Here is a 72,089-nt window from a genome sequence, read left to right on the forward strand (position 1 = left end):
TTGATCACACGTTAGCTTCGAAACTTAACAACCATTACTGATTAGTACAAAGGATGCTACAGCTCGTGGTAAACGAACTGAACCATCAACAACCAGCACTGGTTTATAAGTAACTAATGAGTCCTGGCGATCCCTCCGTTCGAAGAGGACCTGATAATATGCCGAAACATATTAGGTAACAGATCCTCCGCCTGAATGCAGCCGTTTCATGAACCGTTAGAGGTGTGCCAAAGTATTGGGAAGGTGATATGTTTCACAGACGGGTATTATTATGGTACACCTTCTACTTTGGCACCGTCAAACCCTGTGATCGTGGCCAGGGTAAAATCACTAGTAAGGCGAGCAAATACCTTTGAACTCTAATATGTGTTGCTTATCTTGACAGATAGGCCTATTTCGTCTGCGACTTACAGACTTCTTCAGTGTCGAGTGCTCGACACTGAAGAAGTCTGTAAGTCGCAGACGAAATAGGCCTATCTGTCAAGTGACTGACCGTCTGAAAAAAAAACAACTTTAGAGACCTCTTAGCAAAAAACAATAAACAAACAAAAAGAAACCTAACAGGAACCACGACATGAGAGTTTGATTTCTCATTTGAGGAAATTCATCAAACATATTTCTAAGACTCTGTTTGAAACTCTTCGTGACATTACGACTCGTTTTGTTGTAGATTTCTTTACAATATTTATCCAAAGATCTCTTCATAAGTTTGATTGGTGATATTTCACAAAATTTTTAAGTATTTCTTCCATGACTTTCTTCCCTCCAAAGTTCATTTGATTCTTCAAAAAAGTTCCAAGTTATTAAGAAATCCTAGGATTTTCTCTAACATTCCCGTTTAGAGCATCTTTAAAAATTCGAAATACCTCCAGGAATTCCACATTTTTTTTGTCAAAGAAGTTTTCAATGAATTTTCCAATCATTCATCAAGAGATGTTTCCAGAGAAAGAAACTTTTCAGATTTTTTGGGACAAAATTTGGAAATAAATAAAAAAAAAAAAATGAAGAGAACTTGAAAAAAAATCGCGAGGAATTGCTAAGAAAATTTTTACAGTAATCGCTGATTAAACTTGTGTAAGTTCTAAGTATGCCTTGATGAATTTCTACGATGATCTTTTGCATTCTTGATGAAATTCTTTCTAGGATTTTCTTTATGAATTACTAAGATGACTGAAAAATATTGAAGAAATTTATATATCAATGATAGGAGCAGTAACTGTAATAATTGATGTAGTATTAACTGGTGTGGAACCGTAAATTAAGTTGTTAAGAATCCATGCAGATTTGGATTTTGTTTAAATTATTTGATAAATATTCGAATTGCAGCAATAATTTCAATGAAATGCTGGAGAAATGACGATTTCTGGAGCAATTTCTGAAAGTACCTAATCGTAGATGAATTCTTAATATAATTCTCAATAAAATGCCTAGCATAAAAAAAATGAACGTAGGAATTTTTCTAACGTTTTTAGGAAAAATATAACGAGATTTTTTTTTCAAAAATTTTGGAATAAACCCTTGTGTAAGAACTCCTATAGGATCTGTGGAAAAAAAAAACAGGGTCCAACGTGACCTCCTATTGGGCCAAGCTTCAGCATTATGACCAGATAACTACTTTCAAAGTATAAAATCTGGTAGGCAGATTTGAGATTAAATTACCTACTTCTGTTCACAGTATGATAGGTAAATAATTCAGATATAAATAACACGCTCAAATCTTAACATACACACACGCGCAAACATACAGCAGGATGTCATCCCTCAGGTCACCACTTACCGTGATCGCTGAGACTGCCCTTCCTCCCCAGGATGATCCGTATCGTCTCGACCAGGCAGAGCGACAGTAGGATGCACGTTTCCCGCATCAGGATATGCTCCGGATACTTGAGGTTGACTGCCTTGAGGGTGATCATGCCCAGTTCGCACATCGCGAACATCCCGAAGTAGAACGAGTTCAGGTAGAGGAGAATCTCGTACGTCAGACTAGGATTGCCCATGACTGTTGCTTTCGAGTGGGGGCGGTCTGGCTCCTCTTTGTTTTTCTAACACCCCCTCCGGGCGAAGAAGTGCTTGAAATTCGCTATTCGAAACGATGAAGGAACAAAAACGGGACCTGGAAGAGAAATACAGGGGGACGATACGCACTACTAGCAACGGCAGCAGCAACTACTCCTAAACCGTGGGCAGCACATCGAAACTGCTGGGGAGGGTTTTGAATCCGTGCCGCTTCGCCGTACTATTTCTGCTGAAAGCGTAGGAAAAACATATCACAAACGTTTTGGATTAGGTAATGGAGATGAATTTTACTGGTTTTCGAAAATATCGCTCTGATTTTCACTATTTTCTTGGAAAATGAAAAATACTTGCCCAGTTTTGATGGAAAATGTTTATTTTTAGAACTACAGTGATCATAGTGTACTAAAACGGTAGCTAACAGTGCAGTAGTAGAGTGACATATGATGAGGGAAACGTCAAATTTAATCATTCTGGAGCAACATTTCAAAATGGGCCATCATAGGCCTTTTCATGTGACAGGTCCGTCTATGCATTTGTTTACATCGGTGGAGGACCTGTCATTTTCATAGAAGAACCACAGACAAAGGGCCCATTCACAAATTTCATAACGCTAAAGGGGGTGGGTGGGTGTCCTCGTGGTGTTACGGCTCATACAAAATTTGTAAAATATTCATACAAAACGCGTTACGAGGGGGTGGGTGAGTGTCGAAAATGGCCATTTTTGGCGTTATGAAATTTTTGAATAAACCCAAACAGACGTCACACTCTCCCAGACAGACGTCACAGGGGCCCAGATAGCCGTAGCGGTAAACGCGCAGCTATTCAGCAAGACCAAGCTGAGGGTCGTGGGTTCGAATCCCACCGGTCGAGGATCTTTTCGGGTTGGAAATTTTCTCGACTTCCAAGGGCATAGAGTATCTTCGTACCTGCCACACGATATACACATGCAAAAATTGTCATTGGCATAGTAAGCTCTCAGTTAATAACTGTGGAAGTGCTCATAAGAACACTAAGCTGAGAGGCAGGCTTTGTCCCAGTGGGGACCTAACGCCAGAAAGAAGAAGAAACGTCACACTCTCATCATTGTCCATCAACCACCTTTTTAACGGTCGATTCAAAAATATGATAGGTGGCCAATCCACCACTCGCAGCGCTCGAATCGTTTTTGTTCGCATTTGACGTTTACATACTACCGCCATCTGTTGGCCCGTCGGCCAAACACGCTAATTTTAGCATTGGGCGTACATGTCGTCGTGACTACGGTTTTGAATGAGATTTGTTCTAAGTGTTACGTCTGTTTGTCTGTGGAAGAACTGTCAAAGAGCTTCCGGATCAGTTGATTTGAGACGTCATGTGAAAAGGCCTATTTACTGGTCGTGCTGAGAATAGGTTTAAGGCCCAAACGCAATGATAGCGGAACGGCAACGGAAAGCGGAACCGGTTCGCCACCATGAACTACAACAAGCTTGTCGACTCAGTGTTAGTTCAATTTCATTCGTTGTCAGCTCAACCGAGATGGTGTGATTAATCCTGGCGAACCGGTACCGCATTCCGTTGCCGTTCCGCTATCATTGCGTTCGAGCCTTTATTCGTGTTGCATCCAGGCATCCAGGACTCTTGTAAATACGTAATATTTAGCAGAGTCTATGAATGGAGAGTTGCGCAAAGAGAACTGGCAACAAGTTCCCCAATCACAAATCATTTAATTATTTTGGCCACCTATTTTACTGTGTGCGCTTTCAAGTGACTTCACTCAAATGTACTCTCAGCTCGAATTTTTGTTTATCAATTGCAAAGAACGAGGCAAAGAACAAAATTGAGCTTGAACTCTGGTTTCGTAATTATTAAGTAATCACAATGATGTGTTTAGTAGAGAATTGCAACAGCACATACAACAAACAGCTTGAACTAAAAAACTTGATCTTTTTCGGTTTCAGCGCAACAAGCAACTTACAAAACAGTGAATTTCTTTTTGCCGTTTGCCGCCCCAAAGGGAATTAACAGGGGGCCGATATGATGGCCATATTTTGTTGCCTCTTATCGAACGCAAGCAGCGCTCACCAATACTATTACGCTATAAGCAATGCAGCTGGTGTGAATGTGGGAAAACGAACCTAGGCACACGGATATTATTCGTTATTATTTCCATATCGTAGCTCGTGGTTTAAAATAAAATTAAGTTCCATATTCATTATCATGAAAATCACAATGAAGTGTTGTTTCCTTCTTCCGGTGTCGATTCTCATAATCATAAGAACAATTATCACGATGATAACATTTCGCATCACAAGTTTCCAAATAATATCGATGCGCTAAATTCCATTGCGAACGCGGATTAAACCACTGATAAGTAAACCGAAGACTTTCATTGCACATTCTCACATACCAGCTTTGCGCAGTTTTTGTCTTGTTTGGCGCATTTTATCCCATTTTCACTCATACGGAAGGTAAACATTCAACAAATATATGAGTGTGCGTGAGAATTTCAACTGGAGTATAAATTTATGCTCCCGATAAAGGCCGGTTTGCTACTGACAAGAAAAGGAATCGCCTATCTCGATGCGTGGAAAATTTCTCCCAAGAAATGGTCAAGAAAGTCACATTTTTCTGATCGCAGTACGCAGTTGAGATGAAATGTCACTTCAAAGGGAGCTCTCTGTAGGAAATTTCTTGACCTTTTCAATCAAGGAATTTCTTTACTTTTCTTGAGCGAAACAGCATACTTAGCTTAAGAAGACACAACAAGACTTGTCAAATCTGGACAAACATTTGAAAAGGGCCCAAAAGGTCTTGAGCCTTTTTTTAGAAACGTTGCTGTTGAGCCCTTTTTAGCCCACCCACGCAAACTAACACCACTATCAGGAAGATTGGTGTTAGCTCTTTCTGATAGTGGTATTGGTGAGCGTGATCGAGTTGAATTGTGCTCAACAGCGTCTTTCAAAGCCAATGTTTACCAATGTCGATGTGCCCTTTTGAAATGTTTGTCCAGAAATACCATAGTGAAAAACTATGATGCCATCCCTCTGGGAATTAAATTGAAACAACCGCATCTATAGCGTCAGTCTGTGTTGAATAACAATTATATAGAGCTTAGTGACATTTGAACACACGTAGACTAGCATACACAGTTTGTTTTTGTTTTGCTCAAAGAAACTTGCACACGCTTTCCAGACTCATCAAAATGCATATGTAAATATTACCCAATTTGAAAAAATTAAACCCGGTTTCTGGGTGTTTTTCGAGACTGAGTGCATATTGTTTTCCTCTAAGGGCTCATTCATTTATTTCATAACGCTGAAAATGACCATTTTCGACACCCACCCACCGCTTCGTAACGCTTTTTGTATGAATATTCTACAAATTTTGTATGAGCCGTAACATCGCAAGAACACCCACCCACCCCCTTCAGCGTTATGAAATTTGTGAATAAGCCCTAAGGTTCACAACTACCCGGTCAACCAGTCAGTGATTTTCGATAGCGATCGATATAGATTCGTTTTGAACCGTTAGCGATCGCCATCGTTGGTCAAAGATCTATCCAGCTTTTTACGAGTGCTAATGGCCGCCACAATCAGGCTCGCTTTCTGGAAGGGATCAAACGATCTGATATTTGGGTTGGGTCGTTTGACAGCTAATCGATAAGTTTTTGTTCGATCTTATCGATTTGCTATCAAACGACCCCAGCCAAATGTCAGATCGCCTAGTCCCTACCAGAAAGCGAGCTTCTTAGTGGCGGCCATTAGCGCTCGTAAAAAGCTGGATAAAGAATTATGAAGCCTGGTTGGTCGGGTACATCTACACTAGAGCACCTATACCATTGGGCATGATAACTACTATAGTTTTCAAACTAACTAATTTTGAATAGTTTATTGAATTGCAGTTACATTTCAACCACAGACAAACAGACGTAACACTTAGAACAAATCCCGATTAAAATCATAGTCACGATGACATGTACGCCCAATGCTAAAATAGGTGTGTTTGGCCGATGGACCAACAGATGGCGGTAGTGTGTAAACGTCAAACGCGAACAAAAACGATGCGAGCGCTGCGGGTGGTAGATTGGCCACCTACCATATATTTGAATCGGCCGTTAAAAAGGTGGTCGATGGACATCGGTGAGAGTGTGACGTCTGTTTGTCTGTGTTTCAACTATTGAACGGGTTGATATATTTCCAGGAGGGAGATTACTTACATTACTGTTACATTACATGTAACAAGTAGGGGGCTCATTCACAAATCATTGGCCCTAAAGAGTAATTATTTCGTTACATCATTGTATTTTTTTTTCGTCACGATAACAATACCCCTCTTGCCTCAAAACGTGTTTGTTTATTCTGCTCGATAGGTAGACGATTTGACAGTTCAACAGGTAGACTTGGTTTCAGTCTTCGCACAACTCTTCATTCATCGACTCTGATTTTTTTCTACATAAGGAGACCTCAATGCGGCTCAGACGTCAAAGTCAATTTGACAACCACTCCTGACATTCGAGTGGTTTTTAGTTGGAATATTTGCCAACCAGCGCACATCCAACCGAGTCATCCCAAAATGCCCATTTTTGGCGTTATGAAATTTGTGAATGAACCTTTATCCACGGAGACCCACCAGGTACACAGTGGTACCGAACAAACCACAGGGGAAATTTCGGTACGGGAAAAAACTCGGAAGGCACAAAGTTGCGTTTGCTCGTCGCGGCGCTTGGTTTATTACTATCAAACGTCATAATATAAACAACAGTCAACATACAATTCACAGGGCCGGTGCAAGATAATGATGATAAACATCGCAAACATACATTAGGCTTTCCCAAATTCCAACATGAACGCCCCGTTTAGTTCATAATAGTGATCAGAGTGCATGCGTTAAACACAGATTAATTAGTTATCGCCAAACTTCACACATAGCTGTGTGTTATAGCAATTTGATGTTCTGAATCGCAAAAAAATACTTTTGGCTTGCAAATGTGTTGTGCATTTGTCAACATGGATTTACACACTCAATCACGATTTGCTTGTTCGGTAATTTTTTATACTAGGTACGAATTGTAAATCATAAAACATACCGAACTTTCAGCTTTTGGATTGAAAACTTCTGAAGTTCAGTAATATTTTTTTTTATAAAATCTTAATACAACATAGATATATCATCCGAGCAGTTAATCCAAAGAAGGCCAAAATAACGATTAATAAACACATAGTTTAGCAACAAATAAGTCACTAACTTACACATATTGGATACAATAATAACTGATGCTTTCTCAATACAATTATTCAATTATGTTTAGAAAATATTTTGAATCAGTCTTCTGATATAGGATTATTTTGAAAAATAAAAAGAGCACATTATGATTGAAATATATTTTATATTTCTATAATGCTTAATAAATGGAAAAGTACGCCAAATACTTAAAATATTATTCGAATAAAAATATTATACATGAAATAAATAAATTTTAGTATAGTTAGATAAACAATAAAATTAAAATTTTAACAAGTTAAAACTTATTATGAAATTCGATTAATCATTGTACGATGGTACATCGAATGGCAACCCGCATAGAAAAGTACACTTTGTCTTATTTTCCGAACACTAAGAATCTTATAACCGTTATTGTTAATATACCACAAATAATTGTTAATATGTTGAACAATTTGAATGGCAAAGCCTTATACTATTAAAAACAATTTGTGTAAGCGATACCAAATAGTGACAATATATTAAATTGTCCAGATGTTGTTAAATTGTATGGGGATAACCACTTTTAGGAAACTGTGGCAATATAAGCCCACCATCTGCCGAATGGTGCGTGCTTCTGTTCGCGTAACACACTTATATATTTGTGCATTTTACTATATATAACCTATAAACAACAGTTTGGCAAACTGTTACTCACACGTTTGAAAATTTTCACGCAGGTTTCGCAAGCGACCCACCCTTTTATGAAACCTTGTGTCTTTTTACAAAACCTTAAACGAAGAGAACATTGATTCTGCGATGTGTTACTATTATATATTAAAAAAAACATATGTTGCAAAGATAATTTAAAAAAAAAATTGTTTATTTTCATTTTTGAAACCCACGCAGTCTATTTTGGTTTTAGCGTGTTTGTTTTTGCGTTGTCCATCAAACAGAAAAAAAAAATACAAAAAATATCGGGCTGTTGCACTGAAACGTTTGCAACCAGTATAAATATTGTCTTTTCAATAGTAAAACCTGAAACTTTTCCGGATCATTTACTTTAACTGCTAAATTGGTAAGTAATTCTATCGATCAACCTGGGATACATGACTCATATTCTTTTTTTCGCTAAATTTCAGGCCTATATAAGGCCACGCATACCGATCGGGAGCTTCTAATGAGGAACTCCAAGAAGCCAACGGAACCAATCATTACCGGATTTGGCTGGGATTATCGAAACCGAAGCCAAATCGATTGTCGCTGCTGCTTCCCTAGCTGCTACTTGCCATTGCCGAAGTGAGGTAAGCGACGGATCCCATATTTGTGATGCAATACTCCTGAGTTTCCCGTACACTGTCATGTTCCGCATCCTGCTTGGTGCTCAATACGGAACGCATCTGCCAAACTTGGAGCTGTAGGATTAGTACCAGAGAAATCGAGAGACATGTGGAAGGCGCCGGGTTGGGACACATAAACATAGATTTCATATAAATAGGTGCTTTTGATTGTCTAATTTAAGTATTAATACCTGTGTTAAGTATGAATTGTAATTAAGTATTTTGTATTTCTGTGTTAAGTATTAATTGTGGTGGTAATAAATGAAACTTATTTATTTTAATAAAACATATGTTGTGTATTTTTATGAAAGCAATAAATTACAGTTGCAAACGAGACAAGATACCCCAGGCCGGTATTTTATTTTTAATTTCCAACAGTTATTGAACCGTTCGCAATATTGTTTTCCACAGAAATCATGGATGGTATGTCAACCTTAACCCTTAATGTAACGCGAAAAAAATGTTCGGGAAAATCGATGTTTTCAAATGGTTACATAACTTAACCGCCTATTTCCCATATTGTTATTTTTTCAATTACCGTTTCACAGATTGTCAAAACAGTTCGCGGTAGTGTTGATTTATTGTTAATTTAGGTGTTATACGAAACTGTTTAGATATTGTCGTAAATGGTTGAACACAGTTCGGGAAATAGTGGTTGTATAGTTCCAGTTTATGCGGGAAGTGATGGCTGTCAACTGATATAACATATTCTATCGGTAAAGAAAGCTCTCATTTAATATATTGCGAATCTTTACTTTAATTCACAGACTGTCCAACAAGTTGCGCGCCGGTGGCCCATGCGCCGAGTTGTGCGCCAGCCAAAAAGTAAATAAAGAAATGTCAAAATATCTCACCGAGGAAGTGAATCACTTTTAAGGCTCCAGTCCTAAACTGGACAGCGAGCATAATTGTTTAATCGATAAAAAACATATGGAATAAAAATGTTCGTACCTTCTTTTTTCAAGTTGCAGGCGTTTTAAATCGTTTCGACTGATCACAACTCGGCGCATGATCGATCGGCGCGCAACATTTTCGAGGGTCTGCGGTTTTCAGAAAAGATTCGCAAAGTGCCCAACTAGTAGCAGACTCTGGCGCGTAAAACAAGAAGAGAAAGTGATCAAAATGCTAAAAATTCTCGAGGAGCATAATAACTTTGGAAGTGTCCATAAAAAATCTGAGAAGCAGGCTCTGTCCCAGTTTGTACGTAACGCCCAGGGGGGGTATACGCAACCAGGTTTGCCTACCGTACATGTTTTGTGGGTGTATTCGTTTGGCTCACAACGCTGCTAGGCTTCCCGCTGTTTGAGTGTTGAAATGCATCAGCATTTGCTGTCTGGCATGGCCCGCGTTCGACCTGTGCTGTTTGGGTCGCCCCGTGTGAGAGATGATGCTGTTTGGGACGGCCCGCCCGAGAGATGATTGTTAGGCGAGCTTTGTTTGTAGTTGACAGCCGTACACCCACCCTGGTAACGCCAGCAGAGGGACGTGTCATGAAAAGGCCTTTTACTTCCAGAAACACTCATCAGGCAACACTAATGTGCCTTTTAGTACTGACGCAGAGGTACTAGAATCGTGTAGACTTTGCAGTCGATCTGCACGGAACTTGCTCTTCAAGTCTCCTCATTCTGCTTTTGACTGTCGGCTGTGTTGCACGCTGTTAAAATTTCTCTGCAAGGTGTGTGTGAAAATTGGCAGTGAAAAGAAGGTGAAGTTTCTCAAGAGGAAAGTGGAAAAAGTATTAATTCAGTGAACTGTGGAAGTGTCTTGTTATATAACGGAAATCCGCAGCTGGTAAACAGATTCAAACAACAATGGAAGTAGCAAAGCCGGAAGTCAATGGAAGCCCACTGCCACAGCGGCAGCAGAATAACCCTAATGCCCAACAGCAGGGACAGCAGCAGGGTGGCCCCGGCGGTCTTCAGGGAGGAAATCCCAACCAGGGCCAAGGTGGTGGCCCCAATCAGCAGCAGCAGCAGGGTGGCAAACAACAACAGCAGCAGAACCGGAACCAGCAGAATAAGAATCGGGGCGGAAACCAGAATCGGTTCGGAAATCGCAACCAAGGAGGCGGCGGCGGAGGCCCCGGCGGAAACCGTCAGAACAATCCAGATGGCGGAAATATGGGCGGCGGTGACGGTGGCAATCCGCAACATCAGCAGCAGCAACAGCGTGGAGGTGGCGGAGGAGGCCCCGGTGGCAACCGTGGAAACCGCCGGAACATGGGTGGCGATGTAAGTATCGGGGAATTTTGTCCGGTGATAATTTTTCTAGCGGCGCTTGGATGGGTGATTGGTTTTTCAAGATGGCCGCCCCCGGGTCGATTTTGCTGGTTTGGAGAGTTTAGCCCTGTGTACACGCACGCGTTTCAAGATGGCGGGTTGATGGCTTGGATAGGTTAGGCTGATTGGAATTTTGGGAAAAAATATTGAGTTTAATGTGAAGATGAATCGAAGCCAAACTTCAAATTTTCAAGAGCACGAATCTGGAGAACGAAACATCCGTTTAAGCTGAAAACTTAATCGATTGGTCACTAGCTGGTGGTGACCAATCGATTAGGTTTTCACCTCAAACGGATGTTTGGTTCTCCAGATCGGTGCTCTTGAAAATTTGAACTTTGGCTTCGATTCATCTTCACCTTAATGGGGATGAAAATGGTGCCGTTTGTTACGGGGTAGGTAAAGGAAGTTGGGTTAATGCTTTTTAATCAGATGTATGAACTTTTCGGAAAAAAATACCGACGTAATGACGTTTCAGGTAGGATACCGTTAGGGGAAATCAACCTATGCGGCTCAAATTATTTTCCGGCTTTATGCGCATTTCTCATTAGACCGGCTTTTTCCACCGGTTAATGATGCTTGACTAGAGATCTCCTCCATTATAAATGGTGGCGAAGTAATTTTGATATTTACTACACATATCTTGGTATTGCGCATTAGGGTGGTGGTATTGCGTAGTGTGGAAAATATGCTTTACGTTCTTATTTTTAGATCAAATTTTAGAATGTTCATAAATTGCGTCGCATACATACCACCTCCCTCCCCCTGTCAAGCTTTTTGTATGAGATCTTCAAACATTTTGTATGGATCATCGCACTTCTTGATACCTCCTTCCACGTCACGAATCTAATTTTCCTCGATTCATCTATAATTTGTGATGGAGGTATCAATTATGAAGAACAATGTTCTGCTTTGTATTTCTATTTCCGATATTCGCAAAACAAAATACAGTGGGATTCCGTTTTTGGCAACAAAGTTTAAATTTTCAGTTGCCAAAAACGGAACCGTGCCAAAATCGGAACCCATATTTCAAATTTTATTTTTCAATTATTGGTTTTGAAAACATCATTACAATGTTAATACATTATTTTTATGGAATCATAAGGCTTTGAGACTTCGAAAAGGTCCACTTCGAAGTATTTTTTCGAAGGGTTATACTATGCTATGAATCTATAGCCCCGTAATGTTAAATCTGGCAAACGTTTTTCTGGTGACGTTTTTACGCCTCAACGTCTTCAATTATATTTAGAAGCTTTATTTAATTTTCGTATTAAAGGGTCTTGTAAAACCAATAATCGCATAAGTGACCTTTATTCAAGAACTAGACATTTTCTTAAAACTATGAAAGAACACGAAAAAAATATTTTTGTTTTCTTATAAGGACGTATTTACGAATCAAAAGCGCTGGGTATTGCAAAACGGCATTAGCTTTTTTTTAATTGAATGAACATTTAAAATCAGTTTAACTTTTGGACTTAAGCGTAAAATTTGAAAAATTCGGTAAGTTTAGAATTGCTCTTTCAATTTATGTTTCTGATGAAGTAAAGCATTATATAATGAACTGTTGACTGCAATCAAAAGGGCAAACATAAAGATGAGATGATGCGTAAATGTGACTTGTAATTCTGTAGAATTTAATTTTTACTTGAAATAATTTTTCATTGAGCTTGATATATGTTTTACACCTACCTTATAAAATCAGCTGAAATTTACAGGATCCTGTTATGAAACCTCAAGAACCTTATAGGAATCTTCAGGTTCTCATAAGAAATATACAGAAAAACGCTTGAGCTCTGAAGCATCTTGCCAAGCATCCGCAGGATCTTGCATAGAGTTCTCAGGATCAAGGATTTTGCTAGGAGTTAATATCTTGGAATTCCGCTGCGATGTTGCTGAAAATTCTCAAGTCTCCGATGAAAAAAACATTTTATTAGGCTATAAATAGCACACCTCAAATTCCTCTGGGAACCTTTTCAAAGCCCCCAAGCTTTCGCCGGAAATATTAAAAATACCACTAGAAATTCACATTATCCCGCTTAAAATTTACAGGACGCCCTAGTGTTTATTAGGAATTACCAGATTTTGGACATAATTCTCCATATCCATTTATACACTCTAAGGATCCCTCAAGAAGCCCTCAGTGTCCACTTGGAATCTGCAGATATCCTCATGAATTCGTTAAAATTTCTGGAAAGTCCCACAAGAACCAAGAATCCCTTAAGGATTCTCCAGGGTACAGTTAGGAATCTCATAGACTCAGCTCGTAAGGAACATTTTGATGATGTGAAGACACGTATGCTTGATTACAGAATTCTGAGTCGTCTCTTAACAAATCTAACGCCTTACAGAGTCTATAGAAAAAAGGAAACGTAGCTTTAAATAGTTGACGCAGAGAGATCAATATACACACCAATACCACAGACAAATAGTTTAAAAAAACTCTCAGTCGTATTTATCGCACGCATGATATTATTAAGAATAAATTGTAGTTTGGACTGTATTCGCATTTGTCATGTTATTTAATGAAATTTATTAAAAGTTATGATGCACGACATTTTGCTGTACATATTTGTATATATTATTGCGGTGTGTTTTTACATGCGCTATGTTTGTAAATCCATAATTATAAAGACAGTGAGCCAAAAAAATGTGACAAGATTTATGATTGTAACTCTGTGTGAGTCATAGATTATGCTCTTATGTCGGTGCTGGTGCTTTGTTCAAACAAGCTGTTCCAAATCTGAAGAAAAGTGTTTTTATTATAACCTACTGGCAGACTCAAGTGGGCTGGACACTCAATATGAATGCCTAAGAAAAGAATCTTTAGTTGAGATACTGGTGGAGATTATTGGCCTCATGAAACGTTGTCAATGTATGACCAATGACCATTCTGAAGTAAATAAGCGCGTACGCGAGTCCTTAGTAGTTGGTGAGATTTGGGGAAATATCGACTAAAATGGAGCTCTGGAATGTAATCGGTGTGGAGGTGACATGCTGTTCAAATGACTAAAGCAACAGACACGATAATATTTACAAAAAAATACAAATTTTAATGGTATTGAAAAATGTTGCCAAAAACGGATCCATTTTGTTGCCAAAATCGGGGGGTGCCAAAATCGGAGCATGCCAAAAACGGAGCATGCCAAAAACGGAATCCCACTGTAATTTCAAACTAAAATGCATCTAAATCAATTGAACGGTACTTCTTTGAATTGCAATTTTACTGTTAACGTCACGAAACCGTATTTATAAAAACCACGTAGGGATTGAGAGGGGTACTTGAGAAGATATCAAATAAACAGAAGGGCACATAGTTTCAGTAACAATGAAAAGCTAAGCAAACGGGAAGAGACGAATGACACGTCAGTCTTGTAAAGTGTTTCGAGCGATGAAGGTGCGATGGAATAGCTCCTGTTGCAGTTCGGCTAATCGGTTCCTTCCTCCGGACACTACAAAACATTATTCAAGTCAAGTGTAATATGGGCACATGCTGAAAAATCGATTTGTGCTGATTTCTGCTCTATTTTCTAAAATTTCCCAACAAAGCAAAACCATGTTGAATGTTTCTGGATTCGATTCCCGGTCGGTCCAATATCTTTTCGTAATGAAAATTTGCTTGACTTCCCTGGGCGTAGAGTATCACCGTACTTGCCACACGATATACTTTTTCAGCACTAAGCTAATAAGCAGACTTCTGTCCCAGTGAGGACGTAATGCCAATTAAGTTTTTTTTATCATTTGGGCCCAATAACAATTGTGCGAAATTTTAGCTCGATCGGTAAAACTATAATTCAGCGCCAGCCGTTTGAAGTTTGTATGGGATTTACAGTGAAACCCCCTTGATTCGATGTTCCATGACTCGATATCGACTCATGGAATCATACTAAAAACAAATTTCATGGGTATTGTGATGCTTCCCTCAAATAGCTTTCCAAAGCATTTCTGTTCTATGATTCGATATTTTCTTGAGTCGACTCAAGGAGGTTTGACTGTACTATGGAAAAACTAAAAAAAACACCATAGGTCGCCCATTGATCCCTATAAAAAAATCTGAACGCATACGTATTTTCACAATGAAGAACATTGTCGAAGACCGCAAAGCAATCCGATTCTTGTTAAAAAAAGTTGATAAGGTATTAATTATTTGAAAATTTGATCCAATTTTGTTATTCCTTAACGTGTTAATCGACGTCACCTTGCCAATCGATTTTAATTGGATAACTTTTTCCACAAGCATCGGTTTATTTCGCGGTAATCGAGGCCTGTATTCAGAATTTTTATAATTGTCAATTGCGGGCGGACCTCTACCGATTTTTCTTTCCAAAAATACGTTTTCTCATAAGAATTTTCGTGCGTTTTGTTGGACAGTGCTTCGGAAAGCCCAAGCAAACCGGTTTGCTTTTTCGTGGCGCCGCTCAAGAAGGTTTTTTTTTGTCGATTTTTCATGTCGTGTCATAAGGATTTTCTAAAACCAATGCAAATATGTTTTTGCGCCAGTTTGCACTCATTAACAAACGCGTTTTGCTAATTCTCGTGTTTTCCGTCCTTATCCTGTAGGATAACCAAGGTGGTTTCGACCGCCGTCGCAGTGGCCCTGGAGAGCAGTACTTCATCAACGAGAAGCTGCGCATGCTGCAGGGTCCCTTGATGGACATTCCCCCGATTGAAACCGAGGAGGTCAAATTCTCCGGCCGCAACCGGTTGTACATCGGTAACCTGACCAACGACATTACCGAAGAGGAGTTGGTTGAACTGTTCCGGCCGTACGGCGACATCAGTGAAGTATTCATGAACAAGGAGAAGAACTACGCCTTTGTGCGTGTAGATTACTTCTCCAATGCCGAGAAGGCCAAGCGCGAGCTCGAGGGCACAATGCGCAAGAACCGCATGTTGCGAGTGCGCTTTGCACCCAATGCTACTGCCATTCGCGTCCGTAATCTCACTCCATGGGTCAGCAACGAGCTGCTGTTCAAGGCTTTTGAAGTGTTTGGACCGGTAGAACGCGCCTCCGTGCATGTTGACGAACGCGGAAAATCAACTGGAGAAGGCATCGTCGAGTTCAAGAACAAACCAGGAGCGATGGTCGCATTGCGGTATTGCAGCGAGAAATGCTTCTTCTTGACGGCGTCCCTGCGGCCAGTCATTGTTGAACCTTACACCTACCAGGATGACACCGATGGTCTGCCAGAGAAATCCATGAACAAGAAAATTCCAGACTTCCAGAAGGCCAGACAGGTGAGTTTAGTCTCGTTGTTCGTTTGATGAATAACGACCTAATTGTCCTTTCGTATATTGTCTATCCCTAAAATAGCAAGGACCACGTTTCGCTGATCACGGATCCTTCGAGCATGAGTACGGTCAACGGTGGAAGCAAATGCACGAGTTGTACAAGCAGAAGGCCGAGGCTCTGAAGCGCGAAATGATCATGGAGGAGGAGAAATTGGAAGCTCAGATGGAATTCGCCCGCTACGAGCACGAGACCGAGCAACTCCGAGAACGTATGTTACAATTGCGATTTGCTTTTTAGCGTGTGTTTCTTCTGTCCCATTCTAATTTAACCTTGCCCAAAGTCGAAACTTCGTGTATTAGTCTGTTCCTTAGGCAAGACTTAGTATATGCCTTATCGCGGTTTTTGTTTCATCCTCGAATACTAATATCGAATGTATTTAAGCATTTATTGTTAAGTTCATACGAATAGCACCACAATTGTGATCGATTAAAAGTCTGACAATTTTATAATCTCAACCAACTCGTAGACGCGTTCTTCTTTGCCAAGTTCTTAAAACAAACCCCTTAAATTGTTGTCGACTTAGAGTGGTGCTGCTTTTGCTTTAATCTCTGGGTTCAGGAGCCGCATAACCTATTTAACACTCAATTCCGCTCTTCTGCCACTGGTTTCACGATCACTAATCTGTTCGTTTTCTACCACACCCACTTTACTCCGCTACAGAGTTGCGCATGCGCGAGCAGGACCGTGACCGTCAAAAGGCCGAATGGGAAATGAAGGAACGCATGGCGTCGGAAGCCAAACAGCGCAATGACATGCAGATGAAGCACGACGTCGAGGAAATGCAAAACCGCATCAAGCGCACCGATGAGGAACTGCACCGTCGTCAGCAGGAGAACAACGTATTTATGCAGGTGTGTGCCACGGGAAACTCTTCATCCCCTTAGAAGGTCCTAATTTTCAATTTTTCCCCCTTCATCCTCTTAGCAGAACCAACAGATGGGTGCCCTAATGGACAACAACGATGACAACCGGCGGGCATTCGAAATGATGAACCAGGGTGGCGGTGGAGGAGGCGGCGGTGGCAACGCCGGACCCGGTGGTAACAACTTTGGCGGCATGGTAAGTCGATTCTTTACTCCATACTCGCGAGGCGTCGCATGCAGCGGCGGCAAACGAAGAAAGAAATTCTGCTGACAATTGTTCCGAGGGAACCAACTCTTAGAGCGACAACTATACCTATCTTGTGAATACTGTGAGAGAGATCATTTACCATCCACTCGCGAAACGCACGGTCGTTGATCGCTGATCGTTCACGAGCCCGATCTGAAACCTCTTAATTTTTTCGACTTGTCTCATCGAAGCCCATGGACGTCGTTCGGACGGTTCCAGCTGAGAGAGCACAAAACCACACCCCTCCGAAGAAGCTAAAAGCATTTTCCAAACCGCGTAAACAGTTCTCAATTGTAACGACCGCGCCAATGATTTTGATCGAGACTGTAATGCCACATTTCTCTTTGTTTTCTGCTTCTCTCCCCGGTTTCTGAATTCTAAAACAATCTTGTGCAGATGTTGGAAGTTATGTTTTAAGCAGCGATCGGTACGTCACGACTGCACCGGAGACGATACCATCGCCACTCTGTCAACAGGCGCGAAGAATCATGTTTGCAACGGGCGGCTGTAAGTTCTACTGTGAAAAAGGCACCACTGTATGAAGGATATTTATACGGATTTGTTTACGTTAAGGCCATCGAACGACACTTGCTAAGCAAGTATAAATTGCGTTACAAACCTTACTATGCATTTATCACCATAAACTCTACTTGTGATTGTGAACAATAATATTTATTGTTATCGCTGTGACATGATAAAAACAAATATGTTCCTCGTCAAACATGCAATTTGTATTATTAAGAATGCTGAGCCCTGAAATACACCGAAACCAAGCGGGTTAGACTATTGGATATTGTCGTATGACATATTTACGAACTGAAGGAACTATCGGGTGACTTCTTCAACTATTCTTACACAACATGGTCAGGCATGATCGGTTGAATTAAATAAAATGCTGCTGTTCTGATCGTTCTTTAGTTGTAAGTACCGGAAAGCTGCTGTCCTCACTCTAGTACCCAACTACTAGGGAAGAATGTTCCACAACTCACCATTTTCGCTCGTCTGTCAAGTTCTCTATTGTAACCCATTCAAAGAAAAAACAGCTTACGAACTGAACAAATACAGTAAGTAGGCACGCGTTTCATCGTTCTCATAAAACTCTTACAAGATCTTATGAGCCATTATCGTCAAGAATGAACACTTATTGACTCTATTCCAAACAATTTTTTGAAGTGTCGATGGGCTTGTGAGTAAATCACAATTTCTGTGGTCTCGACGTCCTTGGTTTGATTACGGGCAGCGTTTTTCTTTATTTTGGACAATGTATATATTGATGTTTCATGCAGTTTTGCGTCATAAGCTGGAAAAGTTTCAACAAACTTGCATCTTGTTACCTGTATTCACTGAAGAAGATAAATCAATCATGCTACTTACGCTCTTACTTTAATACACGTTAGATTTGTGCATGTCACACGATCAGTGCTGTACAACATTCCATGGTCAAATCATTTGATTTTTCTACACTCATCCATTAACAGCACGAGCGGTAGAGTGAACATTGAGAAACACAAAAACTGTAGAATGAATGTCGCCTGACACGATGACATTTTCATAAATCGTAAACGTCCGGTCATAAACAATAAAAAAAAGTTGAATCTTGCTTGTTATGTGTCGAACATGACACATATACAGTGGAATCAGCTCTTATTACGAGAAAAGATAGAATTAACCAAGATCGAACCGTTTTCTGGTGACGCCATCGTGGTCAGCTGCATTCATTTGTCATTTTTCTTTCGTACATTCGTTACCGCTCGTGTTGTTAATGCTGAAGGCAAATGCTACTGAATGTCAACAAAAGCGTGTCGACTACTCTACTATCGTGATCAGTGCTGTAAACATTCGACACTTGTTTCGTTACCATGGTCAGCAGTCACAGCACGAGCGTTAAAATAAACGTCGACAAACACAAAAAAGTGTCAATTGAATGTCGCCTGACACCATGACATTTGCAAAAGTCATAGTTTTGCATAGAATTCAGACATCGGATCATAAACTACATGAATAATTTGATCTTGTCTGTTATGTCGAATGTGGCACACATGCAGTGAAAGCAAACCAGAAACAAACAAAACCAACGTTTCCTAGCGAAGCTATCGTGATCAGTGGCATTCAATTGACATTTTTCTTTTCGACATTCGTTTGATTGATTGCTGTGGAAGAGGGCATAAGAACATTGGGCTGTCAAGCATACTCTGTCCCAGTTGGGGCGTAACGCCAGAAAGAAGAAAACAATTAGGTCCCTTTTCAAGAAGCGGTTATTTATGCCAAATGAGCATTATGTCAAATGACCCGCTACCTATGTTCTCAGTGTATACCTATAACGAATAGAGTTCACAATGCCTTATCTCGATGCGTATTCTGTTGTAATTAGCTTCCATTTTTCATATACTAATCTGTACCTGGAAAACAAGAATCGGTTTGATAAATAAATCGGTGACCGGAAATCAATACTTTTCACTACTGTTGTGGGCCGTCCAAAATTTCGGTACGTTTTGGAACATTCTCCCTATAGTTACCGGTGTTTAACTGGCGCATTTATCTTGTTTGATTTCTTACTATGCGTTGTCATTAATTAGTCTTCAAACCCACCGTCTGAAAAGTGAAAGAGTATCGTAAAAAGTTTTTGCAGTAATATTGCAATGAAAATCGTACCCCAAACGTGTTACATTTTTAGTTTGGCAAATCGATGGTCAAAAGAGAACCACGGGAGAATATCAATTAAATGCCACATTTCCAAAGCCAAAAACATCAATAACATACTACGGGCCAAATCAAGATTTTGAGCTATTAGGGGTCCTCAGAATTTATAACGAACTCTTGAGAATGTTCAGATGCATCTTGGAGATTTTCAGGAGAAATGCAGTAGATTATAATGTTTTCAAGTGGGATTATGGGATTTCCCTGTAAGGTCCTGAAAATTTCCAATAGAATTTCCATAGAGTAAGGAGATCATAATCTAGAGATTTTAAGATAAATGCTTATGATTTATAACGGATAAGTGGGAATTTCAAGCGGATATCAGAAAAATTTAGGGATTCTTCAGTGAGATTTTCAGGATTATTTATGAAATCATTAGATATCCTGAAAGTCTGAGAAATTTCATCGGGATCGCGTTGGAATCTATGGATTAATGAAAATTCGAATCGTAGCAAGATTCTAGCAGGTTTCTGAATTCCCACCAGACTCCTACACTCAGGTAAATTGCTGAGAAGAAACTAAAAGTTGAAAACAAACACATTTTTTGTGGCAACCTGGAATCAAACCAAGTCACCGTTGAACGGTCTAATTTCTTGCTATTTAAATGTCAAAACCCCCATAAGAAAAACATGGGTTGTACGAAATTTGGCGAGAAATAAGTCCGTTCAACAATTGGTGACTTACCCTAATCGATCTGCTTCTCATAAGACAAAACGAGTGAATTTCTATAGTCCAGTTCGCTGGACCGCATTCATGAATCTTGTGGGACACATGCGGGCAGCGGTGTGAGCAGCACTATCTCAGACCTCAAACTTCATAGGTTGTACAATCTCAAACTTTGTTTTATCAAAATTAATTCATACAATACGCGTGGTGAAGATGGATTAATTATTAGAAAAAAACCCACGTGCTCAGGAAGGATTCAAACCCACGACTCTTGTATGTTAGACGAAAGTTTTAGCAATTAAGCTACCGAGCCACTTGGCGTCCGAATAACTCAGAAGGTTACAAGTTTCGAATTCAAATCCCAACAGTTCACGCAGACCATTGTCATAATTTATATCAATTCATCTCATGTAGCGCGCAGAGCGAGTGCGATTTATTTAGTGTCGCTCTGTGTTGAGATAGATGCATATGGTATGGTGGGTTGTGAGAAAAGTCTGCGTAAACTTTTGGGATTCAATTCAAAACTTGTAATCTTTGTCTTTTTGGACGCCAAGATGCTCGGTAGCTTAGTTGGTAAAGCACTCGTCTAACACACAAGAATCACGTTTACAAATCCCACCTTGTGCACTTGATTTTTTTTTGTCATATTTGCACTTATAACCTCATCTTTTCACACACGCAATGCCGCAATCATTGATTATCAATGCTGAACAAATCCAGTTAAGTAAAGATTTGCTTGATTATCTTTAAGCAATATTAGAAACCATTAGGGGCGGGTTTGAATTATGAGTGGTACGCCATCAATATTATCAATAGAAATTTTTCGATTACCCGAAAAAAGAAACTTTACCAGCTTTTCGGATAATGATGATGCATTTTTGCTCTATTACGAAATCGCCGAGTCATGGTAGGCGCGACTCGCGTAGTAAGGCCATTGGGTTTTATGAGTAACTCTCGTTCATTATAAGTTCTATTGATTATGCCCTCTCACTCCTCCTTGAAATTAGTAAACAACAAGGCCAGTAAACGTCAAACTTCCATACTAAATCAAAACAGTGCAGAGCCCCATTATATGCCTGACAAGAGAAGCAATTGCGCTTGATTACTATCGTGAAAAATATTCTTAAGTATTGAAAAAAGGTCGCTCATGTCCAACCAATCCTGGATTCCGGACAAATAGATTGTAAGCCTTTTTAGAAGTAAGCCTCGACGGAGTATGCCAGAACATACCTGCAGTGTCAGGTCATCGAAAACAAAAATCACATTTCCTCCCCATCGCCTTCACGAGAACAATACACACCACCGAGACCGTTGCAAACATGTACTTCGTCGCATCCAAAATTAGAAAAGTCTCATTATGTGTAAGATTACACTTCCCAAAGTATGTGTGAACAAGAAAACAAAAATCTTTGAATTAAAACAAGATGTACTGTACATCCACCTAGAAAGTCGTCGCTGTGTTGGTTGTGCCGCTCTTTTTCTCCGCATGCAGGTTACAATGACATCGCATCAGTTGTCACCAAGGATATGTCCTTTACGAATATCGTTCCTATAAATTGTAGGGTGTTCCAAATCTAAAAAAACAAAAATCGAATCGAAGCAGTTTGCTGACAGAATATGATTACTTTTCTATGTGTCTCACTTATATAGTTTGTTCCGGATTGACGTGTTTCTTTACTCTATGGCCAATTGTAGTGAACACGTTTTTGCGGAATCACACTATTAGTTGATAATTTTGACACTTTTTGGTTATAGTTTTCTGATCATGCTAGCGAATTGTATCGCTAATTCTCTGTTATCATGAAAGATCCTGACAGAACTTCTATTAGAATCGACTGTTTCAACTGATTGGAACCGTTCCTTCAATCGTGGTAGATTCACTATTTGTTGGTTTCCAAGTAATCAGTTTTTTCGACAAAACGACGTAATATTATATAGGGATTCTTATTCAAGAAACACCACCATATTATTGGACATAGCTTTCCACAGGATTGCTCACCAGATATATGAAAACTATTTTTTGCAGCTATACATCTATTATCATATTTATCGGGAAATTAATGTTTTAATCAGTTAATATATTCGTCGGTTGCCTGCGATGATTTTTAATCTTCTCTCCAGTAATGGGACATCATCACAAATTCAAATTTCAGTGGAAGGAACCACTTCAAAATTCCATCTGTTATGACAGCAACTAGTTTTTTACTTATGCATCGCTAACATGATTAGAGAATCAATGTTTTTTTTAATACTTCTTCCGTTTAGATTTTTCAAGAAATAACAGAGTTGATTTGCTCTCATTCTCTCTCCCATCTAAGCTTATGAAAAATATTATGTCGCCAGGAGTTGCTCAATCTTGCGTTCAACGACTTCCGAAGGAAGTAATCTAATCTTTCGAGCATTCTTGAACATACAAGACTTTATCATCGATAGTATCCAATATCAGGGCCACGGACACAGAGAGCCCTATGCCCCATCTATACCCTATAGTTTCACGTTTTTGTTGAAGAATAACATTTACTTGAAAAAAAAAAGGTATTTGAAATCATAGTTTTCTCTAACAATTTGCTATTTGAAGAAACATGCTGTACACTACTACTATGAACGAAACAAAATAATCTGCTTGGTGTTATCCCAGATAGATAACTATATGCTTCAAAGGTAGATGGGAAAGTAGTTTGTTGAAGAGAAATAATAATAGATAATGCGGTTGATTGCATATCTCTGTTTGTGGAGTGTGTTCATTTGTGGCAATCCAAATAGCTATTAGGCTGAGTCATGAACAATCTGCTATCCAAATCCTTTAACACTTCAATAGCCGTGATGTTGTATTCTGTAGAATGGAGGTGATAAAACCTTGCTTTTTGTATACGTAATCAGCTAAGTTGCTTATTATATGCAAGGTCCTTAAGTCTGTGACTAAGAATATTGTTTGCATCTTTTGCTTAAAAATAAAGATTAAACCTAACGCATGAGATATATTTGATTGCTTCAATATCGCTTATCTAGAATGATTTATTGCATTTCAATAGCAAAGATTCAGTGATAATCATTTTGAAACAGCGAATTATTTAACAAAAAACAAGGTTTCATCAATAATTGTATAGACATAATTATGTATAACGATTAATTCCATATGAAATGTTGCAGGATCAATCTGCATGCAAAAATGAATACGCTTTGTCATGTTTACTAGCAGGAGATCATCTGCTTTGAGCTGCCTGAGCATTATGTGCTATTTTGTTTGATGCCTTATAAAAATAGTCTGCTGACGTTGCTTTGCAATTAATATTGCATTTAGCTTTGGATACATATTTGATTTTTTGGAAAAACGTACCATTTACTAAACTTACGAAGAATCGATTTTCAAATAACTGAATAACGTTTATATATTTTTTGGTTTGGGAATCACGATACTTCTATAAAAGCCTCAGAATATGCAATAATTTCTTTGTCATCCAGCGTACAGCTGCAGAAACCATTTTCGTTCAACGTATTCGTAGGACATATTCAGATTGAAGCGATATCCTTGTGACCCACCCACTATGAAGAACGACACGCCGTGTGTCGGTTGCATATCCGTTTGCAGCTAGTAAATCACATCTTTGCCTTCTTATGAACACATACTTGATCCTTACGAGAACAGGACGCGTCTCAGAAACTACCGTGGACCGCATATGTATCTAATTTCTCAATTCCCCTCGTATGCTAATCTTTTGTCGCAATAGTACAATCTGGATCCAACCCGTCTTGCAAGTGCTAAACAATGCACCTCACAGAAATATCTTTCTTCTCGCTCATGTTTCTCTTGCCAATGGTGATCCCCATTGCAAGATTATTCTGCCTCTGCGCGGGTCAGAGGCTGGCTCTCGAACCCATTCCCGTACGGTTCCTGGCCTCTAATCTGCTCCGCCCTGTTTCTCACAATCCAGCAACACTCCTCTACCTGTTAATCTATAACCACAAATATATGTTCGTTTATCCAATTAAACTATGATTCCACCAGGAGGTACGCGATTATGACCATGGTCAGAACAGACCGTCCCGCTTCAACGACGATGGCCCGCAACAGAACCAGCAGGGAGGAGGCGGCGGTGGCAACCAGCAGCGCAATTCCTTCGGCGGTGGACAAAATCGCAACTGGATGAACAATGATCGTCGTAACAATGATGATTTCCAGAGCAAACGAAGACGCTTCTAAAAAGCTTAAGGAATAACGTTAAGTTCTCACTCACCGCCAACCAATCATTCTATACACACAAGCCAGCTCGTGGATGTGCTCTTGTGATGTGCGTCGTGGGCTGCGCTTTCTCCGTTAATAGCAGTAACATCCCCATATTGGTTGGGAGGATTATCTCGTCAGTACAATGAACAAATTGTACTTCATCCTAGTTTCGTTTTATGTCCGTGACTCGTGAGACGCGACAGAATGTAAATCGTCTCGTCGATAAATTAGTTCAAGAGGGGGAGAAAGAAAAGTATCAGGGTTATAAATCGAGAGAATTTCACGTTTATGGCTTATCTGACAAATCAATAACTATGAGAAAACAACCAATGAAATTCTCAAGTGCGATTTTTGATTCCAATTGCAGAAAAAATTCTCAAACTATATTTCCTATTTCATAAACCTACTTTAAAAACTCCTATGAATACCACACATATATCCTACAATTTCCTTTGCTATTTCGTTCTAAAAAAATCTGTCGCCGAAAACGTTCTCGAATAAGTCAGTATCGCCAGTAATATGTCAGATAGTGTCTCTGGCAGAGAAATAATTTCCGAAGCGTTTCATTTGTTTTGTCGTCAAAGAAAGTAAAAGGCAAGAATTTTGCATTATGAATACAAAGGGAGAAACACGGATACGCGCGGCACTGTAAACGGTGCGCGACTGACTGTACCTTCCTTCCAATTCAATTTTAACTGAGAGAAAAATGAGAGAAACTGATTGTGTATTTGATGATCTAGAGATATGTAACACATATTATTTATAACCCTGATTTGGCTGATGGACAGAGGTAGGTTTTGCCTACCGTTGGCTCTGTGCGCACGCATACACAACTTGTATTTGCAGCAGTACTATTTATAAGGACAGAAAAATGGAGTTTTTTTTTAATCACCAAGATTAAATCCTACGCGTAAGGCTTAAAGATTATATCTTTTTACAAATCACTGTGTAATAATTATAATAATATAAATGATATTCATTGGACACAATAACCGATGGGGTGGCCTTTATTTGCACGTGGGAGGGATGGGATCGGTAACCCGAGAAAACACATCTGAAAAGGTCCTGGAAAGGAATAAACAAGTAGACAGGACATTTCCAGCTAACAATCAAGGGAACATAATGAGGAAGGATTATTGATATTACTAAACTAGATTGCAAGTACAATGAAACATTTTATAGTTACACAAGTAATCAATCAGCACGTGGAATTCTATATTTCGTCAAAAACGGGCATATCGCGCTAATGTTGAACTATTGAACGACTCGTCGCCTTTGCACTAGCACTATATCCACGATTTGGAGCGCTAAGTGCGTGATGGTTACTTGGGTAAATATCCACCTATATTTTTTCCGGTGTACTGTATGAGTTGCTGTTTACATGGCGAATGATATTATCAAAAACATAGTTTCATGATTTATCATTTAATCACCAATTCTTCATTATTATTCTGATGTAGAACAATCTGATCGAAATAGTTACAATACCTAATAATACCGGGTTGCTTTTTATTTCATTGATTCTTATTATATTCATAAAACTCACACCATTTAAAAAAATGTTTTTCCTTTCTTTTGTACATAAGCTGTCTTTTTTAGGATCGGTGTAATTTCCTATTTTTTTTGTATATAATCATTGATGGTCTTATGATTATGCCAAATGGCCATTATGCCAAACTTGGTAGAGCGCTATTAACGACATTATTCATTCCATTTCATTAGTGATAACTTTGAGTGATCGATCATATTCGCTTGGGGTTACCCAAATGTCCTATGCTTAACGTCACTCGGGTATCAAGGAAGCACAGTATTTAATTTAGCTGGAATTGTTTTATTCGTCCTATATGTGGAATTGCATAACAGGTTTAAGGTGATTATAAAACGAAGCCACACCTCAAATTTTCAAGAGCACAATATTTGAGAACCAAACAGCGCTCCGCGTTGAAAATTTATCCCATTGGTCACCACCAGCAAGCTAGTAATTTGTTTGATTTTCTAAGCGAACTGTTGTCAGATTCTCCAGTCTTGTGCACTTGAAAATTTGAAGTTTGGCTTCGTTTTATAATCACTTTAAATCACCATCGTTGCGGATGGTAAGAAATGTATCGATCTTGGTCCTTGTTCTACTTGTTTACACCTTGAGCAGATATCCCTTTCAACATGACATCTCCATCTACGCCTATTGAATTTGTTATTTATCAACTGAATCCAATTTCTCATGTTTGTTTAGTAGACGTAAGCGTTCTGTATCTTGTAAAAAAGATTTAACGTTTAACATAAGTTCGTTGTTTCTGAGCAACATTTTAAAACCAAGCATAAAAATCAGATTCCGTAGAACCCTCTCGTGTATACGCCAGTTAATGCGATAAAATTTCCAACAGAGTTACTGTTTGATTATACGGACTAACGTAAGCATTTTAGATGATTAAAAAAATAACACGAATGGATAATCATTACGTCGACTGTGCAATCATGGGCAAAATAGAACCGTAAACCTTACCGAAATCCTTACACCTAACAAATTAACCTAAATCCGCCCACTTCATACAAAACGCCTTCTATTTGTATGAAGTGTACTGATTTTGAGCCTGTACGGATTTCGGTCCCCTACTGTATATGAAAAAGCAAAACCCTTTCTTTCCCATCACTTTGATCGACTAGTTTTATACGAAAATTCGTTTCAAGGAGAACTGTTTGAATAAATAAGTTTGCAAATGGACTAATTTTTCGAAATCCGTCTAGAAAATGTCAGTTGTTCATCAGTAGTAATCTGATTGTATATCAATAATTCATCCATTGCAACAAGCAGTGTTGATCAATGTAATGAGCATAGAGATCAATCTGTGGGAAATAGAGGGTTAAAATCGTGTGATCTGTAGAAACCGCCGTTGAGGTTGAAAATGGGTCCTGGGAAACGATAATGAGCCATCATTCCCAGAAATAACAGTAGTGAACGAACCTAAACCAGGTCGTAGACGCGAACCACCGATTGTTTTTTTTTTTTTTTTTCATATAATTGTTTCTTTATTCTGGTTGCTCTGATAAATAATCGTATGAGTCAGTATTCAAGTGGCACCGTAGATTAGTTGTTATAGCACCCATCCAGCAGACTTAGAGTCGTGGATTTCAATCACACCTGAGCACTTCATCTTTTTTTTATATCATTCACTCATAACTTTTTTCTATCTCCATTTGCCCGTTAATGAGTTATGAGCCCAGATCATCACCCTAATAACTTGATTGTTGTAGAGACAATAGATATTTGGATTATTCTTATAATTATGTTTATTTTTGTCCATAGTGCTTCCCATCGAGTTAATTTCAAAACTGCTTAGCAATCGCGGGAAAGGACGTTTAAACAACTAATCGATTACAGCTAATTAGGTTTTTTGAATCTCGTCTCAGCTCATATCGGTATCTCATAGTTTTCTAACAAATTCGTAATTAGGCAACTTGATATGTCATATGTTCTGAAACATGGACCCATTCTCAACCCAAACAAAGGTATACAAAGTACTAGGCAATGTTTGTTCATATGGGGCCGTCTATAAACTACGTGGTTTTCTGTTTGTGGAAAGGGGCGGATGAAGAAAAAACACGTGGTTCATGGATAGCCCCTATTGACTGCAATATTATTAATCAAAACCAATTTATTTTCAGAGACGGTACTGTGAATTTCGACTAACGTGTTCCAGTTTTACAATAAAATAATGAGTATTCGACGCGAAATCGTGTGTAGGGATGGAAACTCTCGTATCCATACGTATGATTTATGGCAACTGTATGCGTTTCTTTGGCTTTCCGTTCAATCAGTTAGGAGTAGTCTCGGGGAGGTTTCGCCAATGGGGTAAAATGAGCAACCCTTGAAAACTGCATTAATTCTTGAAACTTCATCTGAAATAACATTCAACTCCAAAGATGACAAGGAAATAAACCATTACCTAGGCATGTTATAAGTCAGTGTTCTTAACTCAAAAAATGGGGTAGGAGTAGCAGTTCTCGCTATAGTGCCAATTATGACAATAATGGGATCTAAAAGCACAATCGCTGTCAATGTCTTATAGTAAAGGTCCGGTTCTTAGTTTGTGCTTGCTTGTATTGATCGCGAAAAAGATGTAAACAAAACGATCAGCTGATGGTAACAACAAGCCAAACATTTTGTTCGCGGCTTGCCAAACATTACGTCATCTTCGGCAACTTCGTGAACTTTCGGATCGCCGAAGATGTCATTGCACACTTCTAAACTGAAGTTATCACAAATATTGATTGATGCTTCGAACGCACCTCTGAATACCCCACATTGGATTGTGGTAATTGTTTCTCTAGAATATAAGGGCTACTATTCTCAGCAATGATAAAACTATTTTTTTCTGATGATAATTAGGCCTTGATAAGAACATTCGTGAAAACGAACATTTCGAAACATTGCATCACGCTTTTGCTAAAGGACACCCGCATCGAAATTAATGTTTTCGTCCAGTTACGATCGAAAGTGTCATCTGCTAATTCCACAGTAGAGAGGACCGTCTCAGCGATACTCGATTTTTGAATTTGTGTAGGCAATTTATATTCTTTAATGCTCTATTGTATCATATTTTGAATTTTCACAGCATTTTCACTCCTTGTAGAAAATTTGTTTGCTATTGAAGGGATTTTCAATTTAACACATCATTTCTGGGGAATGTTATAAGTAAGCACTTCATTTATTAGCGTTACATTATCAATATCACTGGATGTCATTTGAGTACCTTTATTTCTTAGGCTGTGAACCGTTTCACCAGTTCGTTTAACTTTTAGTTAAAATTTGACAGCTCGATAGTTATTTCCCCTCCGGTTATAAATAACCCTGCTCTGGAGCATGGTTAAACTTGACAGTTCGAAAGTTATTTTCTGCTCCCGTGAATTTGAGGATAACTAACCATCTGTCAACATTGTTCTGAAATAACTACTCGACTGTCAAAGCTCAAATGGGTCGACCGCGATGTTCAATTTAACCATTTGAGAAGAAAATAACCATCGAAATGTCAAATTTTAACTAATAATTAAACGAACTGATGAAACGGTTCACAGCCTTAATCGATAGGCCTTAAGGCTAAGTAGCTCGTCATTCGTTTTAGCAGCAATGATGACTATGCTGCTTGCAATTTCAAAGTGATAAAACTCAGTCTTGATAGTTTATATTGGCTTGAAAAAGTATCACTGTACGCGCTAACATGCATAAAGTATGCTGATACTTTTTCAGCTGTGTCAGTGCAAAACCAACTGATTTTCTTTGATTTGAAGTAGTGAGATGAATCAGCAACAATCATCGACGACACGTACAAATTTCAATGACGGCCTACTTCGCCTTAACGATCAACGCTCCGTCATCGTAATCATCGTCGTCATCGAAACTTCAAAAGCAGTTTTTCTGTTCAAAACTAAAAATTATTCGATGAAAATGTGTTCACTGTGTTTCGGTTGGAGAACAGAAAACAGTGAACACATTTTAAAACCGGTTTTTAGGATCTTCAAGTCAATGTAATACCAAAAGCTGCCATACGTTTTGGAAACGCGGTAAAATCAGATTTTTATCCATACATTTGACATATAGACATATAACTTCAGTAAATTCCGTTTTATAGGGTGGGTGATTGAATTCTGAAACAACTATACTCTCATGACAAGTTAACATGCGGGTCATCCATTTTTCAACATGTTGCAGTTGGTGTAATACAGTTGGAGTTCGATGAAAAATCTTAGTTTATTTGAAACTCTATGGATTATAATTATATCTTTTAATGCACAAATTACATCAAAGCAGACATAAGTCGTGCTATACCTATGATTGTATACCTATATGACATAAGTTGCACCGTTATGTGTGACGACACCATAGTCTTGTTAATACCATCTTGTTGATGCTTTCAGCATATTCTGTGATACTCAATAATATTAGTAGCCTAGTTGGATTGAATCTAAGAATCCACTAATTATCAACAACAATATTCTTGTATGAGCTGAGTCAATTCGTGTGTCTAAGTCTCCATATGTTTAAAACAACCAAACTTACACATTGAATGAACTGTTGGTGCTCGATGATGGTGTACGAGATAAATGGAAAGAAAAAAAGGTAATCATACATCGATTGTTTAAGCGCCAAAACAAATTAATTTGTTCCATTTTACTTCAGAATTTTCCAAATTTGGTCCGACCGGTTGACGCGGAAACGACGCCTGCCTAAATCAAGGATGTTTAAATTTGAAGAACTGCTTCAGTAATCAAGAAGTGTTGTTGTGTATTATATTTATAGAAAATTTAATTGAAAAAACATTTTTACATCAATGCATTGTATTTTTACTATCTGCAAGCGGTATTGTTGAAACATCAATATTTTGGTTGTTGTTTCAACACTACTCAATTGCTTTAATATGTGATGTAAACCAACAATAGATTTTATGAAAGCTACACTGAATTTGTCTGCTTTTACAATATTTTTCTCGGCGTGCCTCATATTGCTATCATTGTTGAATGATTCTAAGCTTTTTGGGGTGTTGGATTGATTGCTGCCTGCAACACGATAAAAAGGGCGGGATAAAGAGCATTTAGCCATACGCGTACACATTTTTGGTAGCATTAAAAAAGGTTTTCTTAAAAAAAATACAAATTAACAACTCATTAAGGGGTCTATTTTGTAATTCGAGCGAATTCACGTGACTCGTCAGAAGTCATTGTCGATCAAAGTAAGCATGCATATTTCAGATGTCACCCGTCGACTCCCATAGTAATCCAGTCACATAAAGTGACACTTGTCGATAAACTCGAGTGACAGAGCCAAGTCGAGTGAAATTTTTGGTCGACAGTGACTCCAGTCGAGTCGTTTTTGATCGACTCGACTTATAAAATAGGGCCCTAAATTTGAGACGAGGAGAAGGATAGGCAAAAATCCAAATTATGTCATAGAAATATGTTTTTAATGGACTGGGCTTTCTTCCATATGCACCAACATGAGTTATCTGACGTATATAAGCCCGAATAATTTCACTTTGGATAATAAGATTGAATGGAAATCTTGTTACTTAAAACATTAAACGCTATCATGAGGAAATCTAATAAGAGATCGTTGCCTAAGTAAAACTGGAACCGTCGACGAAGTTAAGCAGATGTTTTGGAAAGATTATACGATTAACTGTTTGACAGCGTCGCCTATTACTCGCTCTTCGAAAAGCTCATCCTCCATCAGCGTCGATTCAAAAAAACATATCGGGAAGGCAGTTCGTTTTGTATTTCAGCTAAACCACAGCAAGAATATGTATGTGTCTACTAAACACAAGTGACTACCACCAGTGGGGAATGTGATTGATTCCATACAAAACACTCGCAGTCAACGTTGACATGCGTTATACTACTGTTCGCTTGTTTTTGTCGAAACAAAAACGGATCGCTAATTAAGCCACTAAACGGAATCTGCGTTGCCGCAAAGAAAGAGATATGATGAAAGCTCATTTTTGATGAATCTCGTGTTCCTTCAGCAAAACCCAATAGGTAAATACTTCGTTAGAATATTACTTTTGAAATCTTTATCTACATTCTACTAAGACATTACAAAGCTGTTACTTTATTTTAGAATAACGATCATAACTGAGATGATATTCGTATTAGTTTTAAATTTATTTTTTATAGATTTACGATTGAAAATTATGGAATTGTGAATTTTAATGTTTACAAGCAAAATTGCTGTTTCAATTAGCCTTCAGTTATACAGATTATTTATATCTTCGGGATGAAAACCGTTAGTTAAAGTTTCAAAGCAATATTATTTCTATTAATGTATTTGTTTTCTATTCATAAAACCATTATTTTTATGTTTCTTACGTTTTTGTGTTTCACCCATATTCTTTGGTTTCTAGATTTATGACATTTTATCGTTATTCCATGGAATAATTTACAAATTACAATTACAATTTCTTCTGAAACTGTTTTTTCTTGTTAATACGTATCTACGAACGCTTTGTGTGCCGTATTACGTTATGATTATTCTGCTGAAAGATTTAAAATGATAACTTACCAGCCGATAATTTAGACCCAAATTCACATGATAAAACTCTCTAAAACCAACAACAAATCCCATTCTAACTGCGCATTGTAGCATCTTTGGTTTTCTCTTTCACTGATACCTTAGCTTATTATATCTTGCTCACTCAACACAATTTTTGCATCATCATTTTTGGTCAGTTGGTGCACCAACTGTTCCATACTCGTTGCATCTCACCCGGAACCGATCGATTTTTGTGCGACCCGCTAAGGATATCAACCCAGTTCTGTGATCCAAAGATAATGCTATGATGTTGCGCCACTTTTCTCGTCCAGAAAACGATTTTGAACTTGTTAAGGCTAGGCAAATCATGTGAATTTTTTAGGCTTTTGATTGATTTTCTCTCATTGCTGGTGTTACACACCTCTAAAGGTGTGTAGCCATCTAGAAATAGTTCTATTGCCAGACTGGATGTATCATCGTATCATCTTAAACTAGACTAAAAAAGATTTGCTTTGAATGAAATAAAAAAATAGAGATGGTTGATATCAACCGAATTTAATCCCACAAAATCATTTAAATTGGACAACAAGTGCATATATCTAATCGGGCTATCGATTCGTTCCAGGCTATGCAACGCAATATGTTCCCAAGGAAGAATCCTAAAAAGGTGAGTAAAATTTAAATCAAGCGAGTTTCCTAATAGTTTGACTCCGCCTTCTTCAGTGATGATAATAATTACCGTTTGATAGTTCATGATAGTAACAATTTGGCTGCAAGTAAACTTCGATTTATTTGTCTGATTTATAGAAGGTCAACCAATCCACTCAGTTGAACTTATCAAACAATTTTCTACGACTGTGTACTAATGAAGACGTCTCCTTATTCAGGTTTTTTGAAAGCGTGGAAAACGATCTACTGTGACAAAATCTACCTCAACGTGATCAACAAGATTTATTCAAGTATGATAGATGACAAAGAGGCTTTTTCCGTACTGTGCTGAATAGTGCCAGTTTAGATGACATGAAGCAGTTCAACGGCAGTGCTATGACGGCCTACGTTTGAAAGACGGGGGACAGAAATTCATAGTGCTCAAAGGTAAGCGCAAATTCCTTGTATGCATTAGAGTATCTTTTAAAGATTTTTTGCCATAACTTCTATAAAAGAAAAAACACTAATCTTCGCTCTCCAATAATCTGCATTTATTTTGGTTGTCAAACACAAATACCTTATATATTTTTTCCCGAGCGGAGGTGATTATTAGTACTTTTATCCTATGTGGATTATTTTTTTAAATTCATGAAAGAAGATATCCACTCTTGTAAAAAACAACAATTTGAGGTTATGTGTAATGACTCTTTGATTTTCTATGATGATAAATTTGGTCCGTGTTTATGAATTTCTTTGATTACTATTCAAACCATTTCTGATAATAAAAGCTCTACCTACTAAGAGAACAGTTTAGTTGAACAACTTTTATACAAATAGTTTAAATTTCTCCACAGGTAACTACTGAACAGTCGACGAACTGACGCGGATCATCCTCAGCATCCAAGGTGAGTGTTTTTAATAATTTGATGAATCTTTTTTCATAAAACGCAACGTTCTTCGATTGATGATAATAATTACCGTTTGAGAAACGCTGATAATAACAATTCGGCTGCAAATAAGCTTCGGCTTATTTGTCTGAAAATATTGATAAAACAATGGTTTTAGCCATTTTTATCGTTCCCTTTCTAATTTCCTGTTCAAAATCTAAGGAATCCAAAGACTTTAATCTCAACTTACATATTGTTCACCCACTGGAGATCAATAATCGCAACTAATTCAGATTTTATTGCTATCAAAGGTCGGATGTCTGATAAATACTGTGCTAAAACCATTGATTTTATTCATCGTTTTATGAAAAGAAGCAAGAAGGAATGGTCTACACATTATTAACTAACTTCATATGTTATCTTTCCGGCAGTGGACACGCCTGAACGGAGTCGTTGCGGGTGGTTAACCACTTAACATAATGAAGGTAAGAATCATAAACTATGAGTAATAAATATAGGTAGATACGTACTCGAAACTATTCCTTTATGATGAAGTTAATTGGTCCGTGTTGATGAATTTCGTTGATTATAATTTCCTCCAATTACTGATTTTCCTTCGGAGACCACGATGGGATTTTTTTAACAGTCGTTCACGACACTAATCCATTTCTTTATTCTTCATTACAGGGGGCATCATAAGCGTTCTACCGTCCTGATTCCACTTGGGAGTGATTTTCGTAGGTAGGTTTCCTTTTAATTTTATCAAATAAGCATTTCAATATTTCCACGTGAGCGCTCTTTTAGAATGATGATAATAATTACCGTTTGAGTTTTGTTATGATAGTAACACTTCGGCTGCAAATAAACTTCGGTTTATTTGTCTGACATCTAAAAAAAGCTCTAAGGAAAATTTTAACGTTCTGTAACTTTTAAATAACCTTGCGACGTTTTTGTCTATTGCAGATCTTGGCATGGAGCGAAAATCACCCAAGCAGTTGGCTATGGCCTCCGGCTTCCAACGGTAAGCAATATTCTTAAATAATTCTTGATAACAGACGTCGACGTGACAGTTTTTGAAATTCCACTAATAGCTTGATGATAAATTTTGGTCCGTGTTTATGAATTTCGTTGAATACCGTTCCAATAACTGACTACTTGAAGAGAAACAATCCTTTAAAAATATTACATAATCGAAATGTAGAAATTGAACATTTTAAAAAATTAATTTCATTTCTTTTCACGATTTCAGATAAAACGTCCCGAAGGACAGTAATGAATCCACGCAGTTAACAATCGAATTGGTAAGCTTTGAGAATTATGTTAAAACCCATCAGTCAAATGGCCTATTTTTCTCTAAAAAAAAACTTGTAAAAATCTAAACTTCACCCCTCAAATGAACAAGTTAGAACCTTTTTCTTTTTCATATATTTGGCCGATTTTCGTCATACAAATTTCATGCTCCCATTGAAGTTGACGGAATCCGCTCAAATTTTCACAGTAACTTCTGGTCATCTAAATGAATAAAATAATGGGTCGTGTAACTTTAGATTTTTGCTTGCTTTTTTGATAGCTTTATAATGATGATATTCTATTTAAATTATGTCTTCTTTTCCCGACTGATCATTGTTGGTGATTGATAAAATAAAATCTGAGCCCTCCAAACTCACTAGCCCGAATATGCTTTCACATTTCAAAGGAATCCAACTTCAATAATTTTATTTCTTTCTATTTTTACAGATGGAATCGTACTCATCAAATCACCAAGGAAATTGTTAGAAACAGAAAAAAAGTACAAATACAAGTATTTTTTTATATAAAACCGATATTTATTTACACATTTTTACAAAAGAAAACCATTGAAAATAAAACTTATGACCTGAAAAACGAATTCCTTTCTTTGAAAGAAACCTACGATTATTTCTGTACAAGAGATTAAGAAAAGGGGGTGGGTGAACTTATTTCCAAATAACATGGCCTCATTAATGCTAAACCTTAAGCCGCCAAACGGGACGGTCCTTGTCCGCTGGACGAGTTTCCGCCTGGTGCTTTCTTGGGGAGATCCGTTCGCGGTCGCCGGAAAAGCAGAATGTGAGGTTCCGGTGCATGCATCTGTAAATAGAAGTCTCGCATTAGTTCTCTCACTTCCCAAAAATTCTCACTCTCCCCCAACTCACCATGTACATCACCCAGCCGGGGGATTGCTGCACCCCGAGGTTTCGCCACTCGGTTTCGGTCATCAGATGCGATTTGGGCACGTTGCGAGCCAAATCCGGCGGAAGGATAACATGTCGATACTCGTACACATCGTCGTAGTATTTCTCCGAGTATTGGATCTGATCGGACGGCATATTGGAAAGGATTCAGGAACTCAATGATCCGGGAGCAATCGGTTGCTGTTTTGGTGTGTTTTTCCGACGAAAAGCGATGGAAAATTCGAGTTTTTCGTTCGATTTGTTTACGAGTAGCGAAATAAACGACGCGCGTTTTGTTGAATTTTTTGACGTTTAGTTTTTTGCTTCCCCTCCTTGTGACTGAAGTTGTGAGTTGGGATTCTTCAGTCGGTAAAGCAGATTCTTAGCGGTGGGCATTGATGGTGAATTGATGTGAATTGCATACGTTTTGGCGCATTAAATTCCACCAGTTTGAAACGACTGTTGGGCGCAAATAAATAGCTAACGCAATCTTCACTTGTTAACTCATAATACCTAATTATTGATTAAAAGTTAAATTATTGCACATATTGATGAAAATCAATCGGTGCTCAATTTGTTGCTTTCGTCTATGTGTTATTTCATAACAAATCGATTACACAAACTGATAGAGATCAATAAAGTACTGATTTTGTTCGACAATATTTGAATTCCAAAGGATAAAATACAACAATTGTAAAACGATTTCCCAACAAACTCACTCGTTTAACAGATTCAGCATCATGTTAAACAACGTTTTAATATTTAATTTTCATGACCAACCTTTGCTCTGACGTTGTTCACCCAAATTTGCAGAAACTTTAACGCATGTTGTTGAACATCAACTTTATTGTTCAGCTTTAGAAACGTTTTAACACTTATCATGTAGTATAAGGTTCTAAATCATGCATGTGAAGTAGAGTAAAGAATACCCCTTGATGATAGAGAAAATAGTTATTTTGTCATTGTTCAAACAAGAATGCTCAACAATCATTTTTGCTGAACAAGAGTTGAACAAATCACTCTTAGACTTATTTCAGTTTAATTAACCATTGTTCAGCTACTAATGTTACTTGGGATGTCACTTGAAGGATTGATCATTTTCTTAATTAAACAGCGATTTTAGCGAGGATAATAGTGAGATTTTCATGTTGCAAGTTGCCATTCGCCAGTCCAGCTGTGAAGCGTTTGTTCCAATGGACTGGCGACTGACTATGCAACACTGCATAGTCTCTTTTTGTTGATTTGTATATTTTTACGGTTACAATACTGCCCATCGATTCAAATACCATCTACCTGTCATGTTCGATTGACATTGATAGGCTTTTTCTAGTGACAGCTCCGTGTATGCATTTTTACATCTGCCGAACAGCGGTGCATACACGGGCCTGTCAATCCCAAGAACTGTCAAACAGCTACCGAATCAGCTGATTTGAAACGTCTTGTGAAAAGGACTATAATCCTATCCGCCAGACTGTGAATAGAGTGACTGTATAGTCAGCTATTTTTATCGCAAAGTGAGAAAAATTGGAAAATTAAATTCGTTTACATAAGGTAAAATCAATCTGAATGAAATAAATTTCTTGTGAAGTTATATTTTGGTATTTTCTCTCATTTATTTGTTTTATTTAATAAAATTTCTTATTCGATAACCTATAATTTTATGCATTGTTTGATAAGATTGTCTATTTTTGTATTTACTATTTAGACATGAGAGGAATAGTGGGCTTCGTGGCCGTGCGGTTAGTGCCATCAGGCATTTAATCGCATCGTGTCATGGGGTGCGGGTTCGATTCCCGCTTCAGCCGTTGAAACTTTTCGTAAGGAATGTATCATGGCTGTGCCACTGGAGCATGCTTGTCCGTTGTCTAGTGTTAAGTTACAGTCTGCACTGAACGAAATCTCCCGCCATCAATTGAATGATTTTTGCCTCATCCCAGCCCCATACCTATTTTCAGACACAAACAAGATGATTTTCATCGCTGTTCAAATCATTTGTTTACAAATAGCATCGTATGAAAATCATCCAGTCGAAAAATGACTTATATTGAAGAAGAATATGTTTAAAATTGAATGATTATCACACACTCATGTGAACAAACCACATTGCATTCTATTTCGTGATTTTAAAGAAATCTAATTGAAAATAAGTAATCGGCCATCGGTGGTTTCCACATGTCATCATTTATTTTGATGATAATAGGCAATATAAAATCAATTAACAATCAACACACTAATGAGCCGCCTGTAATATAGCTGTTTGAAGCAATCTGGAAGTGTCCGCATTATACACTCCAATGTCCCAGGATCGAGTCAGGATTATCGGTTCTTGGACACCTTGAAAATAATTAACAAATTACAGGTAAACATACTTCCGAATACTTCCATCAAAATGAGCAATTACCTGTGAAATCCACGAAGAAATGCCAAGTTTTGCTGCTGCCGCCATGTTTTTGTTTAGATTGACAAGGATGATTTCAAGTCAAGGATCGTTTGCTATCCGAATGAAGTTTTAGACTATAATTGAATGATTTTTGATTTGGGACATGGAAGAAATGAAAATCCATCATAAGTCATATGTTACTCATTTGGGTAGTTAAAGTTCAACTATCAACACATTGTCATACGGATGTATACTGAAAGTCATCATAAAATTGGATGATTTTTGTTTAGCAGTCGTTGGGTGCATCATATTGTTTAAAAGTCATTCAAAACGAGGAATATGCAGATTTGTACCCATGTGAATTACAAATCATTCAATTGGTGGCGGGAAATTTCGTTCAGTGTGTGCAGCTGAATGGCTGAAGACGGTGTCCGTGTCTTTGGGCAAACATATACTGCTTCGCGTTAGAAAATGGGTTGACTAATGTTCGAAGTTTGATTTTTGACCAACTTTGCCGCGTCGCAACTCGATTCTCAATAGTGCGCATAATGCACACGGTGGAGGGCATAAATGCTCACTATAGCGAAGTGACTCGCTACGCGGCAAAGTTGGTCAAAAATCGAACTTCACACTTTGGTTCATCCATTTGTAGTCGCGAAGCAGTATACAGCGGGGATTCGCTGGTTGGAACACGACTGTCTTCCATCTATCGAATCCGACCCGTTAGTTGGAACGACTGACAGCTGGAGAAAAAGCACCACACTAACGCATCTGGAGAGCAAATCGTCACGAAACGCACATATACATTCGCATTTGTTCTATATATGGAGACTTCAATGCGACGGTACTCAGACGTCAGAGTCAGTTTGACATTTTCTGTTGACATTTGAGTGCTTTTTAGTTGGGATATTTTCCAACCAGCGAACATCCAACCATCGAGTCATTCCATGTAGCGGACCTCCAACGAGCGAATCCCCACTGTATTTAAATCATTTACAATTCGGTATTGGTGATCTAAAATGCGTAGATGGCGCTCTTCTAAAATAGGGATTAGTGCATCTTAATCAAAATTTGTAGTGATAACTTTGTAAGAAAAATCACCACAATCATTTAACTGACAAGATTTTTGCAACTTATTATATTACTTTGCAACTGCTACGCACACATTGTTCAAGCAAATCTGGCGAAATTATTAGGCTACAAATCATTTAGTGACTGTAATAATATATTGAAATGATGTTTATTCAGGGTTCACTTAGCCTAATAAGGATTAATGATTTAACAACGCTAATTTAACAAACAAAATTATTGCAGTTTAATTCAGCATCATGTTTAACAACATTTTAATTATTTGCATGTGAAACCTTTGTTCAGGCGTTGTTCACACAAATTTGGAGAAGTTATAAAGCGTGTCGTTGTATTATTGACATTATTCTACAACTTTAAAATCAACTTTGTAAGCATTTATCTCAGCTTTTATTCAACTGCCACAAAATTAATTGAAAACAAATGACTAAAAATCGCTAACACCGTATAAATATATCAAATGCAGCGTTCACTTTTACTATGAATTAATAATAACCACTTTCAATAATTACCTGGATACTGGATTTAAACTCGAGACCTTCCCATCGTCAGTGGTATACCTTGTCATCTGCGCCATCCTTGAATTCATATATTAGCTTTCCAGTGCCCAATATAAACCTCTTGTAGTTGAACATTGATCATGCTTGAGCTTCTGTTCAACAATGTCTAATCAACACGTGCTATTCTGATCAACAACTGAACAAGCCCATTACTTCTGCTGCTGTTCAGTACTGATGCGAGCTGAATTCAGTCGGCTATTTATAGCGCACAGTGAGAAAATGTATGTCAATGCTGGTCAAAAATAAAGTTTATTCACAAAGTAAAATGTCTGAAATGATCAATCGAATTTCATAATAAGTTTTAACTTGTTAAAACTTTAATTTAATTGTTCATCTAACTATACTAAAATTCATTTATTTCATGTATAATATTTTTATAAGATTAATATTTTAATAATTCTTAATATATGGAAAAGTACGACTAATACGTACTTTTCCATATATTAAGAATTATAGAAATATAAGGTATATTTCAACCATTTGTATGTTAAATGTGCTCTTTTTGTTTTTCAAAATAATCCTATATCAAAAGACTGATTCAAAATATTTAGTTAACATAAGGCTGATACAAATATTAATTTTCTTTTATGTCACCCCCCCCCCTTCAAAAATCCGAAAATTTTGAAGGGGAGAAAAAAAAATATTCATCATTTTTTTGACATCAGTTAGGTTTTTTTAATTTTAAAAGTCGAAAACAGGTAAAATAATAATCCAGATGACGATTGAAAATAGTTTAACAACTATCGTTAAAAATAAAAATTCAAAAAAATATTTTTTTTTCAATTTTTATTTTTTTGTTCCTTATTTATTTTTATCCCCCCCCTCGTACCTTCCAAGTGGTCTCGAACATAAAAGAAAATTAATATTTGTATCAGCCTAATTGAATAATTATATTGAGAAAGCATCAGTTATTATTGTATCCAACATGTTTTTATATATTAGTAAGTTAGTGATGAATACGCCAAGGGTGATAAACCACTTGAATAGAGATAAATAATAATAATATTAGTAAGTTGAACATTGTAATACATTAGGAATACAATGCAATTTTTAAATATTTTGTCCATTTTTCGAAAATTTGGCTATTGTGTGACCTCTTTTGTAAGGCTTATTTGTTGCTGAACAATGCGTTTATTAATCGTTATTTTGGCCTTCTTTGGATTAACTGCTCGGATGATATATCTATGTTGTATTAAGATTTTATAAAATACCTATTCTGCTTTAAATCATGCTCATGTTAAGCATGGAAACAGCTGAAGTGCGAAGCAACCAAAACGTTAGTTCGTCTCCTGTACATCTGTTCACACAATTATATTTGTTTGGTGGATTATTGGCTCTTTAACAGAAGGAAAAATGACTTGTTCAACTCATTAGTAAAACAATCTTGACAAGTCGGCAGAGATTCTTTGGAGAAGTTTAATAAGTGTTGATACTACTATTATTCATTCCAATGACAAATGTTGAACATTGTCTTAAATTTGGATCTAAATAGCATCTTCTCAGCTCTTTGTAGGGCATCTTTTCAGCTGTCACCATTATTCAACAATAATTGAATATGTATGTTTATTTGTGACTCTGGACTGTAAGTTTGGTAACAACTTTCATGCAATTATTGTTAAATTATTATGTATACTTCGATTATCATTAAAAATGTTATGGCTAGTAACTTTTTCCGATATCAATAACGTCGCAGATGATGATCACTACATTTGGAAAATTTAAATTATGATGTTTTTAATCCAATTCGAACATTACCCTTGTTGATCCATAGTCACCTATATGCCTTAGATTTGATTTGAAAAACATTTGAAAATAACATAAAAAGACATGATATGTTTTGCTTGAATAAAAGCCTACTCATGTACTGTTATTCGCATTGTTTTTAAGTTTTACTAATCATGCTGGTCAACATTTTAAGTATAAGACAATGAAACTTTTGTACGATTTGTTGTTAATCAAATGTTCAATATTTTACTAAAATGATGGCTACAGCCTATCTTCTTCTTTCTGGCGTTACGTCCCCACTGGGACAAAGCCTGCTTCTCAGCTTAGTGTTCTAATGAGCACTTCCACAGTTATTAACTGAGAGCTTACTATGCCAATGACCATTTTTGCATGTGTATATCGTGTGGCTGGTACGAAGATACTCTATGCCCTGGGAAGTCGAGAAAATTTCCAACCCGAAAAGATCCTCGACCGGTGGAATTCGAACCCACGACCCTCAGCTTAGTCTTGCTGAATAGCTGCGCGTTTACCGCTACGGCTATCTGGGCCCCTACAGCCTATAGAAGCTTTTAATCAGCCAATTGTTAAACTTATTATGTGTTGTAGAACAAAAGCAACTATATTTGTATTTTCGGACGTTTATTCAGCTCTTATTTAAAACACAAACTTCAAATTGAATAACAGCTTTTTAATAAGCGTAAATTAATTTTATTCAATTAATGATTCAACTAAAATTTGTTCAGCAGTACAATCCCTATATAATTATGGAGAGTTCACTATACAAGGTAAATGTTTTTTTTTATTATGCTTGAAAACGTTCGACTTCTAAAAACTACTATATAAAAATACATTTCGTGAGTGGAATTTTGGTTTTAAACAGTAGTTTTGTTTAACATTTAATAAAGCATTTCTGACTAGTCGAATAAAATCTTTTCAAAGTTTTCTAGGTGGGCATTTTTTTTGTTAAGCTGTCATTACCATCATTAAACTATAATTGAATGAAACATGGCAAAAATAGAACGATTAGCGTTAATACAGCTATAAGGGGCCGTCCATAAATGACGTAGCATTTTTTCGCTGATTTTTTACACCCCCCTCCCCCCTCGTAGCATTTCGTCACAAATGCTGGAACTCCCCCCTGGAAAATACGTAGCATATCGAGCACCCCCCCCCCCCTATACATTTTTTTATTTGTTTTCCTTAGCGACTGGGTTAAAACAAAAAAAAAATGAATTGAGAAGTTCAATACAAAGTTTGATATTTATTTATTAACTTCGTCTTCAGTATTCAAACTGTACAGACTTTTAATTACTGACTGAAATGAAAGGATAATCTATTCTAACAGTTTGATATACAGTAGCGCTCAAAAGTAATTTGAAAAGTTTTAAATAAACATTTTCCTTGATTTTGGTGTCCAGTTTCTCATAGACTAAACTATATTACTATTGCTGTTCTTACCATAAAAAACAAGTTTACCATAAAAAATGTGAAAAACAAATTGATTGGATTGATGAAGCTCGTTACTGTCGAGTTAGGGTCCAATATATTTTATAATATATTGAACAAAAATTTTGTTATATTAGAGGATTGTTTTTTTTTTAATTATTCGTTGTTAGCAAATAAATTTCAATGAAGATGATCAAGAAAATCTATTAATTTGAAATGAATCATCGTTAATATTCTCCAATTTCAAATCATTTTAGCAAACAGTGGCCAGATTCATAAAAGATTACAATTTAAATATTTGGAATGTTTAGAAAATTTTAGCGATTATTATACAAATACAATAATCTCTATTAATATTTCAGTTGATTTTCATTATTGTTTCTATACTGAAATAATCTTACACAAGCTATAATGAATCCGTTAAATAATAAAAATTCTTCAAATTACCGAGTTAGGCTGATACAAATATTAATTTTCTTTTATGTCCGAGACCACTTGGAAGGTACGAGGGGGGGGATAAAAATAAATAAGGAACAAAAAAATAAAAATTGAAAAAAAAATATTTTTTTGAATTTTTATTTTTAACGATAGTTGTTAAACTATTTTCAATCGTCATCTGGATTATTATTTTACCTGTTTTCGACTTTTAAAATTAAAAAAACCTAACTGATGTCAAAAAAATGATGAATATTTTTTTTTCTCCCCTTCAAAATTTTCGGATTTTTGAAGGGGGGGGGGGGTGACATAAAAGAAAATTAATATTTGTATCAGCCTTATTAACAAAATTTAATGATAGGGCCATTTTGTCAACACTCGAATCTATTATCCTCATCAATATTCAGGCTATTCCATCAAGAACATTGATATATCAAAACAAATGATGAGTTGATTGGGTGGAGATCTCCTGCAACATTGAAGGCATAATTCACGGAATAAATATCTTGCTTTAAATATAATATTTGCCAAGAAGAGCATATTTTATTTTCTTGAAGAAATAAAGCTCCAACAGAAAATATGGATAAAACTAAAACGGCTGACTTTATGTCATGTTGACAAATGGCAAAAAAAATGTACTCCAAGTAGTTAGAGCATTGATTTTTAATCAATTCATTAAACTTATTTTGTTTATTTATAAATTTATTAATTTGGACACGAATATAATATAATATTCACATAAATATTTAAAGCTTCACAACATCTGTTTGATTTCATTTATCAAGAAAATCTAAAGTTTCATAGATATTTTTTCAATCTTGTCATATGAATGTTTTGAATAACCCAAGTTTATAAGTAAAAAATAACAGTTAAATAGAAAATAATTGTATGCAATTTGTTTTCAGCGCCTTTCTTTTTACGGACTTGATTCAAAATGCTACGTCCACTAGCTAGGACCCCCCCTCCCCCTCGTCACACTTCGTCACAAATTCGTGAAGACCCCCCTCCCCCCTAAAAAGCAACGTCATTTATGGACGACCTCTAACGTAAACATGTTGCAGCTACAAATCTTAGTTGACTATATTTCGTCTTTTATCGCTTCTGCTGCTTTTACAAAGCTGTTACTCAACACCTTAAACAGTAGCAACCTATTGATGTGGAATAAAAGCCTCCATCATCCATTCGGCTTCTTCTATACAATATGTTTCGTTATGCTGTATAATAGGGGTTCCTGGGGTAATATGCACCACCTAAGGAAGATGTGCCGAAACAAACACTAAACAACATGTATGTAGTGTTTTAATACACGAATTAGTTTGGGTTGGTTTGGATGTACCCTACATGGTGTTGAACGAATTTTCATCATAATTACACTAAATTGATGGAAAATTAACTAATTTAAAACACTATTTTTGCGTGAACAGAACAAAAGTAGTGTTTTAAATTAGGCAGAACGCACCACAACATTGAGGCAAAACGCACCATCGTGTTTTAAACGTAATTTTATTCATCGTAAAAACACGAGTTTTTGACGATTTTCGCCTACAAGATGATATAATTGTGCATGAATACGTTAGTGAAGACTTCAAATGACCTAACTTTTATGATTGTAGATTATTTTGGAATGGATCGTTCTGCCCGTGACCAATGGAGTGCATGTTGCCCCAACCGGATGCTTAACAGAAAATGTTATGGAAAATAGAAATCGTTGTGTTATTTCGCCAAATCATCTCATCAACAACTAACCCAGTCATCTGTTTTATGGTTAAAGGTTGTAATAATCTCAATCAATCACTTTTAAAACAACAAGTGAAATGATCGGGTAAGTTACATCAGAATCGTGCTTTCCGAATTTGTTGTTCTATCTTTCTGTTAAGTTTTTTTTTAAAATGTATCAAAATCTCAAGGTGTCGACAATTTGCAACGTTTCATCAATCTGTATACAGTGGGGATTCGCTCGTTGGAGGTCCGCTACATGGAATGACTCGATGGTTGGATGTTCGCTGGTTGGAAAATATCCCAACTAAAAAGCACTCAAATGTCAACAGAAAATGTCAAACTGACTCTGACGTCTGAGTACCGTCGCATTGAAGTCTCCATATATAGAACAAATGCGAATGTATATGTGCGTTTCGTGACGATTTGCTCTCCAGATGCGTTAGTGTGGTGCTTTTTCTCCAGCTGTCAGTCGTTCCAACTAACGGGTCGGATTCGATAGATGGAAGACAGTCGTGTTCCAACCAGCGAATCCCCGCTGTAGTGTTTTTCTCTTAAAACCTGTTAATTGCAGAGAAATTGAGAAGGTGCGTTTTGCCCCGGCATTGCTTATTACCCTAGAAACACCTATATATAAATAAAAAGCACTTTGTCGTTTGTTATGCAGCGCACATACAGCAGAAAGCTGTATAATAACAATAACAATACGTCGCGCATCTACTCAGCGTGTTGGATGTAAACATTGCGTTTGACGTTTCACGCACTTTTACAGCGTGTTGAGGTGGTGCAAGCGTGGTTATAAAATCTTATAGGCCTTTTCATGTGACAGATCCGTCTATGCATTTGTTTACATCGGTGGAGGACCGGTGCTAGCACGGGCCTGTCATTTTCATATAAGAACTGTCAAAGTGCTTCCCGATCAGCTGATTTGAGACGTCATGTGAATAGGCCTATACCTTCTTCTTCTTCTTCTTCTTTCTGGCTTTACGTCCCCACTGGGACAAAGCCTGCTTCTCAGCTTAGTGTTCTAATGAGCACTTCCACAGTTATTAACTGAGAGTTTACTATGCCAATGACCATTTTTGCATGTGTATATCGTGTGGCAGGTACGATGATACTCTATGCCCTGGGAAGTCGAGAAAATTTCCAACTCGAAAAGATCCTCGACCGGTGGGATTCTAACCCACGACCCTCAGCTTGGTCTTGCTGAATAACTGCGCGTTTACCGCTACGGCTATTTGGGCCCGAAAAAATCTTATACCATCATTATAAAATATTATATGGATCGTTTTAGATGTAGAACAAAACAGTGTTTTGCCTTTGATATATACAGTGGTGACAGCAAGGACAACATCGAGACTTGTGGATGCAGAGATTGTGTGTTCGATCCCAAGCGGTGACAGGTATGTACTTGAATTGTGTAACGTTGGGAACATTACTTAGCTACTAATAAACCGAATTCCGCAAGTAGTGAAACAGCTTTAAAATAATATTTAATCGATATTATAGTGAAGCTGTATAAACAATATTCAACAGTTGTGAAATGGTTGAAAAAGCGCCTTCCGAAGATGTTATACAGCTACATGGCCTATTGGTGATCTTACGCAAAGCTAAAATGCATAGATGGCGCTCTTCTAGAATAGGGATTAGTGCATCTTAATTAAAATTTCCAGTGATAGCTTTGGAAGAAAAATCACCACAATCATTTAACTGACAAGGTTTTTGCAATTTAAGGCACAAGAAACCGTAAATATTCATTTCAATTTGAAACATTTTCGCAACATAACCTCACTTTTGATCGTCAATAACAGTCGAGAAAAAGCGATGATTGGTATGCACAAGAGCTGCCAACACTGTTTAAAAATGGCTGAGTAGATTCGCCAGATTTGTTGGTAAAAGGATCGCATAAAAGCTCTCGATCGTATGTACAGCGCATTTGAATACTCAAAATAAAGCTGTATAAAGAAAGCTTCGAGAATGTTTACATCTGCACTAATTGTTAGTTGGGAAGTTACCCCATGATACGGTTGTCGTAGCAGAGGTATGTTGTGATATTACACTTTTGCTTCGTTTTTCAGAAGTATACAAACATAAAAACATAGACTGATTTTTTGTTTCAGCTTCAATTCTTACAGAAGCTCGAAGATATTCACCCTGGAACTACTTCAAAAAGAACCTTTCTTCAAGAACAAATGTGTCATAGGATTTATCCGGAAATTCCTCGCAACACTTTTTTTTTATTTCGGCAGGAATTCTAAGAACTCTGTCTAGGATTATTCCTCAAGTGTATTTGTTTAGAATTTTCAGAAGAACCCTGCAGAATATCTAAGAAAAAATCTTCCTGTCTTTAGTTTATCTTCTCCCTTGGCATCATCCAAAAATGATGTCCATCATTTAAGGAAGGGAGGGGGAGTTCTACGAAAGTGTGACAGTGCGTGTATGAGGTATTTCAAAAGCGCGATAGAGGGGGGAGGGGTGGTCTAGAAATCCCGAAAAACGATGGACGTCATATTTTGATCTTCCCCTTTCGAAATTTCTACAGCAGTTTATCATACTTTAGGAATGTTCTCTTGAAATCCATGCAGCAGTTCCTTTTGTTTTGCTTTTCCATAAATTTTAATGCTGTTATTTTTGCAACATCGAAACTGCAGATATTCCTCATGGAATTCCTAGGAATTTTCATGTTTTTTCTTCTGGAATTCTTTCAAATTTCAGCCATTTGTCATGGAATATAAGGTCGTTATGGATTTCAAACTTGAACTTATTCTCAAGCACCTCCAAAAGTTCTTCCTGCAAGGCAGCTAGAAATTTTCTGGAATGATTTCTTTATATTTTTTGCAGGATTCCTCTAGACAGTACTGTTATGATTCAAATTCCAGACAGCTTCAAATTCCGGACACTCAACTTTTTATGGGAAAGGTTTCAAAATTTGCCGTTCGAAAGTTCCCAATTTGGAGACTCGTTTTGATATGATTTTTCCATAGCAATCCATGGAAATTTACAATAGACCTATGCACTGCCCATAACTGCATATTTTTAACATTCGACAAAAGTCGGCATTGAGTAAATGGAATACCAAGTGTGAATTTCATGGCAGTATGGAATGAAACTAAAATTTCTAAAAAATAACAAGAATTCAAAACTGCTTATTTAAGGCTGACATTTTGTACAAGTCATATCGCATACTGAATGAATAGTCAGAAAATAGTTCTGATAAAAATTTCATCGCTACTTCATTACAGGACTCATGTAAAATCTCAATGAACTCATGCATTGGTCCATTAGAAAAACGTCAATCCGATGCACGCGTTCACTCATTGACGTTTGAGCGGTGCCGTGTTATAAAAAAAAAAAAAAAAAGACAATTTACACCGTCTTCAGCCAAAGGCTGCACAGACTGAACATTACTAACATTAGACAACGGACACATGGAACGACCAGTGGACCAGTGAAGAATTTTTCGTTTGACGAAAAGTTTTCTCCGACTGGGGCGGGAATCGAACCCACACTCCGTAGCGCAATACGCCTAAACGACTGACGCCGCTAACCGCACGGCTACGAAGCCCACACGTAACCATGGGATCATGTGAATTCGGCACCGCTCAAACGTCAAATTAGTGAACTCGTGCATGGACCACTGGCTGGTAGTGTTTATTTAACGATTTAACTTTTCCAACATTGCTTTTCACGAGCTGTCCGGAATTCGAATAAAAGCGTCCGGAATAAGAAGCAAAAGTGAGGCGGTGTCTGGAATAAGAATCGTGAAGAGGGCACACATTTCTATTTATTTAAATTGATTGAAGTTGTGGAATTAAAATCTTCATCTACCATTCAAAAGGTAAGTGTCCTGATAGAATGATAACGCTGAGGAATCGTAAACATTTATTTAATTTATATGCTTTTAGGTGGCTCACACTTCAAAAAGGTCTTAATTGTCCGTAATATGAATCAAAACGGTATAGACCTCTTAGGGTTCATTTTAATCCACCCTGTTTGAAACTTAAATCGCTTAAAGAACCGTCGTTTGTATATTTATTGTTATCAAACTTGAACTTGCTACCTTATTGCGCAACACTCTTATCAAGAATGCTAGAGAGTATTATTGTAGAAAGAATGAATGCAACCCGACAATTATTCCAGTGGCTTAATTTCAATCCACTCGGTAACGTTAACAATCGTTTAGAAGAGCTTTTCAACCGAAGATGCATTCATGAATCCAATGGAGTCGCATGGTTCTTCACAGTGAACCGCACCTCCTTTTCGTCGTATATAGACAATAGCTATCATTGCGCCTTTCCACACTTCCAGAGGTGGAAACAAAGACCGGCCGGATTTTAAATGTTGACTTTCTATGGTGTTCTTGGAGCAGCTAATGCTTGCGAGAACAAACGTGCATTTTGTTCAGCTCGTATATATGTCTGCTTGAAGATAGGCAATGTGTAGCCGTGCATTCTAATCGCCATTGAATAGACATCAAAAGTGGAAGGGAACTCTTCGGCTATGTATGTATTGTTACTCAGGTGGACTAGCTTGGACGTTGGACCTGTAAGACTTATACACTTTTTTTTAAAAATTCCTTGAATAGTATCATTTCAAACATTACAATCATTTCTTATATCTAGGTGTTCTGTTTTATGCACACTATCATCCTAATTTGGTATAGATAAATTGAGCTTTTATTAACTTTTTGTTAACAACATATTACATTCATTTGCCGTAGCAGATCATAATTTTTAAGGTATGTTTATTTCACCTGATTATAATAGAAAAAATGCTTTCAATTAACTTTACGCATTAATCGTGGCAATCGAATACTGCTAAGATTTTTGTGTGAAATCTGTATAAATAAAAATGGAATGGTGTTTGTATGTCACGAAATGGCTCAAGAACGGGCCAACGGATTTTCATGAATCTTCCACAGTTGAATTCCTTAAGGACTCCGACGTGTTCGTGTGAAGGAAAATTTTAGGAAAGTCTTTGGAGTAGTCGGGAAAACGGGAGAAAACTTATCTGTAATTTTGCATGGGGGATGGACACGACGTTTGACAACAGCCTACTTGATGGCAAGACGAAGTTTGCCGGGACCACTAGTCTATATAAATAAAAATGGAGTGGTGTTTGTATGTCACGAAATGGCTTGAGAACGGGTCTACGGATTGACGCAAGTTCTTCACTGTTGCACTCCACAAGGGATGCGACATGTTTGTGCAAGGAAAAAGTTTGGGAAAGTCTCCGGAATAAACGGGAAGACGGGAGAAGACTCAGGTATCATTTTGTATGGGGGATTACATGACGTTTTGCAACAGCCTACTTGATGGCAAGACGAAGTTTGCCGGGTTCACTAGTTATTAATAATTTTATTCCAAATTTGTTTCAATGTTGGATATTCCATGTAATTTATTAGTACTATACCAAGGAGTGAGCTACATCATCTTTATTGTAAATCCTCTGCAGATCTCCATATTGGTACAGCATTCAATATGGCAGGCCTAAAAGTTTGTTTGAAGATCAAAAGCTTGTTCTTAAAACAAAGTTTCGATTTTCTGTTGAGAAGTGAATACAGAATAATATATTTGTTACATTTGGCTTTAATGGCCTCAATTTGATTTTTGAAAGTTAAATTGTTATCTATCATGAGCCCTAGATACTTAACGTCATCTGACCAATTTATTGGAACCGCTCATCGTAACAACATATCAACTTGGAAGTTTCAAATATAGAGCTTTTGGTTTATGTGGGAATATTTTTAGTTGAGTTTTGGAAGCATTAGGAGAAATCTTCCATTTTTGCAAGTATGAAGCAAAGATATTCAAACTTTTTTGCAGGCTTTGCCTTTGGCGGAAAGGCCTGTGTCATCCGCAAACAAAGATTTTTGACATCCCTGAGGTAACTCAGGTAACAAGTCAGATGTGAAAATATTGTATAATATTGGTCCCGAAATGCTACCTTGAGCAACACCAGTTCTTACAGGAAGTCTTTCAGACTTGGAGCTCTAATAATTAACCTGAAGTGTACGATTTGACAGAACTTTGGATAATTCTAACACTGTATGTTGGATTTTTTTATAATTTTTAATTAAAGTTAATTTTACAATCAAGCCTTCATGACAAACACACATCATTCTGTTCGAAATAACCTTTTCAAAAAATTACTGATGGAGGAAAGCAAATTGATTGGACGATAGCTAGAAGCTTCTGCAGGATTTTTGTCTGGTTTTAAAATTGGAACAACCTTAGCATTTTTCCATTTGTCAGGAAAATATGCTAATTGAAAACATTTGTTAAATATATCAACTAAAAATGATAAGCTACTTTCTGGAAGTTTCTTGATGAGGATGTAGAAAATTCCATCATCGCCAGGAGCTTTCATATTTTTTATTTTTTTAATAATAGTTCTCACTTCTTCCAAATCAGTCTCCCAGGCATTTTCGAAAACGTTCTCTTGATTGAGAATATTTTCGAAGTCCTGAGTAACTTGACTTTCAATTGGACTAGTAAGTCCTAAATTAAAATTGTGCGCACTTTCAAACTGCATAGCAAGTTTTTGAGCTTTTTCGCAATTAGTTAGTAATAATTTGTTTTCCTCTTTCAATGCCGGTATTGGCTTCTGAGGTTTTTTCAAGATTTTAGATAATTTCCAAAAGGGCTTAGAGCCGGGGTCCAATTGAGAAATTTTATTTTCAAAATTTTTGTTTCTTAAATCTGCAAAACGTTTCTTGATTTCTTTCTGCAAATCCTGCCATATAATTTTCATAGCAGGATCACGAGTGCGTTGAAATTGCCTTCTCCTCACGTTTTTAAGACGGATCAAAAGTTTAAGATCATCGTCTATAATCACGGATTCAAATTTTATTTCACATTTTGGAATTGAAATGTTCCTGGCTTCAACAATGGAATTTGTTAAAGTTTCAAGAGCATTGTCAATATCAATTTTAGTTTCTAAAGAAATGTTAACATCAAGATTAGAGTCAATAATTGTTTTATATATATTCCAGTCGGCTCGAAAATAATTGAATGTGGAGCTGATAGGATTGAGAATCGCTTCATGGGATATTTGAAATGTAACAGGCACATGATCAGAATCAAAATCAGCATAAGTAACTAATTGGCTACAAAGATGACTAGAGTCGGTTAAGACCAAGTCAATCGTAGATGGATTTCTAGAAGAGGAAAAACATGTAGGGCTATCAGGGTATTGAATTGAGAAATATCCTGAAGAGCACTCATCAAATAAAATTCTGCCGTTGGAATTACTTTGAGAATTATTCCATGACCGATGTTTGGCATTAAAGTCACCAATGACAAAAAATTTTGACTTATTGCGAGTCAATTTTCGCAAGTCAGTTCGGAGCAAATTAACTTGCTGTCCAGAGCATTGAAAAGGCAAACAGGCAGCTATGAAAGTGTATTTACCAGACTGTGTTTCAATAGAAACACCTAAAGTTTCAAAAACTTTAGTTTCAAATGACGAAAACAGTTGATATCTTATACGGATATGAATGATGATTGCAACTCCCCCACATGCCCCATCAAGTCGATCATTACGATAAACAAAAAAGTTAGGATCTTTTTTTAGTTTGGATCCAGGTTTTAAATAAGTTTCGGTAATAACTGCTATATGCACGTTATTAGCTGTAAGAAAATTAAACAGCTCGTCCTCTTTACCATTCAGAGAACGAGCATTCCAATTTAAAATATTTAAATTATTATTTGGATCCATTAGAAAAACGTAATCCAATAACAATTTGATTTGTAAATTTTACACCTACTTGGAATGCTTCAGTCATAGTGGTGGCTTTGAACATTGCATCAATCATTAGATTCAATTTTTCAGTTAGAAAATTAAAATCAGAGGTAGACATATCATCTGATGATTTCCCATTGGAATTTTCGGTAGACGAAGAAGCGGGGTAGGAGTTACCTGTGGCGGTAGGGTTTTTTTTCCATTTGATTTGAAACAAGTAGAATGGGTACTCATGGAACGAATAGGGGAAGAGTTCAAATTACCTGCTACGATATCGGCAAAGGATTTACCGTGACATTCGAAATTGAAAGATTCGAACGGCTACCCGACGGATTAAAATTTGTTTGTGAATGAGCATGATTATGATCTTCCTGGTGGGTATGATTCCTAATCAAGCGATCGTTAACTGAAAAATGAGCATTGTTCGATACTCTACCAGGCAAATTCCGGAAACGACCGTTATCGTAACGGATATTATCCTTCATCTGCCTGGCACGAGCCTCAACGACTCTTTTGCGTGAAATGCATTCCCAAAAGTTAGCTTTGTGAGGGCCCTTGCAATTGGCGCATTCAAACTTTCTGGTATCTTCTTTCACAGGACAGTCGTCCTTAGCGTGAGAAGAACCTCCGCAAATCATGCATTTAGCATCCATGCGACAATTTTTTGTACCATGACCCCACTTTTGGCACCGACGGCTCTGAGTGGGGTTCTGGTAATTTCCTCCAGGTTTCTGGAAATGTTCCCACGTCACACGGACATCGAACATAAGTTTAGCTTTTTCTAAAGCTTTAATATTATTTAGTTCTTTTTTGTTAAAGTGAACTAAATAATATTCTTGAGAAAGCCCTTTCCGAACAATGCCAGATTGGGTTTAATGTATATTTCATTAGCATTTTCAATATTTACACTTAATCGTGTATTCAGCGTTGATTGTTATACTAAGCACAAAACTAGCAACACTGCTGTCATAAAAGAAATTATGAATAAACTACCCGAAGAGGGTCTCTTTTACTTTGTGCACTCGAACCAACTGGACGTATTTCTCCACATCTCCGAACGAAATCCCCGAGTATAATTACACCCGTACAACAGTGGATTAATCTCTTAATCCACTTTGAATACTTTTAGTGTAGTTAAAAGTGAAAAGATTTTCCTGATTGGAAAACATATAAGTGGCGACGAGGAAAACGGTGTCCGAAAGTTGGATTTTCGGCGCGCGATCAGTGCAGCAGCTCGGGCGGCAGCCATCACGGGTGAGATTTTTTCCCATCACCCGCGGGACGGAGGATTAGGCTGGTCCAAAACTGACTGGAGCGGCGGTAAGAACAAAGCAAAACTAAATACTCGAAAAAGTGAAATCTAATTCCGCGAGTGGAAATTTTCCTTTTTCGGTGGTATTTTTCGACGGTAAGAAAGCGTAATTGTATTTTAACCGCCATTTGCTTTGCTGGCGTCGGTTTTGGTTAAACAATAGTAACACAATTAACATAATTAAAAGCCTTTATTGTTTTCAGGGAACAATTATTTTACAAATTAATTAAGAGTGTTTTCCTTTTACTCCTAGTAGGCATCTGCGCAGTGAATTGTGCGGCGTCGGTTGCTGGTTCTGGCGGGAGATTTCCGGCTACTACACCTTTTTTCGCTGGGTGGCGAGTTTCACGCCTTTATTCCGCTTGTTGGCTGTTGGCGAGGATACGTTTCATCGGGTGAGTGAAGAAATTTTTTGTTGCGACTCAGTTGTGAAGACTAGACTGGTTCAAATTTTTTTTTGTGACTGTTGATTATTGTGATTTTTTTATAGAAATATTGACGTAGGACTACAAAGTGATAAATTTTGATTGTTTTCAACAACATATTTTTTCATTTTATAATTTTAATTGCAAAACAAGATTAATGACGAACAGAGAAAAGACCAAATGTTTCTTTTAGGTGGAGATTACCTTTTTAGTGTGGCGGACAAGCTTTATCCGACCGAAGCGATGATGGAAGAAGTGTCCTATGAAATTTTGATTCAAAAGCTTAAGGAGAGACTTGACAAAACTGATTCAGTCTTGCTCCAACGATATAGTTTCAGTACTAAAGTACAGCAACCTGGGGAAAGTGCAAGTGATTTTGTTTTTTCACTTAAAGTGCTTGCGGAACATTGCGAGTTTGGTGATCAGAAGAATCTCCTTATTCTTGATCGCATTCTTGTTGGTTTAACAAACAATTCCCTCAGACATAGACTTTTTACTGAAGACAATGCTAAATTGACTTTGGGAAAGGTGGACAAAATTATCGCTTCATGGGAAATGGCGGATACTCACACAAAAGCTTTAAAGAACAATGATGTTGACCAAGTGGCTTCAATAAATACAAAATATCCATTTACTGATGGAAGACAAATGCCTGAACATAGGATGAAAGAAATGCGTCAAGGTTATCGTAATACAGTAAATAGTCGTTTTGGTTTTCGATCCATGGATGATCGTCGCAAAGTTAATTTTCAATTCCAGCAACAAAAGCGTCGAGATTTACCAGCAGGTGCATTTTTTCGGCGAGGCAGAATGGACGGCAAGCAATGGACGTCGGATCAGCGCATTTGCGACTACTGTGGACGTAGAGGACATTTACGATGGAAGTGCTACAAACTCAAGGACGATATGAGTGAGGAAGAGGTCAACCATATTTCCAATGAGATTTCCACTGACTCGGATGCTGTGGACGAAGAGCTGGACAGGCTTATGACCATTGACTGTAGTTTGGATGATGATATATCAGGTGATCTAGAATGTATGCATGTTTCATCCGTTGACAAGAATGATTCTTGTTTGCTAAATGTATCTATTGAAAACAGTGATGTACAGATGGAGGTTGAAAGTGGCTCTTCTGTTACAGTAATGGACAAAAATTTATTTGCTTCAAAATTTGACCTTCCCTTGTTGAAAAGCTCTAAACAACTTGTTGTGATAAATGGTTCCAGATTAGAAGTGTCTGGAGAAGCTAAGGTTGAGGTTCAATACAATGGCAAGTTGAAAAAATTATATCTTTTAGTGCTTGATTGTGATTACCAGTTCACGCCTTTGCTTGGTAGACCATGGTTGGATGAATTCTTTCCCAACTGGAGAAACTTTTTTGGTAATTCGTTGCCAGTAAACAATAACATAAAAGATAATAATGAAGCACTAATTGCTTATACTAGGCCAAAAGTTTTTGACGTAATTGTCAACGATCTTTCTAATCCTACGAATAATTGCAAAACAGATTTAGCTTTAAAAAGTAACGTTAAAATTTTTAAAACTGTGTATGACGTTCCGTTTTATTTTCGAGAAAATATTTTAAAGTGTATCAATCTATGTATTACAAAACAATCGACAATAACTTCTCAAGTAACAACACTGGCAAATGTTGATATTATAGACAATGCAGCTTTCTGGTTGCGATTTCCAACAAAAATGGTAACTGCCAATGAGCATAATCAAAAATTAGTAAACAGTAATAATTTAGGGAACAATTTGTTCTGTAATTCTGTAGATAATGAGAAGTTTATTGCTGCTTGTAAAAGCAATGCAAGTTTGGCAATTCATCTAAAACTACATAATAATTCCAAATACAAATCTATCATGACACCATTTAGTGAGAAACAATTCTACAATGTTTATTGCGATTATCGTGCCTTCTTTATGATGGTGAAGAATTTCTCTAAATGGGTGGAGGTAAAGAATAGCACAAACTTTTCAAAAACTAAGTTGAAACTTGTTGGATTTCTTACAACTTTTGGTTTGCCAGACGAATTGTCGGACAATGGGTTTTCTCTCATCTTGTATTCATTGAAAAGATTAAATCATCCTACTAGTATTGGCCAGGAACAGATATTTGAGAAAATAGTAAAGTATGACAATCTTATTGTGGAATGGTTTTCAATGCTAAGAATACTTGAGATGAGTTTAGAAATCCGAATATTTGTATATACATGTTTTATCTTGACGTTGGAAGGTAGATTTCCTTCTAGAACAACATTTCAACATTTGCACGAAACATGGATAGGAGCATCTTTTCTAAAACGGTTTTACAAAAACTCATTACAGATCATGGTTGGACATGAGAAGACAGCTACATTGAATCAAACTCAAATTCGGTTCATTGAGGATGGACAAGATTTACGGGATCAACTAAAACCATCGACGAGAATGGTCAAGACTGGTCGGCCGATCCTGACTGTCGAGCAACCCGAGATGCTTTCCATGACAAACGAGTGCGATGTTGGGCAACTACCTGATCGAAGAAAAAGTGAAATTTCGAAGATAAGAATAAGTAGATTACAGAAAAGAAACTTTCCATCAGATCTGGTAGCGCTTACTGGCCTACCTAGGCGTTCGAAGAAAGTTAGACTTAAGATTACGATTTTGAATTATTGTTCATTCTGAATATTTGGTTTTACTTCTAAAGGGGGTAGAACTAATGTATATTTCATTAGCATTTTCAATATTTACACTTAATCGTGTATTCAGCGTTGATTGTTATACTAAGCACAAAACTAGCAACACTGCTGTCATAAAAAAAATTATGAATAAACTACCCGAAGAGGGTCTCTTTTACTTTGTGCACTCGAACCAACTGGACGTATTTCTCCACATCTCCGAACGAAATCCCCGAGTATAATTACACCCGTACAACAGTGGATTAATCTCTTAATCCACTTTGAATACTTTTAGTGTAGTTAAAAGTGAAAATATTTTCCTGATTGGAAAACATATAAGGGTTCTCTTTTTCATAATGATTACTTGGACTGGGGAAAATCCAAGTAAATCATTTATTCCATTTTTGATCTCTTCAGGTGACTTATAGTCACTTGAGAGACCTTGTAACCTGCTCACAACCAACAGCCTCGCGAGGGAATCAAAGCTCCCCACTGTCGCCGTATGAAATGAAGGCATAGGTCTTTCTTACCATGTACAATACACTACACTCACCACAACAGAACAACAGAACACACACTCTACATCCAGCTGTAAGTCCCATGCAACACATATTCGTCATCTCCCGATATGGAGAGAATCCCGTGCTCCAACAGCCCAACACGATATGCATAGCGTACCAATAAGCACCATAATCATGTATCAGTAACCCTCATGTATGCCCCTCTACTCCCAGAGCCGAGGATCTCACTCTCCACTGATCATCTGCTCTTATCACCACCCACAGACGATAAGAGATTACGATCTCAGCATCCATACCGAAAGGTAGAAGTGGAGCTCGCTTTAGCTGGTTAGTTAGTTCTCGGTTAACTGTCAAGCAGGCAGAACGCAGGAAAGTTCGTGGAGTGCACGTAGACGTGAGATAGCCTGACCGCTGTAGAACAAAATTTCCATTTTTTAATTCTGTGGCAAAAAGTGAAGTGGAAAGCTAATTAAGCTTATTGGGCTCAGAGCAAGGTAATAGCAGTGAAAGTGATTGGAAAGAGATCTTGTTAATCGTTAAATTTATTGCATAGCCGCAGATGTTCACTACCTTTATGCATGCTGCTCTGTAGTGCTACAATGGAGTAGAGGAGGAGGATACAATGAGATCGGTAAGCGTGAAGCTAAAGCATTTCCCAAATTGAAATCGTCTTTTGTGGTGCGGAATTAAGTGTTCCATAATGTCTCCTATATTAGGCCTTTCTATCATGACCAACTTGTGCGCCAGGCCGGGAAGGTGTCCTAGCACGATCATGGATCGGTGTGCTAGCGTTGGAGTAGCTGGCACGTCGCCGGTGAATTTGCTTCTGTCCGGGCAAGCATGCTGTCCACCAATCGCCGCGGGATACACTCGACACTGACGCCCATGCACACTAACACAGTAGGGTAATCGTAGGTTAAGCGGAAATTAAACGTAAGTACTAAAATACACCATTCTTATTATTTGTATGTGAAACGTATGCTTTTATTTTAATATGGATAGACTCGATTCATTTTCGTCAATGGTTCCGCTAGTTCGAACCAATTTTAGGCTGTTTAGGTACGTGCTTGGGGATCAGTACTACCAGCCCTTTCTTTCCACCTATTTTGTCTCCGTCTCATGCGACCTTTCCCCTGGGGAGGTGACAAATGGCGCCCAACGTAAATGTAACTGTACAGTGGATAACCATCTTGACGAAGTTTTTCTATCATGGAGTCATTCGCTTATAATGAAGCAAATTCTGAATTTTCATATGCAATGGTGGATGTCTTTTGTAAATATGTATATAATAGTTTTCTTTGAATTGAACCTTTTGAATTATGTCTTGAATTTCTGGAATTTATAAAGAAATTTGAATTAAAGCCTTGCATTTTCAGAGTTTTGGCAAGGGATTGTAAATATGTAAATAGATGATTAGTGTTATTGAATTGAAATTAATTGAAATCAAATGAACTTTCCTAGTATTTTAAGATTTATTTTTATTTTTAAGCAAATTTCTTATTACATTTCATTGAATTTCCATACATATTACTATATTTTACACATTTTCAGTTTTTTTTTAGAATAATGAATAGATTGGCCGATCTCAAAGTAATCGTTTCGTTAATTGAATAAAAGGAAGTGATAGTGAAGTGAAAGGACACTAATGGCGCACAGCATTGAAAGTGAAGATTTCGTGGATAATTTAACTGATTTTGACGGTGAAGCTAGTCCGGTAATGAGTATTAATAAAATGAGTCAACGGCAAGTTCGTAGACTCACAATCTCTCCCACATTTCGGGATAGATTAAACGAAGTTTATGAGAATAAAGCGAAGCAAACTGCGGATTCGGTTGTGGAAAATCAACGGGATAAACGCGAGCGCGAGAAAAATCCGGATAATGAGAGGCAAATTGTTCCTCCCCCGCCGCCGCCAGCAATGCAACGTGAAACAGTAACGCATGATGAAAATTTGAATAGTATTCGCGAACCAATGATAGCAGGTGAAAAGTACACGGGTACTAAGAAGAAGATTTCATCGGTAGCTCAGGAACAAAATGGTGCTCCTGATTTAGATTTGAATTTCAACCCTGAAGTGATTTTAGTTGAAGACCAGAAGGATTCGGTTGAATTTCTTCCACCTGGTTTCAACATTACATCTCAGTTTTCAAATCCAGCTTTGTCGAACAATCCCCTATTTTTCAACCTTCAAAATAGCAGGTCGAATAGCAGAAAATCGCTTCCGGTTTCACAATGGCCGATTAAGTATGCAGGGAATGACAATGGAATTGGATTGAATCTTTTCCTTCGAAGAGTTGAATTCTTTGCACACTCTGAGAAGATGTCGAAAGAAGAATTGTTTGAATCAGCCCACTTTCTCTTAGTAGGGCCTGCTCAAGACTGGTTTGTTGCAAAATGGCCGATTTTACGCAACAAAAACTGGGATTACTTTATCCAAGCCTTGAGACACCAGTTTTTGCCAAGTAACATTGACCACTATATCAAAGTGCGTTCATTTTCAATGTTTCAGGCGAAAGCTGAATTATTTTCCAACTTTTTGGTTCGCATGGAACAGTTCTTTTTGTGCAGAACCACTCCAATGTCTGAAGAAGATAAATTCGACATAATGTGGCACACAATGAGGCCCATCTACCGAGACCGATTGGCCTTAGTGGACGTGAAAGATTTACACACTCTTGAACAACTGTGCACTCGAATTGATAACAACAATGAATCAATCATGAATAAGTTTGTTCTCTCATTCGAAAATCAAAAAATCAATGAAATCAATTTTAGTAGCAATCCCAGAGCAAATCTTAATTCCTTCGTCAGACCTCAATCAAACAATAGTAATCAAACCAATCAACAACGAGTTCAGCAACATAATCAAAATAATAATAGAAATAACCAAAACAGCTCAAATCAAAACTTCAATTCACAAAGCAATAGACCAAGAAACAATTCTAATTACAACAATAATCAAAATATTCAGCAAGAATACCAACCAGATTGTGGATGGAGGGAGTTGTCGTTGGATGATATTCTGAGACACTATAAAGTTCCTGATCGTAGAATTTGTTTTAATTGCCGAAAATTTGGTCATCATTTCACGAAATGTTTCTCAAGGCGCAATGTATTTTGCTGCATATGTGGACTTCCGGAATTTCATTACGAGGAATGTCCATTCTGTGAGGCAAAAAACCAGAGAAGGGGAGATTGAAGGAGGTGATTTCCCCAACCTCAGAAATTCCTCCAGTTCGTCGAGATCCAAAAACCATTAATGTTTTTCAGCAAATTGTTTCCGAATTTCAGAATACAGATTGTACCGATGAGAAACATGAAACAGATGATTCAATAAATTTCCATGGTTATTTTCATCAAGTTGAAACCGTTTTTGTGAATTTAAATAACGATGCTAGATATTTTTTGAAATTTACTGTTTTAGGATTTCAGTTGCATGGATTATTGGATAGTGGGAGTAATGTGTCATTAGTTGGAGAACTCTTTGGAAATTTAACCAGCTTTCTGCAAATTCAAGATCTGAACAGAGACCTCAAAATTTCAACTGCCAGTGGTGAACCGATGCAAATCAAAGGATTTGTAGACGTTCCATTTACTGTGAATAAATCAACGAGAATATTACCTTGTTTAGTTGTACCTGAGCTTGGAACTCGTTGTATTTTAGGAATGGATTTTTTCAAACTATTCAATATCAAGCTTACTTTTGATGACATTGATAATCTAGCAACCTGTAATGTAGAGTTAAGCAATGAAATTCAGCCAGCTTCTCACGTTCTCAACACGGAAGAGACTGAATTACTAGAATCCGTTAAATGTTCTTTCAAAATATCAGAGCCTGGCACTCTAGAAGCTTGCAATGTTATGAAGCATAGCATTGAACTTACAGATAAAAATGCCATTCATTTGAATCCCCATCCATGGTCGCCCACAATTCAAAAGAAAGTCAATGAAGAAATAAATCGATTATTGGACTTAGACATAATTGAACCCTCAAATTCAAATTGGGCCTTGCAAGTTGTACCAGTTACCAAAGAAAATGGTGATATGAGGCTTTGTTTAGATGCTCGTAAGTTAAATGCTAAAACTGTTAGAGACGCATATCCTTTGGCAAGTTCCATGAGAATCTTGAACAACTTAGGCAAAAATCGCTACTTTTCGGTGCTGGACTTGAAAGAATCGTTTCTTCAGGTAAAGCTTGCCGAAGACTCCAAGAAATATACAAGCTTTAAAATAATTGGCAGGGGTCTTTTTCAATACAAAAGACTTCCCTTTGGTTTAATCAATAGTAGTGCTACAATGTCTCGTATCCTTGACAGAGTTTTGAAAGAAGGGCTCTACGAGCCATTCATATTTTCTTATCTTGATGATATCATAATTGCAACCAGAACATTCAAGGATCACATAAAATATCTCAAAATTGTCGCTGATTGCTTACGAGAAGCTAACCTTTCTGTGAATTTAGCCAAGTGTAAGTTCTGCCTGAAAAGAATTAAATATTTAGGTTTTATTCTCTCAGAGAACGGCTACCAGCCGAACCCTGAAAGAGTTACTGCGATCTCCAAGTTTGCTCGACCGCAAACTCCAAAGGAGATTCGCAGATTCTTAGGGATGGCGGGATACTACCGCAACTTCATCCCGAATTTCAGCGGTATATCAGCTCCTATCTCTGACTTGTTAAAAGGCAAGCCCAAGAGAATTAGGTGGAATGATATAGCAGAACAGGCATTTATCAAACTAAAAGAATGTTTGATCTCGGAGCCGGTCCTAGCCAACCCAGACTGGACAAAAGAATTTACTATTCAAACCGATGCCAGTGATGTGGCAATAGCTGGCATACTGACGCAGGAGTTGGATGGTAAAGAGCACATTATTGCCTATTTTTCACGGAAGCTGAGCTCTTGTGAAAAGAAGTATGGGCCCACCGACAAGGAAGGTTTAGCTGCACTCGAAGCAATCGAGCATTTCAGAAGTTATGTGGAGGGTGCACACTTTACGCTGGTAACGGACTGCTCTGCAGTGACGTTCATCTGCAATTCGAAGTGGCGTCCTAGTTCAAGATTGTCACGATGGTCAATTAAATTACAGGAGTTCGACATGACCATCAAACATCGGAAAGGCCGAGACAATGTAGTCTGCGATGCCCTCAGTCGTGCTGTTTGTGCTATTTTTGCCGACTCGACTTCAGAATGGTACAATGAGTTGAAAAATAAAGTTAGTCATACTCCAGAAAATTACCAGAATTTCAAAATTGAAAATGGTGACTTGTACAAGTTTGTCACTTCCAGATCTCCTCTTGAAATGGGTCGACTGGAATGGAAAGTGGTTGTGCCACCTGACAAGATGACACAACTAGTGGAAGAGGAACATGCCAAAATCATGCACCTTGGTGTAGAAAAGACCCTTGAACGAATAAAATTAAAATATTATTGGCCTAAGATGAAATCTGATGTCCAAAAGATTTTGTCTAAGTGTGGCACGTGTAAGCAGTCGAAGCATTCGACGATTGCTACAGTTCCTCCAATGGGAGAACAGAAGGATGCTACGCGTCCATTTCAAATGATTGCTATGGACTATATTAGTGGTTTTGTACGTAGTAAGTCGGGAAATAGTGATTTGTTAGTATGTCTGGATGTGTTCACTAAATATGTTCGTCTGTTTCCTGTTAAAAAGATAAGTGTTGAAAGTTTGACTCAGTTAATTAAGTGTGATTGGTTTTTAAAATTTGGTGCTCCTCAAGTGTTGATTTCAGACAACGCTGTAACGTTTTTAGCTCATAAGTTTCAAGATTTGTTGTCTAAGTTTCATGTTCATCATTTCAAAAATAGCAGGAGGCATTGTCAAAACAACCCTGTTGAGCGAGTGAACAGAGTAATACTGGCTTGTATCCGGACATATTGTCAAAATGATCACCGTATTTGGGATTCTCAGATCCCTGAAATAGAATTTGCGATCAATAATACCAAGCATTCATCTACGGGATTCACACCTTTTTTTCTAGTACATGGATATGAGTCGATAGTCGATGGAAGAGACCATCTTCAGGATAGGTGCACTTCTGATCCATCAACAGATCAATTCATCCAAAGCAGGACTAAAGCTATGGGTACCGTATATGAAGAGGTCGTCAAAAACAACAAAAAACAATTTGAAAAGTACAAAAAGAACTATGACAGCAGACACAAAGGTCTACCACCTACTTTTAACATTGGTCAAAAAGTTTACAAGAAGAACTTCAAAATTTCAAGTGCTGCTGATCACTATTCAGCCAAACTTGGCCCAGTTTATGTTCCTTGTAAGATAATAGCTAGAAGAGGAGCAACATCATATGAGCTAGAAGATGAAGAAGGTAGAAATTTAGGTGTGTTTGCGGCGCAAGATTTGATTCCGGGATAGATTACGTAAGAATTTATTTGAGATGTGTGAAAAGATCGGAATTAGTATGTTCGTTTGAGATATCGTGTATAAATGAAAATCGCGTGCGTTTGTATTGAAGAAACTGAGATGTGTATCGGATGTTCGAGGAAATGGTGATCACCGAGAGTTTGCGTAGTTTAAGTAGAAAATGTTGCATTTGCGTGAGAGTTTGAGTCAATTAAGTATTCGCGTAAGTTTAATCGAGAGTTTGCGTATTTTAAGCATAAATGTTCGTGTGTATGTAAAAGTTTGAATTAAAAGTATATTTGCGTAGACTTAACTGAGAGAGCGCGTAGAATAAGTATTGAGTTCGTATATGGATGTAATCGATTGAAAAATCGCGTTAGTTCGACTGAGGATTCGTGTTTGATTGCGTAAGATAATTTGTGTAAAAGGTATTAAAATATATGGATATTTGGCTAAAATGAATGTAAGAATTGTGTGTATGATTTGTACTCTTAATAATTTTCTTTGCTTAAAGGATGAAGCTCCTCAGCCAAGGTCCAGTATAACCATCTGTTGTCTGCACTTAATAATAGAATTGAAAAGGTAAACAAACTCTATACAGCCACAGCAATAATTACGAATGATCGTTGATCTGTTCCTGTTTGATGTGGTCCCTATTGTTGAAATACATCGTAGGCTGAAATCGAGCCAGTAAACCAATAAATTGTCCATATCTGGTAAACAACCATCAATACCCATATGAGAGGTCAAAATTTAGCTCAGACAAGAATGTGCTCTGTGTGGATTAACAGATTACACTTGACGAAACCTTACACTACTTTACTAGGTCGGTAATTGTCGATCGTGTGAGTGGATTGCTCATGGTAAGAGAGATACTGCTATATTGGGATGGTCTCCCATATTGCAGTCTGGTGTGGGGGTATTGTAACCTGCTCACAACCAACAGCCTCGCGAGGGAATCAAAGCTCCCCACTGTCGCCGTATGAAATGAAGGCATAGGTCTTTCTTACCATGTACAATACACTACACTCACCACAACAGAACAACAGAACACACACTCTACATCCAGCTGTAAGTCCCATGCAACACATATTCGTCATCTCCCGATATGGAGAGAATCCCGTGCTCCAACAGCCCAACACGATATGCATAGCGTACCAATAAGCACCATAATCATGTATCAGTAACCCTCATGTATGCCCCTCTACTCCCAGAGCCGAGGATCTCACTCTCCACTGATCATCTGCTCTTATCACCACCCACAGACGATAAGAGATTACGATCTCAGCATCCATACCGAAAGGTAGAAGTGGAGCTCGCTTTAGCTGGTTAGTTAGTTCTCGGTTAACTGTCAAGCAGGCAGAACGCAGGAAAGTTCGTGGAGTGCACGTAGACGTGAGATAGCCTGACCGCTGTAGAACAAAATTTCCATTTTTTAATTCTGTGGCAAAAAGTGAAGTGGAAAGCTAATTAAGCTTATTGGGCTCAGAGCAAGGTAATAGCAGTGAAAGTGATTGGAAAGAGATCTTGTTAATCGTTAAATTTATTGCATAGCCGCAGATGTTCACTACCTTTATGCATGCTGCTCTGTAGTGCTACAATGGAGTAGAGGAGGAGGATACAATGAGATCGGTAAGCGTGAAGCTAAAGCATTTCCCAAATTGAAATCGTCTTTTGTGGTGCGGAATTAAGTGTTCCATAATGTCTCCTATATTAGGCCTTTCTATCATGACCAACTTGTGCGCCAGGCCGGGAAGGTGTCCTAGCACGATCATGGATCGGTGTGCTAGCGTTGGAGTAGCTGGCACGTCGCCGGTGAATTTGCTTCTGTCCGGGCAAGCATGCTGTCCACCAATCGCCGCGGGATACACTCGACACTGACGCCCATGCACACTAACACAGTAGGGTAATCGTAGGTTAAGCGGAAATTAAACGTAAGTACTAAAATACACCATTCTTATTATTTGTATGTGAAACGTATGCTTTTATTTTAATATGGATAGACTCGATTCATTTTCGTCAATGGTTCCGCTAGTTCGAACCAATTTTAGGCTGTTTAGGTACGTGCTTGGGGATCAGTACTACCAGCCCTTTCTTTCCACCTATTTTGTCTCCGTCTCATGCGACCTTTCCCCTGGGGAGGTGACAACCTTTCAAGACAACTTTGAACAAACGTTCAGTTTTATCATCATAAGTGAAAAATTTGTGCTTCTTCTCTTCAATATGTCTGAGAAGAAGTTCGCGATCTTTAAGAGTTTCCGGCAAAACGCGACAGTCTCCTTTCTTTGCGATTTGGAAGGAAACCTTGATTCCAATAAATGGAGTTCAAGATCTCCTGCCTAAATCCCCCAAATTCGGAACAACTGACCACGATAGGCGGCACTCTTTGCTTCCTCACTTGAATAAAAGAGCCTGGGCTAAAGGCTGCTTCGATTTGGTGTTCGGAAAATTTGTCTAGAGCATCGAACTGATTGCTCATTTCGATACAATTATTCATTTCACCCTTGGAAGAAACTTCGCATTCCGGGGAAGCGTCCTTTCTTTCATTCTTGCCACGTGTAGTGACAGTTTTAAATCCCACTTTTTTGGAAGGAAGTTGTGAATTCAGAGATTCACCCTTCCTTTTGTTAGTTGTTGATACCATGTTTAGTTAATAAACGAGAAAGACGTGACCTTCGAGAGGTTTTTTTCCCTAGACGGTGTCCAAGAAGGATTACCACCGCTAGCTTTCGCCAACGGGTCCAACGAAAAATCGAAGGCACGGGTCCAAACAAGGATCGTAAAGGGATCAATAGTAGAAAAAAATAGTACTGAAAAGTACTGTTTAAGTAGCACTGAAAAATACCGTTTTTAATTTTAGCACTGAAAAGTACTGTTTTATTGCTTTAGGTAGTTTTTAAGAAAACTTCGTGTACGCACAGCACGAAGGTACGATGCGCACTGCTTCTGAGTAACTTGATTTTCAATTGAAGTAAGTCCTAAATTAAAATTGTGCGCTCTTTCAAACTGCATAGCAAGGTTTTGAGCTTCTTCGAAATAGGTTAGAAATAATTTGTTTTCCTCTTTTAATGCCGAAATTGGATTTTGAGGTTTTTTCATAAATTTAGATAATTTACAAAAGGGCTTAGAGCCAGCGTTCAATTGAGAAATTTTATTTTCAAATTTTTTGTTTCTTAATTGTGAAAATCGTTTTTTAATCTCTTTTTGCAGATCCTGCCATATTATTTACATAGCAGGATCGCGAGCGCGTTGAAATCGCCTTCTCCTCACGTTTTTAAGACGGATCAAGAGATTAAGATCGTCGTCTATAATCACGGGTTCGTATTTTATTTCACATTTTGGTATTGCAATGCCCCTGGCTTCAACAATGGAACTTGTTGAAGTTTTGAGAGCATTGTCAATATCAAGTTTTGTTTGTAAAGAAATGATAACATCAAGATGACTATCGATATATGTTTCATATATATTCTGAACGGCTCGAAAATAATTGAAAGTGGAGCTGATAGGATTGAGAATCGCTTCATTGGATATTTCAAATGTAACAGAGACATGATCAGAATCAAAATCAGCATGAATGACCAGTTAGCTACAAAGGTGACTAGAGTCGGTTAAGACCAAATCAATCGTAAAAGGGTTTCTAGAAAAGGAAAACCGTGTAGGGCTATCAGGGTATTGAATTGAGTAATCTTCCTGGGACCTTCCTTAGCCGAGTGGTTAAAGTCCGCGGCTACAAAGCAAAGCCATGCTGAAGGTGTCTGGGTTCGATTCCCGGTCGGTCCAGGATCTTTTTGTAATGGAAATTTCCTTGACTTCCCTGGGCATAGAGTATAATCGTACCTGCCACACGATATACGAATGCGAAAATGGCAACTTTGGCAAAGAAAGCTCTCAGTGAATAACTGTGGAAATGCTCATAAGAACACTAAGCTGAGTAGCCGGCTCTGTCCCAGTGGGGACGTTAATGCCAATAAGAAGAAGAATATCCTGAAGAGCACTCATCAAATATTATTCTGCCGTTGAAATTACTTTGTAAATTATTCCATGAGCGATGTTTGGTATTAAAGTCACCAATGACCAAAAAAGTAAAAGGTTGTTTCCGAGATACCACCGTCAAGTTGACGTTGGACAACGTTAGTATCTTATATTTCCTGTTATGGTCGATGGAAGAAGAAGCATGAGCGTTAACTCTTGCACTCCAAACAAATATTCCGGTTGAATGTTAGGTCCACGCATGATCCAATAAGATTGGTTGCTTAAGTGGGTTCCGAAGCCAGTTTGAGGGTGAGGTACTTCCCCAAGATGTCCGCTAACTCCAAGTTCTCCTCAAATCGATGTTGCAGTTGCCTGTCACGATGATTGACATGGTCTCCTTTTGATATTCGAAGAAGTTCCGCGCCATGAAGAACTTCTTCTGCTTTGTCGTGGTATCTGGAGAAATGTAGAGGCAAACCAGTAGTGACCGACAATTCATTATTGTGATCTCGGCAGCGCAGATATCACCATAATTATCTGACAACCTTCTACAATATTGTTTGCTATAGTATCAAGTAGTGTTTTTGACATTCTGGGTTCAATTGAACGCGATCAACAATTTTCCTGACTCAAACAGGAGATGATGTGCTGTTTCCTATATTGTTGGAGCTGAAAATCACATATTAACTTCAATTCAAATGCGCCAGCTCATGGAACGACCAAATGAGCTGAAACTTTCAGGAAGTCTTCCTCTAACCCTAAAGAATAATCCTGCCCCGTGGAATTATACAACTTTATTTTTCTCCCATACTAAGGTGGGCCAGTCTAATGTGCATAGTTTGCGAATCATGTGCGGCACAGCCATCATTGTTGTGGAACTGCTGATCCGCAAGTTTCCATTCCAGCACATAGTCGTGTAATCGCTCAGGACTTCTTAATCAAGACCGATCTGCGATTCCAGAGCTCGGCCGTCATGGCCCTGAAGGAAGCGAGCGTGGCCGATAATTGGCCGATTTGTTTGAGGACACCAACCTGTGCGCGATCCACACCAAGCGTGTCGCCATCATGCCGAAGGACATCCAGCTGGCTCGTCGTATCCGTGGCGAGCGCGCTTAAATTAAATTGCAGCACAATTTCAAACAAAACGGCCCTTTTCAGGGCCACAACAATGCATTTGACTTAAAAGAGTAACAACCAGAGACATTTCATCTATACTATTGATTGAATAATTAATTTCGGTCGATTGGTTTTCAACGAGAGAAATGGCATACAAAGTTATACCTATGTTCCCGTCGTTCGGGTTGGGCGGCAGCAGCATTTTTGCAGTCTTCTTTGTGTGTGCATTTCGATTCGATCGACAATTTATTAGCAAAAGGAAACATAAACAAAGCTATTGCTGATTAGTTTTAGCTCTTTGTTCGACATGTTGATTCTGATCGCTCTAGCATGCATGTAGGTGGCGACGACGACAACGGCATTACTCAATCATCTCTAAATGCGAGGCTTACCAGGATGGATTCTTCATTCAAGTGCCGTCCGCAATTTATCCGATTCATGCACACACTTTCGACGATTGCCCCGCGCGCGCACAATGGGAAATTGATTTCCTGGCACTGTGATTCTCGGAAAGCATTATTTAGCCATGTTGATTGATTGCATGCAAATGACTGACCAAAATATGAATCAATAACATCCAATCACCAGCTCTTCGCGGTGGAAAATTCTCATAATTCTTTTGAAATGGAATTGTCGTCCTGGAAAGGACAAAGGACCGTTGGGGAGTAACCGTCGATCGAATTGGGTTTTCATTTCATTGTTAGACAGAAACACACCAAAAGATTATCGAAGACGATTAAATTAAAATTCTTTCGGTAATTTTGTGCTTCCTTGTTTGCTTGTACATCCTAGTTTTCGATATTTTCTCACTCCTCCGACGGCAATAGGGTCCTAAAGCCCTGTCCCAATTTTAGTGCCAAACGCTTAAGTTTAGGCCAAAAACACATGTTTACTCAATGTTCTAATGTTTTCCGTTGGTTTAAGCCCAAAAAACATTTTTTTAGATTTTGTCACATCCTTTGGCTTAAACTCAAATTTTGGGTGTATTTTATTTTCCGTGTCCCTTACAAAATGTCAGATAGGAACAACCCAAGTGGTCGAACTAAAACCCCTGCGGTGTTTTTGTCGACTAAGTGAACGTCAAACATGATCAAAAGTGTCAAGGTTCATTTATGGACCTAATTTTTAAATTAAAAATTGCTAAAGTAGTTACAGTAACATGCTTTTTCGTGTTATTAAATAAAAACAAGATTTCATTAAAAAATTTAGGACCCAATTATCAAGGTTTTTGCACGCGTTCTCCATGAATTCGATGGGCTAGCAGAATACCCATGGCCATGATGAGCGATTTCACGGGACCCGCAGCTTTTAGCTTGAGAATAAACAGCAGCAGCAGCAGCAGCAGCAGCGACGAATGTGTAAATTTAATTTCGATAGGAGTCCTTCTCCGGTAGCTGGTCGAAAGACTAATGCGCGCGTGGCTAATTGGAGTTTGGCTGGCTTCGATTGTACATGATAGAACAAAAAGGAGTAAAAAGAAGACTGAAAGGGGCGTTTCCCTTTGAATGACAAAAGTGGCTAAGATATGTGCTTTTCTATGGAAAATAAGACATGCCTCGATATTTACCCATTTTCAATAGTTTAGTCATGACAATCAATATTTTCCATTATTGGAGTCGATTCGTAGAAAGATTTCCAATCGATTGGTGCAAGAATCTTGAAAATCTATCCGGGCGTTAGTAAGTTATTAACAGTCAAAATCTAACCACTTTCCGTGACGAGAGCGATTTTTCGTTTTTCGAAATTGTACCCCAGTATGTTGCCGTAAGACGTTATCCAACGTCAAAAATTTGACTTATTGCGAGTCAATTTCCACAAGTCAGTTTAAAGCAAATTAACTTGCGGCTCAGCGCATTGCGAAGGCAAATAGGCAGCTATGGAAGTATATTTACCAAGTTGTTTTAACAGAAACACACACAACTTCAAAAATTTTGAGTTCAAATGACGAAAAAAGTTTATGTTTCATATCGCCAATCCGGACACTAATGGTCCCGGCAAACTTCGTCTTGCCATCAAGCAGGGTGTTGAATACGCTATGGACCAATGCACGAGTTTACTATTTGACG

At 37.8% G+C, this 72,089-nt stretch overlaps 3 protein-coding genes and 2 long non-coding RNA genes across 11 annotated transcripts in view; 3 read left to right on the forward strand and 2 right to left on the reverse strand.

Moving 5' to 3' along the window:
- LOC5566161 (transmembrane protein 216) overlaps positions 1-2,415 on the reverse strand; it is a 5,692-nt gene extending 3,277 nt beyond the window's left edge. Inside the window, exons 1-2 of one of the 3 annotated variants that reach the window (XM_021849933.1) lie at positions 2,368-2,415; positions 1,778-2,242 (exon numbers count right to left, since the gene is read on the reverse strand). In XM_021849933.1, the coding sequence (XP_021705625.1) occupies positions 1,778-1,997 (220 nt within the window). In that variant the 5' untranslated portion in view covers positions 1,998-2,242; positions 2,368-2,415. Of the gene's footprint in view, positions 1-1,777; positions 2,246-2,307; positions 2,339-2,367 lie in introns of those variants that run through there. The other 2 variants (XM_021849932.1, XM_001650491.2) reach the window with 2 other exon arrangements.
- Positions 2,416-10,138: 7,723 nt separating this feature from the next.
- Positions 10,139-36,173, forward strand: LOC23687536 (hrp65 protein). 5 transcript variants are annotated; one of them, XR_002501248.1, is made up of 13 exons: positions 10,139-10,765; positions 15,368-16,045; positions 16,122-16,308; positions 16,761-16,951; positions 17,028-17,159; positions 33,441-33,482; positions 33,703-33,910; positions 34,318-34,368; positions 34,782-34,835; positions 35,038-35,091; positions 35,314-35,371; positions 35,600-35,651; positions 36,088-36,173. XR_002501248.1 is itself a non-coding variant. In XM_021849590.1 (7 exons), exons 1-7 carry the CDS (start codon positions 10,346-10,348, stop codon positions 33,709-33,711), a joined length of 1,662 nt encoding a protein of 553 aa, XP_021705282.1. In that variant the 5' UTR covers positions 10,139-10,345; the 3' UTR covers positions 33,712-33,870. The 5 variants fall into 5 exon arrangements, 3 of the variants coding, with proteins under 3 accessions (XP_021705282.1, XP_011493272.1, XP_021705281.1); XR_002501247.1 differs by having other exon boundaries at positions 10,157-10,765; positions 17,025-17,159; XM_021849590.1 differs by lacking the exons at positions 34,318-34,368; positions 34,782-34,835; positions 35,038-35,091; ... (1 more) ...; positions 35,600-35,651; positions 36,088-36,173 and having other exon boundaries at positions 17,025-17,159; positions 33,703-33,870.
- Positions 36,132-36,865, reverse strand: LOC5566158 (cyclin-dependent kinases regulatory subunit). The gene is made up of 2 exons (XM_001650489.2): positions 36,525-36,865; positions 36,132-36,459 (listed from the first exon to the last, which is right to left on the reverse strand). The coding sequence occupies exons 1-2, from the start codon at positions 36,696-36,698 to the stop codon at positions 36,343-36,345; spliced, it is 291 nt and encodes a 96-aa protein (XP_001650539.1). The 5' UTR covers positions 36,699-36,865; the 3' UTR covers positions 36,132-36,342.
- A 21,635-nt stretch (positions 36,866-58,500) lies between these two features.
- LOC110678915 lies at positions 58,501-59,408 on the forward strand. Its single transcript, XR_002502043.1, has 3 exons — positions 58,501-59,048; positions 59,108-59,185; positions 59,271-59,408. It is a non-coding gene; the product is annotated as an uncharacterized LOC110678915 (long non-coding RNA).
- Positions 59,409-65,861: 6,453 nt separating this feature from the next.
- LOC110678908 lies at positions 65,862-66,790 on the forward strand. Its single transcript, XR_002502037.1, has 3 exons — positions 65,862-66,430; positions 66,490-66,567; positions 66,653-66,790. It is a non-coding gene; the product is annotated as an uncharacterized LOC110678908 (long non-coding RNA).
- The last annotated feature ends 5,299 nt before the right edge of the window (positions 66,791-72,089 follow it).

Source organism: Aedes aegypti, chromosome 3, assembly GCF_002204515.2.
Source record: "Aedes aegypti strain LVP_AGWG chromosome 3, AaegL5.0 Primary Assembly, whole genome shotgun sequence".
Lineage (NCBI taxonomy): Eukaryota > Metazoa > Arthropoda > Insecta > Diptera > Culicidae > Aedes > Aedes aegypti.

Coding starts and splice junctions, on each gene's coding strand:
- LOC23687536 (XM_021849589.1), top strand. CDS start 10,346: ATGGAAGTAGCAAAGCCGGAAGTCAATGGAAGCCCACTGCCACAGCGG. Junction 10,766..15,367: donor GCCGGAACATGGGTGGCGAT/GTAAGTATCGGG, acceptor CTTATCCTGTAG/GATAACCAAGGTGGTTTCGA. Junction 16,046..16,121: donor ACTTCCAGAAGGCCAGACAG/GTGAGTTTAGTC, acceptor TCCCTAAAATAG/CAAGGACCACGTTTCGCTGA.
- LOC5566158 (XM_001650489.2), bottom strand. CDS start 36,698: ATGCCGTCCGATCAGATCCAATACTCGGAGAAATACTACGACGATGTG. Junction 36,460..36,524: donor CCGGCTGGGTGATGTACATG/GTGAGTTGGGGG, acceptor TTCTATTTACAG/ATGCATGCACCGGAACCTCA.